The sequence below is a fragment of the Trichosurus vulpecula genome, chromosome 2 (assembly GCF_011100635.1).
Source record: "Trichosurus vulpecula isolate mTriVul1 chromosome 2, mTriVul1.pri, whole genome shotgun sequence".
Classification (NCBI taxonomy): Eukaryota; Metazoa; Chordata; class Mammalia; order Diprotodontia; family Phalangeridae; genus Trichosurus; species Trichosurus vulpecula.
Window position 1 is genome coordinate 286,245,247 of NC_050574.1, and position 72,089 is coordinate 286,317,335.

Genomic DNA, 72,089 nt, shown 5'->3' on the forward strand with positions numbered 1-72,089 from the left:
TTCAGTGGCAATGTGAATTGGTGGATAGAATACTGGACTTGGAGTCAGAAAGACTTAGGTTCGAATCCCATTGCAGATGCTTATTAGCTGTGTGACCTTGGAAAAGTCAATTGGCTTAAGTATCAGTTATTTCATCAGTAAAATTAAGATAAAAACACATCTACCTCCCAGGGTTTGTGGTAAAGATCAAATGAGATGATGTGTATCTAGTGGTTTGCAAACATTAATACATTGTACAAATGTGAGTGATGTGAATTATTCAATATTCTCATCTATAATGTGACGGGCTTGAGACTAAGAGATCTCAATTAAATTCAACTACAAATGTACTGTCTACATGCCTGATGCTAGGAATACAAAGACCAAAAACAGCCCCTGCCCTCAAGGAGCACGCACTCTATTTTAAGTCCCTTCAAACTCCAAGATTCTATGATTTTCATTCGGTTCTGTCTGGTCCACATCTGCTTATGAGTCATGAAAACAAAAGCTCTTTTAGTAGAAAATAATATTGCTAAACCTCAGGTATTAGCATGTCATTCCCCTACCCCTTAAATTCCAGGGTTTTTCTATGACCACCAGGAATAGATATAAACTATTCTAGGTGACAATTTTAAATTTTTCAAAACTTGGAATCAACCTACCTTTTCAACAATATTACACACTACTCTCCTTAATGTACTCTTCAGTCTAGACAATCTGATACTCTTCCTGTCATTCCTGATACCTGTAACCCCATTTCCCATCTTCACACCTTTATCTGGCACTCTGTCTCCTCCATCCTCTCCTCTGACTCTTAGAATTCCTAATTTCCTTCAAGACTTAGGTCAAGCACCACCAGTCAAGCACATGGAGCTTCTCCTGAACTCCTCGTAATGCCCAGGGCCCTACCTCCCCTAAAACTTTTATTTATTTTTATATACTTTTGCACATATATAGTTCCCTTGATAGAATGTAAGATCTTTGAGAGAGAGGATTGCTTCAATTTTAGCTTTGTCTCCCCAGTGCTTCATACAATGATTAATACAAAATGTTCTTGTTTCTTTGTCATTTTTCAGTCATGCCTGACTCTTCATGAGCCCATTTGGAGTTTTCCTGGCAAAGATACTAGAATAACTTGCCATTTCATCCTTTTTTTAAAATTGTCATAGCTTCTTTATTTTTTCACATATATTTATTTTCTTTTTAATTTATAGAATAAAACAAGCATTTCGATAATATAGTATAATAAAAAACATGATTGCACATGAAACTGCAAATTTATTGGGTACAACTTGCTATTCCTTTTAAATATACAATAAAGATATGTAAATTTATGTTTTTCCTTCCATCTCCCCCGCTTCATGATAGAGATAGCTACCATTAGACACAAATAGGTGTGTGTGTATATACACACATACATGTATATATATATATATATATATACATACATATATATATAATTATTCTATACAAACTACTCTTTATCAGTTCTTTCTCTGGATGCAAGTAGTGTTTTTCTTCATATGTCCTTTATAATTCCTTTGGATACTCATAATAGCCAAAATGGCTTATTCACTCAATGTCATTTTTAAAACAATATTGCTATTACTGTATACAATGTTCTCTCGGTTCTGCTCATTTTGTTCTTCAGTCATTTCCATCATATCCAGCTCTTTGTGACCTCATTTGGGATTTTCTTGGCACTGGTGTGGTTTGCCATTTCTTTCTGCAGCTCATTTTACCTCTGAGTAAACTGAGGTAAACAGAGTTAAGTATCATGTCCAAGGTCACACAGCTAATAAGTGTCTGAGGCTAGATTTGAACTCAGGAAAATGAGTCTTCCCGACTACAGGCCCTGCACTCTATCCACTGTGTCACCTAGTTACCCGTTAATATATGAGATACTTAATAAATGCTTGTTGATTAATTGATTTAAAAATAATATATACACCCATACCTGTAAGGAAAACAGCAACAGTTATTTTGTTGGTAAAAGTACTATTTTTACCAAGCTATATGTTGGCTAAAGTACAGCTTATCTTTAGATAAATAGGATTTATGAAATTAGAAATTATTGGCTCAAGGCAATTTTTGGCTATGTTATTGTCCATTAATACTCAGAATCAATGGAAATTTTGCAATTTGAGGCTTCCTAAGAAGTTGTTACAATGAAGTAGCTATAGACTTTAAGAAAACAAATATCTGGTTCTGCATGTAAACTTATTAACTACTACCACAATCATATGCATCCAGAGGTTCTAGTCCAATACAGGTACCCCACAATAATTCTTTAATCTTACTTAGCAAAAAAAATTATTTTAGATTTCTCTTATCCTTTCTTAATAGATGCTTGTAGGCATGTCTGTTCTTTTACAATTCTCTCTTTAGTTGCATTTTAGCTAAATATTACTGAAGCAAAAGTTTCAGCTGCTTACAATGGAAAGCAAGAACAAACATTCAATAATTCTAGGTGAGTTGACTGATATATCTCAAGATTTTTTACTAAAATTCTCAAAACATGTACTTAAATTTAAAAGTATGACTTTTCTATTTATCTTTTCGTATCACCTGGAAATACTTCAAGCTTTCTAGTTCAACAAACTTCAGTCAATACCTTATGGTAGACTGATACGGATGATTTCCTAAGATTTTCTCATTGTGTTGGACAGCTATTATAGACACTATTGTTACACGTATCTCTAGCAACAAACTGCAGAATGAATGAGAGACTGGTATAACTTTCTCTTCATGTGGTCCCAGACCCTGTCCTTTTCCTGATTCCATATGAGTTTGTTGTGGTTCTCTGTAGTTTTTGCCCCTCTGTAGAAGTCAATAAAGAGAACCAGTTCTGTGTATTTGTGTTCTAGAATAGTAGAGAATTCAAGAGAGATTCTTCACTTATCTATGAAGGTCCTTGTTGTTGTCGGAGAATATTGACACTCGTCCTTGGTCAGATAGGTCATTTTGCCAAGTTGCCCAGGATAACTGAATCAGATAAGTGCCAAATTCTACTGGCAGGCTATGTGACTAGCCTTGTGACCATGGGTAAGTCACTCAATCGAGTTTGCTTCAGTTTCCTCATCTGTAAATGAGCTGTAGAAGAAAATGGAAAATCACTCCAGTGTCTTTGCCCCAAAAAAATCCCAAATGGGGTCACAAAGAGTTGAACAAGATGGAAACAATGGAACAACTGGCAGGCAATTCTTGCCTTAAAACAAATTCCAGGACACTACCTTCTCTTCATCTAAAAGAGGACACAATAGTCAGGATTCCTTTATTTCATGTCTATTCATTTCCAAATATGAAAATTTTTTTAAAAAATCAAATCAATCGATTGTCATAGCTGCCTGAAACCAAAAAATTACCTTTTGTTTTTCTAACACTTAACTGAGTTAGGAAGTTACAACTTCAGGCACCCTTTTCCCCTTAAATTCAAAAGTATGATTCTAGAATTAACTAAGACTATTGTTACTCTTGTACCCTCTCATGTATGGTGCTATCTACATTCATGCCTTATTTTTCCTTTGATATCATAAATTTCTTAAGGGCAGGAACTGTGTTATTTTTCATCTTTGAATATCCAAACTGAAGTGCAATGCTTTGCACGTAAAGGACATTTGAAGTTGAATTGAAATGTTGTCATCCCCATTGCTGGGACCCTTTCCAGGTATTTAACTGATAGGAATGTCTAAAGACTCAAATGACCATAACATTTGTCAAAGGTGTCTACTTGAAGTGCAGCAAAAGTGGAGGCATGATCTTTGATGCCCTGCTCCCAATGCCATTACTAGATTGGAAGAAGGTAAGGACTTGCTAGTATGTAAAAGAACATAGGAGGGAATCAGAAATTGGAGGGGTAGGGTCAAGGGTGTATTGTTAAATGTTTAACAATTGGCATTTCTAAACTAAAACACACTTTTAAGTTCAATCTGCATTATTAAGATTTTCTCCATCATTTTCTTAAGGCTAGACAATCCATAAAACAGTTAAGACCTGATTTGTAGTATTTTACTAGTATCCAGGGTATAAATAATCACTCTGAAAGTTCAACAATCAGCTCCAGTAGAAGCTAGTTTCAGAACCCATCTTGTAAGATGTTCACGTTTAGTTGGATATATCCTAAATTCTGACATATGTGGAAAGAAATGGAAATGTCAGTTTGACGAATTTGTCAGTTGGCTTGATATTGACAAAGGCAGGGGTTGAAAACTAAAGATTAAAATGAGATTTAGCACTAATCCATGATATCTGTGTTCTTTGTTCCTATGTGACAGATTTAATAGCAAAAAAAAATAAAATCAAAGTTTCATAGAATTTAGGAAATATTGATCTCTCAAGAGTTTTGATGCATATGCTACAGCCAATCCTCATAATTCACCATCTCATGCTATGGCCACCACCAGTTGCACATGGCTATGTAACCTGAAAAAAAATATGAACACAACACTCTGATTACTATTGCTACATTTACGCCCTGGACTGGGAAGGTTAAACCTGCAGAGAGTCAGACTCCTTAATTTTTTTAGATTCGGCAAAGAATGATGGAAATAAAAATAGAACATTTTGTTTCTCAGGAGACACAACATAGTGTGGGAAAGGCACTGAACAAGTAATCAGAAAAAGTGAATTTCAGTTTTTTTTCTCCACTAGCATCAATATGTGAAGCTGGACAAGCCACTGAACCCCTCTAGACTCCAGCATCATCATCTGGAACAAGTAGGTAGTAACACCTTTCCTACATGCATGGTGAGGTGGCTATGAGGATCAGATGACATAATGGATGTTAGATATATTTTGAAAAGTTAAAAAGGTTATATAATGGAAGATTATTAATATTACTAATTGTAATTTGTTGTGCGGATTTACGCTAATTCCTTGACTTCTGTATATTTCCATTTTTAAATCTATAAAAAAGAGTAATACTGGACTCTTGATAACTTGTACAATGCGATTCCCAGAGGGAAAATATGTGAGGCAAACACTGATGGGTTACTTGACCTTTTAAATGGTATTAAAGAAATTCTGTATCTATCACCAACAGAATAGTGAGATTTTTGTATATAATTAATAGTAATAGCAGGAGCAAGGTAACACAGTGGATAAAGTGTTGGGTCTGAAGTCAGGAAGACCTAAGTTCAAATCCATCCTCAGACACTTACTAGCTATGTGACTCTGGGTAAGTCGCTTCATCTGTTTGTTTCAACTATAAAATGGGGACAATAACAGCACCTGCCTTTCAGGGTTGTTGTGAGATTAAAATGAGATAATAATCGTAAAGCACTTGGCACAGTGTCTATTTTATTGAAAATCCTTATTTTGCCTTGGAGCATGACACTCAGTTTTGCTGGGTAAGTGATTCTTGGTTTTAATCCTAGCTCCGTTGACCTCTGGAATATTGTATTCCAAGCTCTTCGATCCCTTAATGTAGAAGCTGCTAGATCTTGGATTATTCTGATTGGGTTTCCACAATACTCAAATTATTTCTTTCTGGCTGCTTGCAGTATTTTCTCCTTGATCTGGGAGCTCTGGAATTTGGTGACAATATTCCTAGCAGTTTTCTTTTTGGGGTCTTTTTGAGGAGGCGATCTGTGGATTCTTTCAATTTCTATTTTACCCTCTGGCTCTAGAATATCTGGGCAGTTCTCCTTGATAATTTCTTGAAAGATGATATCTAGGCTCTTTTTTTGATCATTGCTTTCAGGTAGTCCAATAATTTTTAAATTATCTCTCCTGGATCTATTTTCTGGGTCAGTGGTTTACCCAATGAGATATTTCACGTTGTTTTCCTAATTCTACACAATGGTTTTCTTTACAAAACTTGAAATTACTAAATTCATTGGCTCCTAGAACATGAAAAATTTAAGTCTTCTGAACATCATTAGTATAAGTAGAATTTAGAAGTTGTCCTTAGAGGGGCAGAGCCAAGATGGCAGCTGGAAAGCAGGGACTTGCGTGAGCTCCCCACCAGGTCCCTCCAAAAACCTATAAAAAGTGGCTATGAACAAATTCTAGAACTGCAGAACCCACAAAACAGCAGAGGGAAGCAGGGCTCCAGCCCAGGACAGCCTGGATGATCGCTGGGTGAAGTCTATTACACACGGAACTGGGAGCGGAGGGGAGCGAAGCCCAGCGTGGGCTGTGCCTGGACCAACCAGACCAGGAGTCAGGCGGAACAGGCCCTAGCACCTGTTTTCATTCCTGTGGTTCTGTTTTATAATATCTTGATTTCTCATAAAGTCACTAGCTTCCACTTGCTCCAATCTAATTTTTAAGGTAGTATTTTCTTCAGTGGTCTTTTGGACCTCCTTTTCTATTTGGGCAATTCTGCCTTTCAAGGCATTCTTCTCCTCATTGACTTTTTGGAGCTCTTTTGCCATTTGAGTTAGTCTATTTTTTAAGGTGTTGTTTTCTTCACTATATTTTTCAGTATTTTTTTGAGTCTCCTTTAGCAAGCCATTGACTTGTTTTTCACGGTTTTCTCACATCATTTTCATTTCTCTTCCCAGTTTTTCCTCTCCTTCTCTAACTTGCTTTTCCAAATCCTTTTTGAACTCTTCCATGGCCTGAGACGAGTTCATGTTTTACTTGCAGGCTTTTGATGTAGGCTCTTTCACTTTGTTGACTTCTTCTGGCTATATGTTTTGGTCTTCTTTGTCACCAAAGAAAGATTCCAAACTCTGAGTCTGAATCTGAGTCCATTTTCACTGCCTGGCCATGTTCCCAGCCAACTTACTTGACGCTTGAGTTTTTCGTCAGGGTATGACTGCTTGTAAAGAGTATTTTGTTACAAGTTTGATGGGATATGTTCTTGTTTTCAGAGCTATTTCTATATAGCCAGCTCTGCCACACCAGCACTCCTCCTCCCCCAAAAACCACCAACCTGGACCTGACTCAGATCTTAAGCAGTCTCTGCACTCCTGCTCTGATCTGCCACTCAATTCCTCCCACTAGGCGGGCCTGGGGCCAGAAGCAACTGCAGCTGTAGCTCTGTAGCTGCACCACCTCCGCTGTCTCTGGGGTAGTAGCCACACCAGCAAATTCCTTTCACTCTGTCCCCTGCAGCTTTTCCCACTAACCTTCTCTGTTGTCTTTGGTGTTTGTGGGTTGAAAAGTCTGGTAACTGCCACAGCTCACTGATGCAGGGTGCTAGGGCCTGTTCCACCCCACTCCTGTTCTGACTGGTCCGGGCACAGCCCACACTGGGCTCCGCTCCCCTCTGCTCAAAGCTCTGTGTGCAATAAACCTCACCCAGCGATCATCCAGGCTGTCCTGGGCTGGAGCCCTGCTTCTCTCTGCTGTTATGTGGGTTCTGCAGTTCTAACATTTGTTCATAGCCACTTTTTATAGGTTTTTGGAGGGACCTGGTGGGGAGCTCATGCAAGTCCCTGCTTTCCAGCTGCCATCTTGGCTCCGCCCCTCTAAGGACAACTTCTATATTCTACTTATAATAATGATGTTCAGAAGACTTAAATTTTTCATGTTCTAGGGGTCAATGAATTTAGCAGTTTCAAGTTTTGTAAAGAAAACCATTGTGTAGAATTAGGAATACATCCACTCTAATTAAAGGAATACATCCACTATAAAATATATAGGTATATTTTACTGTATTTCGCTGGTGTAAATTTTCTTAGTTTCAGAACTTTAGCTCATAACACCTCTATTGATTTGGCATTTTTACATTATGTGACCTTTTTAAAATGAAAGTTCACAGAGAAAATGAGCTATATGTATTCTTAGTAATTAGTTTAACATTTTATGTCCCTTTAAGCAAAATGTTTGCAATGTTTTCAATTGTTTTCATTTATTTAAGTTTCTTTAAAAAGAAATGTAATGTACTCTATTACTTCAAAGAAAATATGAATTTATACAAATGTTCTCAGATGAGTTTCATTTTCATTAGTCTATTTACATAGGATTTTTCCCCCTTGAAATGGAAAATACAAAGGGAAACTCCATTCTAAGGATATACTTGAAAAGCACACATGGTATGTAAAAATCTAATTTTCTATGCAGAATATAATTTGACTTCTTCTAATTATATTTTGACTTGTGAATTGTATTTTTCCCCTAACTCCTTGTAAACAATAAAATTGCTATAAACACTTAGAGGTTTAATTTGTCTCTAGCAGTCCTTGGGAAATAAGTCTCCAGAGTAGGCCCTCTAAATAAACACTTATTCTCTGGTTGCTAAAGTTTGGCTTTCCTCCAGGAATGCCATAAATACAAGTCATTTCTCCAGTGCCTGGAATGCCCTTCCTTTTTTTGCTGTCTTTCTTGTGCTTTAAGACTCAGTTCAGGTCCCTCTCCCTCTGTGAAGCCTACCCTAACCACTCTAACCCACCGGAGATTTATTCCCTTCACTAAAATCCTGTAGAACTTAACTTTCCATACTACTCATGTATTCCTTACTTACTGCTTCGTATTGTTAACTGTAGAGGTAACATCATGCTAGATTTGGTATCTGATATAAGTCCTTCTTCTCACACATAGTAGGTCTATTACCCTGGAGGCTGCATGATATAGTAGAAAGAGCACTGTTTGCAGAGTCAGAGAGCCTGGGTTCAATTCTTCCCTATGATGTTTCTCTGTGTGACCTTAGGCACTTAACATTTAGGCCTTTTACCTCTGACAGCATAGGTTTTCTCATCTGCAAAATAAGATCATTGGACTAGATGCCACCTGAGGCCCTTTCTAGATCCAGGTGTATTATCACATAATCCTATAAGTCACTTAACTTCCATGTGCCTCAAATACTTCCCTAGGATTTTTATACTGTCTTAGTGATTGAAATGGCATATTATTGGCATACTCGTTATCTTTTCTTGTTTGTTTGTCCCGTCCCTCCCGACTAGATTATAAGTTCCTTGAGATCATAGACTTCTTTATCCAACACAATGCCCAGGTAATTTTTTTTGACTAGACCAGTGATTTCATTGGTAAAAGAAACTTCCTCTAGAAAAGCATGTGGGTTCCTGTTCTACTATTTTTTGGTCCTAAAGTATTTCCTGGGCCAATAGTTAAGTGACTCGTCTAAGTTCACACCACTAATATGTTTCAGATGCAGGACAAACCTAGATGTTCTTAACTCAATCTACCACACCAGCCTGTCTCCTGTTTGATATGAGATATGGGTTTAATAAATATTTGTTGTTAAAAGGGCAACAATGAACCGAATATGAGTTTAGAGCCTTTGTGCTTTAATAGGAAGGCAGGCCCTCCCTTAGTAATGACCTGAATTCACGTCTTCGGGGTTCCCAAACTAACAAAAGACAGTAACTAGACAATCCCTCTGGTCTCAGTAGCCTTCTCACTCTGGAGTATCACCCTGCCTCTGCAGTCCCTCTTTCTTATTGCCATATCCTACAAGAATCTCCATTTTAGATAAAGTGCCTAAGCTAGTCATGTTCACTCTTTTCCTATCTGGGCTCCATTCCCAACTCTCCTAACTTTCTTCTCTACCGACTTCCTTTTAGGTGTTGTCTTTCTCCATTAGATTGTAAGCTCCTTGCGGGTAAGGATTCTTTCATTTTGTATTTTTTGTCTTTATATTCCCAGCACTTAGGACAATGCCTGTCACATAATGAACACTTAATAAATACTTATTGACTTGACTTAACTCTTCAAATTGTCGTGTCACTTAGTTTGTATGGACCTGGCCTGAAAAGAAGACTTGCATTTTAGTAGTCCTGTCAGGGTGTACACAGAAATTAAAAGCAGTTGCTAATCAGGAAGCATCAGCATCTTCCCCTGCCCCCCTTTAAATAATGCATTTCAGAGGAGTGTGTAATTAGTTTAATGAAATACTCAAAATGAATTCTTGCTGAGACTAAAATATTTTCACAACTCGCAGTGGGGGAAGAGTAGAAATAGATTTTTAGTGTGATCAACCAGATAACCCTGAAGTTTAATGATGTGTCCCAGGCTTAGAGCCAGTTAGCATGAAATTTAATTTGTGCTAATCTGCCTCAGACCAGTGGAGGACAAACTAACCTCTAGCTGGGATTTACCCAGATTCCAGCAAACTATAACTCAATGATGGCATCACTCTGAACACGAGATGTTCCTCCAAAAGCTGACAGGGACACTCATGTCAGTTGTCTCTCTCCTTTGTTTTCTATTTACTTTCCCTGAGTCTTGTCAGTTATTTCTTGTGAATATTTCTAACCTCCATTCTTCCCCCTGCCAGCAGGCTAATTCAGGCCTTTATTACTTGCTTCTAGATTATTCAGGCCTCTAGCCTTTTCCATTACTCTAATCAGTTATGCATCCCATTTGCCACATAAATCTTAAAGACTTCTTTCATCATTCACCCCATTCTCCTGACTCAAAACCTTCAGTGGCTCCCCAGCATCTAAAGAATAAAGTGCTAACTTAGTCTTGTATTTAAGACTAAAGAATTCAGCCCCCAGCTACCATCATGACCTTATTTCCAACAACTTGTCTTACTATTCCTTCACTACAATCAAGACCCATCAAGTGATGTCCTCTCTTCCATTTACTGAATCCTCTCATTCTTCAAGCTCTGACTCACATCTCATCTTCTCCATAAACTTTCTTTGACCATCTTAGCCTCCAGACCTCTTCCTTTCCTCTAAACACACAGAAGTTGCCTTTACAATTCATTGACAAATTAATGATGTGCTACATTGAGATGTCTCCTCATGCCTTTAATTTGGAAATAAACATAAAAGAGAATATTTTTTATCTCTCCAACTAGTTTATAAACTATTTGAAGACAAAGACTCAGTAGTTTGCTTTCATCCTCCACACACACACACACACACACACACACACACATATGACTTAGCAGAATATTTTTATATATTGGCAGGGATTCTGAGGTTTGGGGTCAAAAATTTATTCACTTGATTGGATGTACCTGCATTCTTGACTATGTGTGTAAAATGGCATTCCTAAGTCACCTCACGTCCATTAAATACTTTTTAAATAAGCCATGCACAAGAATAACCAAGAAAAAGATTGATAAGGAATTTTCAGTTTACTTCAACATGGATTTATCTACTGTGTGCTGGGCACTATACTGAACACAGGGAGTATAAAGACCAACACAAAAAAAGTCCTTGCCCAAAAGAGTCTTACATTCTGTGAGAAATGAGCATGTATACATATATATAGATGTATACATTTTTTTCTTCAGCTAAAGCATAATAGATTTTACCCCAATCCCTTACTTAAATTTTTGTGAATCTTTATGTTTTAAATGTACTGTTCACAAGAAACTGCCTGTTTGTGGATTATGCTTTCTAATCCATTCTTCTATCCTCTTCCTTTATACAAGTGAATTAATCCCATTCACATTCATAGTTGTGATAATTAATTGTGTATTTCCCTCCATCCTATTCTCTTATACTTTTCCTTATCCTTGTTTTCTGCTCCCTTTTATAGTGAGGAGGCTTGGTGAAATAGGAGTGTGCTTAGCTTCTGTGCTCCACGTTTGATGTGGTTTGCTTTTGTGCCCTTGTCTCTCTTTTCTTTTCCTTACCCAGAGCCCAATCTTTTCTTTCTTTCCTTTTAAATTCCTTTGTGAGTTCTAGCCTCCATGGTTTGTTTTTCTTAAAACTAACCCCTTCTTTAATCTCCCCTCTTGCTTATTCCTATCCTTTTTTTGTACCTTTCCTTCCTGTTTCCCTACTGAGATGTATTTCTGTACCTAACTCTGTATATGTATATCTTCCCTTTCTTTGACCAGTTCAGGTGAAAGTAAGGTTCAACTGTTGACTGCTCCTTCTACCCCTTTCTCCTTGTTTGAAGAGTCGTCTACTCTCACACCCTGATTGTGGGAGACAATTTCCCTCTCACCTTGCTCTTCTTTCTTCCCAGATAGGTATATACAGACTTAACCCAAAGTAAATTTTTGGGGGGATTCACTAACTGGAAAGATTTGGAAAGACCTCAGGTAGGAGGCAGAAACAAACTATGCTTTGAATGAAGCTAGAGGTTTTACTAGGCAAAAAGGATAGCATTCCCAGTATGAGGGATAGTCTCTGCAAAGAAAGGATGCAGATGGTGGACTGTGACGTTGAGATAACAGCCAATGGATCTGCTTACCTGAATCACAAAATGGAGAGGTAGATAAGAGGGTGGGAAAAAGAGGGAAGAATGTGAGATAAGTTTCTAAGAGGGCAGAAGCCAGGAACTTTCAGGCTTGCAATCCTGGACTTAATCTCAATGCCTCACTCTCTTTCAACACAAATATCCAATCAGTTCCTGTCTTGTCAATTCTACCTTAACAGTATCTCTCAGATACATCCCTTTCTTTCCACTCACACAGCCACCATTCTATATTAGAACTTTATAACTTCTCTTCTAAATGATTGCAATAGACTCTTAATTAATCTCCTTCCCTCAAGTCTCTCCCCTCTCCAGTCCCACCTACACACAACTGCCAAAATGGTTTTTCTAAAGCACAAATCTGAGTATGTCATTCCCTTGCTTAATAAATTCTAGTGGTTCCCAATTACCTCTGAAATAAAATAAATCTCTTCTGTTTGGCATTTAAATCCTTTGACACCTGGCTCTAACTTACCTTCCCAAGCCTATCTCCTTTACACATTCATAGTCCAACCAAGCTGGCCATCTTACTATTCATCACAAACAACACTCCATCTCCCATCTTAGTACCCTTACACAGGTTTGGCCCCTATTCCTGGAATCTATTCCTTCTTCATCTCTGCCTCTTAATGTCCATTTTCTTCAATTCAGCATGTCCAAAACAGAACTTATTACTTTTCTTCCCTAAACCCACTCTTCTCCTATACTTACCTATCACTGCCAATGGAACTACCATCCTTCTAGTCATTTGAATTCACAACATCTGTGCCATCCTCATTTAGTCACTCTCACATACCCCATATAGTCTATTAGTTTACAAATCTTATTTTGTTATCTACAATATATCTCACATATGTTTGCACTCACACAGTAACCATTATAGCTCAAGGATTACCTCCTAAAGTTTTACAATAGCTTCTTTTTGTGTCTTACTGCCCCCTGGAGGCTCTTCATCTTCACTGCAACCTAACTTTACATTGCTAAATAAATACCTTCAAGAAGAATATTCAGGCATTTAAAAAGATGGGATTTATTTTAAAAATCAGTATTTAAATTTTTTCTTTACTTTGTCTTCCTTAAGTCCTCAGAAACTGGTACCACCCAATCAAGAAAATTTAGGTATTTGAAATTTAATTATAGCTATTATATATTTGCATTCTGGTGTAATAGATAAAGGAATGAACTTGTAGTCAGGAAGTCACAGTATTATGGATATAAAGATGGAAGGGACTCAGGTCCTCTAGTCTACTCTCCATTTTTTACCGATGGCAGACTTGAGGCCCAGAGTACCACCACAGAGATGCCTGAGAGACACTCATACTCTCATGGCAAGTCTCATGGAGTATGGCTACGCCAAATCAGAGTATTCTGTGGGCCACATTTCTAAAACTGTATATATAGCTGAAGAGAACCCACTGAAGTGTTTACCTTTCAAGAGTCAACCAAAGGACAAAGTTAGCTCAAAGAAAAAGAATTTAATTAAATGGCCTAGTAATCAAAGTAGTTTTTAAAAAAATCTCCCCCATAAACCTAGGGTTTCTTAGACAGAAAAAGGCAGTATCAGTGGGTAGGGTGAAGACACATAGAGTCCATAAGTAGAGAAGCCCACATATAGGTATAAGGTTATATATAGCAAATAGCAAAGCCAAGTTTTAAACCCAGACCGTCCACTTTATAATCTAGCACTCTTTCCATTTCTATAGGTCTCAGTTCTTTGCTAGCTCTGTGAGCATGGTCAAGTCAATTCACCTCTCTGAGCCTCAGTTTTCACATATATAAAATGGGAATAATAAGAAATCACACTTCCCACCTCATAGGCTTGCTGTGGAGAAAGCCACAGTAAGTAAATGTTAAATGTTTACTGAAAACCATGACAATAGAGCACAATTTCTGGAAGGCCTTTTCAAGATGTAAAAGTTTAGAATGCAGCTCCTGCTGAATATCTGTTGTTCAAGATCCAGTCTAGCTAAGTTCAAAATGACTCATCACCAGGGAATTGGCCATCTGGCGATGAATATTTTGGGCCATAGTAACTCATGAAGAATCATCTCTTGAGACGTAGAGGGATTATAATCTGCATCCATGAAAGGAGAGGACATCTTTTTAAAAAGTATAAAAAGAAGTGACATTTCTTTAAAAAGTTTCTTTCTAGACTCAGAATATATTATTGTTTTAACTTCCTGATGCTTCCTATCCTATCACAACCTTCTTCCTGACTTGAATAGTCTTAAAACCAATAAATTTCCATCCCATCCATCTATCCATGACCTTTATGCCTAAAGAACACAAATTAGCACTTAGTAAAATTCTATTTCTCTATGGAGAAATAGAATGAGTATGGAATGATTTACTACTATAGTGTATCAGAGGTCAGTCTTTCAGGATAAGGTGACATTTTGTTTCCTATAGATTTTATACAAACCAAAGGAAAGAAGATCTATGAATTAGGAGCTAAGAGCATCTTTAGTCAATTAGATATTGTCTACACAGAGGTCATTAGTTTTATAGATTCCAGACTCCATACTTTTGAACAATTACCCATTCTTGGATGGAAAAGCTAGAGCCCTAAAAGCAAATTTACCTTACTTGAAGAGTACTGTGTGTATATATATCTATTATTTCAGAATTCCTTCCTCTCTCACTCCCTTTCATTGCTGTTGACAGTGACAAATCATTTCTGTAGTCATATTTATGAGATATCTCTGGATCTAAAAATTATCTGAGACTTATAAATACAGCTATGAGTGTATATGAGTGCAGCTCATATAAAGGTCTTTACCATTAGTAATGGGACCACTCTCCCTAATTCTACAAACCTCTCGAACTTCACAGTACTCTTTTGTGACTTGCTTTCCAATTTTGTCCTCCCCTTAATGTACATGAAGTATGTTCACTTAGTTTAATACTTCCAAACTACCCATCTGCTGGCCCACAGAAAAAGTTTACTAATCTGCAAAATTGTTACCTCAGATCATTCTTTAAAACCTATAAACTTAAAAAGAAAGAAAGAAAAGAAGGCAAGGGAAAAGGAAAGGGAAGGTAAGGGAAAAGGAAAAGGAAGACAAGGGAAAAGGAAAGGGAAGACAAGGGAAGGGAAGACAAGGGAAGGGTAGGGAAGGGAAGACAAGGGAAGGGAAGGGAAGGGAAGACAAGGGAAGGGAAGGGAAGACAAGGGAAGGGAAGGGAAGACAAGGGAAGGGAAGGGAAGACAAGGGAAGGGAAGGGAAGGTAACAGACAATTGATCATTCTCTCTCTTCTCCCTTCCTAGTCCCTTTACTCAGGGGCTTTGAGGCTTCAGAGTGGGAATAATAAATTATGCTTCAAGATTTGGCCTGGGATATTCTGATTTAGAGGGTAGCTAGGTGGTGCAGTGTATAGAATGCTGGGCCTGAAGTCGAGAAGCCTCATCTTCCTGAGTTCAAATCAAGCTTCAGACACTTACTAGCTATATAAACCTAGGCAAAGTCACTTAACCCTGTTGGCCTCAGTTTCCCCATTTGTGAAATCGGCTGGAGAAGGAAATGGCCAGTATATTTGCCAAGAAAACCTCAAATGGGGTCACAAAGAGTCAGACAAAATTGAACAACACTAATTTAGAAAGTTCCTCTATTTGTTTCACAGACTTTTGCCGTTCCTCATAAAAGATTATTCAGCCTCTGCCTGAGAATCTTCACTGATAAGCAGTTTATTGTTGAGTTATTTTTCAGTTGGATTCAATTCTTTGTGACCCTATTTGGGGTTTTCTTAGCAGAGATACTACAGCAGTTTGCCATTTTCTTCTCCAGCTCATTTTACAGATGAGAAAACTAAGACAGACAGGGTCAAGTGACTTTGCCTAGGATTACATAGCTAGTAAATGTCTGAAGCTAGATTTGAACTCAAGAAGATGAGTTGTCCTGACTCCAGGCCCAGTACACTATTCACTATGACACCTAGCTACCCAATATGCAACTCAATGTTTCACAAAGGCTGGCTTGGCTATTCTGTTTTCAGGGAGCTCTATCTGTTTGGAAGTACTTCTATACAGAGAGCTAAAGTCTCTCTCTAACATCCACTCATTAGTACTAGTTCTTTAACAGGATCTATGGGTGATAGGAAGATGCCACAGAGTTTCATACACCTCTGCAGACAGCTGGTATGTCCAGATTCTCAGCAGTGACAGTACTGAAGACCAGGAAAATAAAGTCCTTAGCACTGCAAATGATTCAATTCCAGAAATAGATACACTTTCATCAATGGAAATGACATTAAAGAAAATGCAATGCCATGTGCTTTGCTACCAAACCCTAAAGACCACTGGGGCTCCTGGAACCTATATATGTTGCATTCTCCATTTGAATGTGAGCTCCTTGAAAACAAACTCACTCTTGCTTTTCTGCTTATAGCCCCAGTGATTAGCACAATGTTTTGCACATAATGAGTGCTTAATAAATGCTATTCATCCATTCCACATCCCTCTGCCACTTGACATCTCTGCAAATTTTTGAAGATAACTAGCATGTCCTGCCAGAAACTGCTCTTATCCAGGTTAAATATCTATAGTTCATTCAATTGCTCCTAATATGACAGGGCTTCAAGTCATCTAATTATCTCATTCATGTTACCAAGGATGCATTACAGCCTGCCACTGTCCTTTTAAAAATATGGCAAGCTGAAGAGAACACACTACTCCAGAAACCAGCTATCAGAGGATACAGTAGAATGATAACCTCCTTTGTTCACAAAACTATACTTCTATTAGTAAAGACTAAAATCACATTTTTGGGGGGTGAGGGAACTTCATAACACTTAGAGATCATATTAAAGATGATGCCTGAGAATAGGACTTGCCATCTATAACATGGCTTAAAATAGATGGGAATGATGGGCCCTTAGCCAGGCATAAGCCAGGTACACCTAACAAGGACTTGTAAATAAATATATTTGCCTGGATTCTTGCAAATAGAATCCAAAGAATTTTATAATGAGAAAGATAGGAAAGGAAGGAAACTGCCTTTCTATCAAGCTATTGCAGATTCCAAAGAGAGTAACTAAAATAAGAAGGACATTCCTAGAAATTTACTTGAGGAAAAAAATCCAATAAAGCCAAAGATTTCAAATGACTGTACATAAATTGACCAAGCATGCTTAATGAGCAAGGTGAACCAGAAATCCTAATATAAAGAGGTAAATTTAATCTTATAGATATCACTGAGACCTGGTGGGATAGGACCTGTGACTAGAATATGAATCTGAAAATATATGCCTTATTCAAAGAGAAGAAGATCAGTAAAGGATTGTAACCATGTGGTCAATTGGTCAAAAAGCACTTAATATGTTCTAGATAGTATGCTGGGTAGTAGAGAGAAAAAGAAATAAAAGAGTCCCTGCCCTAAGGGGGCTTACTTTCTATCCTGGAAAATAACATTTTTTTGTTTGTTTGTTTTGTGTATATGTGTGTGTATGCATATATGTGTGTGTGTGTGTGTGTATGTATGTGTACACACACACACACACACACACACACACACACACACACACATCTGGCTAGCTAGATGACCCTGAGTAAGTCACTTAACCCTGTTTGCCTAAGTTTCCTCAACTGTAAAAAGAGCTGGAGGAGGAAATGGTAAAGCACTCCAGTATCTTTGCTAAGAAAATCCTAAATGGGGTCACAAAGTATTGAACACAATTGAACATAAAATGTAGAATAAGCCTAGAAAGATAAATTGGACCAATGTTATTAATTAAGTATATTGAGAAGATATACCCATGCAAGAAAATCCAGGAATCAGAAACAGGAAGCATGGTGGAAAACATTTGGTTAAAATAAAATGGAGGAAGGAATGGAAGTGGTATATTCATTAAAGTATACTGTAGCCTAACTAGACAGAAAGGAAATAGATAAACAGTTAAGAAAAGAGGTCATAAGACTGTCAAGAAGACAAGACATAGGAACTATGCCCAAAGGGCTATAAAAAGGTGCACACCCTTTAACTCAGGAATACCACTTCTAGATCTGTATCCCAAAGAGATCATAAAAATGGGAAAAGGACCCACATGTACAAAAATATTTGTAGCAGCTCTTTTTGTGATGGCCAAGAACTAAAAACTGAGGGGATACTCGTGAATTGAGGAATGAATGAACAAGTTGTGGTATATGAATATAATGGAATACTATTGTGCTATAAGAAATGATGAACAGGTGGACTTCAGAAAAACCTGGAAAGAATTATATGAACTAATGCTGAGTGAAGTGAACAGAACCAGGAGAACATTATACACAGTAATAGCCACAGTATGCAATGACTGATTTTGATAGACTTAGATCTTCTCAGCAATGAAAGGACCTAAAACAATTCCAAAGGACTCATGGTGGAAAATGCCATCCACATCTAGAGAAAGAACTATGGAGTCTGAATGCAGAGTGAAGCAGACTAATTTCTTTTTTTGTTTTGTTTTGCTTTGTTTTTGTTTTCTTTCTCATGGTTTCTCCCATTCATTATAGTTCTCCCACGCAACATGACTAATGTGAAAATATGTTTAATAGGAATGTATATGTAGAGCCTATATCAGATTGCAGGCCATCTTCGGGAGGGAGAGGCAAGGGAGGGAGGGGGAGAAAACTTAAAACTTATGGAACTGAATGGTGAAAACTAAAAATAAATAAATTAACTAAAAAAAGGAGACAACACATAGTGACAGTCAATTATGTGAACATGTACTGGGGTTCTCTCATTGCCGAAAGTAGAGAAGCTAACAATTTCTTGTCTTTCCTTTATAATAATTTTATCCTTCAAAAGGCAGGAGAAGCAATGAAGGAAACCTATCACTAATAGGATGGAACACATTGGGAAGTAGAAATGATGAGAACTCCATCCTAGAGAAGAATCAATTAATGAGCATTTATTAATCAGCTACTTAAGCTATGTCAGGCACCATGTTAAGCATTGGGGATATAATTATAAGAGTGAGACAGTCCTTACCCTCAAGAAGCCAACATTCTATTGGTGCGAAGGGGTGAGGAATACAACAAAGTGATTTCATCGCAGATGGTGACAGCAACAACTGGAGGAATTGGGTAAGTTTTCTTGGATGTGGCATGTGAGTTAAGTCTTAGAATCATAGTAATGCTCATAGCTCTAGAGCAGGAGTCCTTAATCTGGGGGCTGTAAACTTTTTTTTAAGATGTTAATAACTGTATTCCAATATAACTAGTTTCCTTTATAATACTACATATTTTATTTTATCCACTGAAAACACTATTCTGAAAAAGGCATAGCCAGACTAACAAAAGGGGCCATGGTACACACACACACACACACACACACACACACACACACAAAGGTAATAACCCATGTCCCCGAGGGATTGAGAATTCTAAGAGGCAAAGATGATGAAAGGGAGAGAACTCTAATCATGAGGGAAAGCTTAAGCACCAAGAGAAGGAGGGAGGAGATGGAATGGCATATATGGTGAAGAGCAATTAGGCCATGTTGGTTGAAGTGTAGAGTGAGTTAGTGAGAATAAGAGGTAGTCATCCTGGAAATACAGTTTGGAGCCAGATGGTGGAAAGTGTTAAATGCCAAAAGATTTTGCATTTTATCCTAGAGGCAATGGGAAGTCCCTGAAGGTTTCTGAGCAAGGGAGTAACATGGTATATCAGTAAGGCAATAATAACAATGTAGATGATAACTGTCAAAATACCTATGTGGTTCTGTATCGCAAAGTATACGAGACTCTCCACATAGAAGGTAGAAGAAGTAAACCATTTATTCAGACACCAAAGAACCATATCCCACAAGCCATCTGCCCAATCTATCAGAGCAGTAAAACATTCTATACATAATATCACAACATGGAGCCTCACTATCCCAAAACCTTTCTGAACCCCTGCTGGGGTCTTCCCAAAAACAAACTCACAGTACAGTTAAGTCAGACTCTTCAGTTCTAACCATCACAAGGGCAGCCGTTAGCAGCCATAACTGCTCTCGCTCGCTCTCTCTCTCTCTCTCTCTCTCTCTCTCTCCCTCTTTCTCAGCATTTCCTGTGACATAACTTCCTCTTCCTATCAGGAAGCTCCTCTCACCACATGTGTCTTAGGTTTCCTGTAACGTAAGCAGGTCACATGGCCTATTAATGGGTAGGAAAGATCTTCAAACCTAAATTGCTACTACACATGGAGACACACAAAGAATATCAGTTTTCCTGCTGTGTGGTATTGGATTGGAGAAGGGAAATACATGAATCAGGGAGAGCCATTGGAAGACTTCCCATAAAATCCAGATGAGAAGTGGTACACCATAGGACTTGTGGTATAGGTGTGGAATATGGAAGAGGGGGAAGGGAATAAGGTTTTATTAAGTGCCTACTACATGCCAGACACTATGCTAAGTGCTTTGTAAACAACTCATCTTCATAAGAACCCAGAGGTAGTTGCTGTTATTATCCCCATTTTACTATTGGATAAACTGAGGCAAACAGAGATTAAGTAACTTGGCCAAAGTCACAGAGCTAGGAAATATTTGAGGCTGGATTTGAACTCAGATCTCCCTGACTTCAGGCCAAGCATTTTGTCCACTGTGCCAGCTTACTGCTTCTAGGTATGGAGTACTATGTAGGATAGGTATTGAGGAAGTAGGATCAACAATACTAGCTACTGCCTGGTTAGAGCAGATAAAGATGGGCTGCATGAACAATATTCATCAAGAGCAAGCTATGATAACCTACACCCACCCCATCCCACCCCATCTACACACACACACACATACACACACACACACACACACACACACACACACACACACACACAGAGCTCGTGGGACCTTAGTCTAAACCGGAATGAGGAAGGTAAAGGTTCTACTGTACTCTGACTGCCCTGGTTGACGACATCTAGAGAGCTGGATTCAGACTGCAACATGTCCATTGTAAGTTGACCAAGACGTGGAAGGACTCACCCACACTACTTGTGGAATTGCTGAAGGAATTAGGGGTATTTAACTTGGAGAAAAGAATGCTTCAGGAGGGAAAGAAATAAGCATTCATTAAGCATCTAATATGCTAGGCATGATGCCAACTGCTTTATAAAAATTACCTCATTTTTTCCTCACAAAATCCCTGGAAAGTGCCATTATTTTCCCCATTTTATAGATGAGCAAACTGAGGCAGATGGAAGGTAAGTGACTTGCCCAGGTCACAGGGCTAATTAAGTGTCTGAGACTGGATTTGAACCCACCATGTCTTCTGACTCCAGGCCCAGAACATTATCCCCTGTGCCACCTAGGTACCTCTGCAAAGGAAGGCTGATGATAGCATGATGGCTACCTTGGAGGTTTGAAGGGCAGCCTGTCACATAGAAGGGAAATTAATTTTGTTCAATTTGGCCTCAAAGAAAGAAGTCAGAGCAATTAATGAAAAAGTTAAAGGGAGAAAGATTTAGGGTTTATGTATGGAAAATTTTGCTAAAAATTAGAGCAGATGTAATGGATTGCTTTCAGAGGTAGTGAGTTTTCTTGATATTTCCCATCAGGTAGAGGCCGGATGACCATTTACCAGGGACAATACAAAGTTAATTACTGTTCAGGCTCAGTTGAGTTGTACTAGTCATACATTGCCAAAGTGGGCAATACCACCCCCTGGGGGGGGCACTGGAACAATTGGGGGTGGGGGTGGTAGTAGTCTCAGGTACAAATGCGGGGTGGGGGGCATTGAATAAAAATAAGAGGGTGGTGGAAGCATAAGGAAAGAAGAGAAGAAAATTTTGAAAAACTGTTCGTACATGTTTCATCTGTTGTGTAACAGAGTGAAAGTCATAGTGATTACATTATTTTACAAATAAACACACAAAATGCACATTATAACTGATCAGTTGTCAAGTCTGCCCAGTCTTAACTAGCAAGTGTTGGCAGGCAAGCATGTTGTACATTGTTAGGAAGTCCAGTATGCAGGAATATGTACATGCAATTACTTGTTTACAATATGATACTATACAGTTACATCAGGCAATATTGCATCATCAAAACTTCAATGCAGGAAAAAAACCCACAAATTTACAATAAATTATTAAATTTAAGATGCATCATTTTTTAAAAATATATTTTATTTTTTTTGAAATGGCACAATTTTTTTAAGAAAACATTAAAGAATTAAAGAAATATTTCTAGTGGGGTATGAGTAATTTTTTAATTAATTAAATTATTTTTAGTTTTCAACATATATTTCCACAAGATTTTGAGTTCCAAATTTTCTCCCCATCTCTCCCCTTCTTCCCACCCCAAGATGGCAAGCATTCTGATTACCTTTTCCCTCATTCTGCCCTCCCTTCTATCACTCCACCCCTCCTTATCCCCTTCCCCCTCACTTTCTTGTAGGGCAAGATAGATTTCTATACCCCATTGACTATATGTTCTATTTCCTAGTTGCATGTAAAAGCAATTTTTAACATTTGTTTTTAAAACTTTGCTTTCCAAATTCTCTCCTTTCTTCCCTCCCTACCCTCATTGAGAAGGCAAGCAATTCAATATAGGTTATACATGTGTAGTTACGCAAAACATTTCCATAATAGTCATATTGTGAAAGACTAACTGTATTTCCCTCCATCCTATCCTGCCCCCCATTTACTCTATTTTCTTCTTTGACCCCGTACCTTTTCAAAAGTGTTTGCTTCTGACTACCCCCTCTCCCAATATGCCCTCCTTTCTATCATCCCCCTTTATCCCCTTCTCCCCCCTTTCCTGTAGGATAATGTATTCAATTGAGTGTGTATATTATTCCCTCCTTAAGCCAAATCTGACAAAAGTAAGGTTCACTCATTCTCTTTCACCTCCCCCTGCTTCCCTTCCATTGTAACAGCTTTTTCTTGCCTCTTTTATGTGAGATAATTTACCCTATTCTATCTCTCCCTTTCCCCTTCTCCCAATATATTCCTCTCTCACCTCTTAATTTCATTTTTTAGATAGCATCCCTTCATATTCAACTCACTCAGTATCCTCTGTCTATACAACTCCCCTAATACTGAGAACGGTCTCATGAGGTACAAATATCATCTTTCCATGTAGGAATGTAAATAGTTCAACTTTAATAAGTCCCTTATGATTTCTCTTTCCTGTTTACCTTTTCATGCTTCTCTTGATTCTTGTATTTGAAAGTCAAATTTTCTATTCAGCTCTGGTCTTTTCATCAAGAATGATTGAAAGTCCCCTATTTCATTGAAAATCCATTTTTTCCCCTGAAGTATTAAACTCAGTTTTGCTGGGTAGGTGATTCTTGGTTTTAATCCTAGCTCCTTTGACCTCCAGAGTATCATATTCCAAGCCCTTTGATCTCTTAGTGTAGAAGCTGCTAGATCTTGTATTATCCTGATTATGTTTCCACAATACTCAAATTGTTTCTTTCTAGCTGCTTGAAATATTTTCTCCTTGACCTAGGAACTCTGGAATTTGGCTACAAAATTCCTAGGAGTTTTCCTTTTGGGATCTTTTTCAAGAGTCGATCAGTGGATTCTTTCAATTTCTATTTTACCCTCTGGTTCTAGAATATCAGGCCAGTTTTCCTTGATAATTTCTTGAAAGATGATGTCTAGGCTCTTTTTTTGATCATGGCTTTCAGGTAGTCCAATAATTTTTAAATTATCTCTCCTGGATCAATTTTCCAGGTCAGTGGCTTCTCCAATGAGATATTTCATATTGTCTTCTATTTTTTCATTCTTTTGATTCTATTTTATAATTTCTTGTTTTCTCATAAAGTCATTAGCTTCCATTTGCTCCATTCTAATTTTTAAGGAATTTGGCTAATTCTGCTTTTGAAGGCATTCTTCTCCTTATTGGCTTTTTGGACCTCTTTTGCCATTTGGATTAGTCTAGTTTTTAAGGTTTTATCTTCTTCAGGATTTTTTGGGGTCTCCTTTAGCAAGCTGTTGACTCATTTTCATGATTTTCTTGCATCACTCTCATTTCTCTTCCCAATTTTTCCTCTACTTCTCTTACTTGATTTTCAAACTCCTTTTTGAGCTCTTCCAAGGACTGCAACCAATCCATATTTTTCTTGGAGGCTTTGGATGTAGGAGCTTTGATTTTGTTGTCTTCTGGTTGTATGTTTTGATCTTCTTTGTCACCTAAGTAAGATTCTATAGTCTGGGCTTTTTTACACTGTCTGCTCATTTCCGCAGCCAGTTACTTGACTTTTGAGCTCTTTGTCAAGACAGAACTCTGCTTCCAGAGTGAAGAGTGTGCTGTCCCACATTTCAGGGGTTTTGTGCAGCTGTTATCAGAGATACTTCTAGGCCCCTGTAAATTTTTAGTTCTTCTAAGGTGGTATGATCCAAGGAGAGGTGTTTACTCCTCTATAAGCCTGTAAGCAGGTCTATGAGTGACCACAAGCATTCTTTTCTGCCTTGGAATTTTGAGAAGGATTCCTTCTCCACAGCCACCACAAGCTCTGCCACTCTAGCACTCCTCCTCACCCCAGGACCACCACCCAGGACTGTGACCCAGATCCAAGCAGGGCAAAGCAAGAGAATCCTGCCTCAGAGCCAGCAAAGAGATCCCGGCAGTCCCCCTCTGATCAGTCATTTGGTCCCCCTACCTTCTGTGGGCCTGGAGCTCCAGAAGCAGCTGTTGCTGCTGCTGCCTCCATTGCCACCACCTCCACTGCCCTGGGGCTGGGGCCAGACTGCACTCTTCTCTCACCAAGGTCCAACAGAGTTTCTCCTTCTGGATTGAGAAGTCTGGAAACTGCCACAGTTGCCAGTGATTCAATCCCCTGAGGCTGACTCCAGCCCAGTCTGTGCCAATGGCAGCCCACGCTGAACAGCAATCCACTTCCAGCCTGGTGTCATAGACCTTTCCAGGTTGTCTTGGGCTGAAGATTTGTTTTACTCTGTCATTTTTTGAGTTCTGTAGCTCCAGAATTTGTTTAGAGTCATTTTTACAGGTATTTGGAGAGATTTGGGGGAGAGCTTACTCTGCCATCTTGACTCTGCCCCCATAATTTTTTAAAGGAAGGCAGTAGTCCAAATAAGTTTGGGAACCTCTGGACTAGACAGACTCTGAAATTCCTCTGATGTATAGGGACTCTACAATATCAGCTAAAGGTTAGCAAGTAGACATAGAAACTTGATAGCTGAGGACTCTAAAAAAATGCTGAAGCAGTAGGTTCAGAGCTTCAGGAAAGTATTTCACCATGGACCCTAAAGAAGAGATGATATCATCCTTTCAACATAAGTGATGGAGATGAAAGCTTTGACTGACACCTAAAGTAATCACAATAATAATAATAACTAACATTTACCTTATTGTTGTTGCAAAGGAGCACTTTTCGGAGAGGATGATCAGGGAAGTAAAGAGATGCTGATAGTGATACTAAAAAAAGGAAGAAAAAAATGAGTGTCAATGAATCATTAAAAAAATAGAACACAGTTCTGAATTGGATAGAGGAAAACAGAGCAGTGTTGAAATGGCCATTTTACATTTGAATTATACCCCCCCAAAAGCTATATATAATGGGGGGAAAATTATACATAACAGCATTTTAACAATTGCTTATAACATCTCCCTTTTTGTTTTTCTTAGTGTATTAAAATGTTCATTTTGTTTATTAAGTTCATAATAAAAAGGACATTTAATCAAAGCATTTTTACATGCATTATCACAGTTAAACCCCACAACAACCCTGTGAGGAAGGTGATACAAGTATCACTGTCTCCATTTTACAGATGAGGAAATTAAGGCTTAGAGACTTGCATAAGCTGAAGAGGCAGGGAGCAGCAGAGCATGTTACAGCAAATATAGAGGGATGGTATTAGAGCCTTCTTGACAATTACCTGAAAATAGCTTTTCATTGGACAGCTTGTCTATGGAGCCATTATGGTTGTGTGATTTTTTTTTTCCCCGAGCAGAATCAATGGAAAAAGTCATATTCTTTTGGTTCATAAAATGTGTTAACTGCATTTTTTTAGCTTCTCTGAAAATGGAAGAAGAAATAAATTGGCCTGCTATGTTCTTGCTCCACATTATAGTCAGGCCCATAAACACTTCAAAGTGCTCCTTTTAAATGAGAAATCCATATAAATAATATCTTTCATTTTCCACTGGCATTTGGTAAATAGATGGCTTCTCATTGATACACATTCCCTATGTTCAATGCTCAAATCTCCCCAAATAAAACACTTAAGCTATTTTAAACCTGCGTCCAGAAAAGAAAAGGATATAAAGTTCTTAGCAGACTTTTATCTTACTCATGAGAGAGGCAGAGAGATTGAAAAAGAGACAGAGACAAGGTGATAAAGGGTGTGGAAAGTATATATTATATTCTTACTATGTACTAGTCTGTGCTAAAAGCTGGATATGCAAGTACAAGTAAGATAGTCACTCCTTGCATTCAAGGAGCTTAAATTCTAATGGGAAAAGACAACCTATAAAGGAGTGCTGGAAGGTGTGTGGTACTATGTAAGAACCTTTCTTACAAAAAAAGTGAGGAAATTGCTGGGGAGTGTTGTGGAGGCCTGGATCCCAGCAAGGCAAAGGATAATCTATCAGGATGTATTGGTAATCAAAGTGGGACTTTCTTTTACTGTTTTCTCTTTTAGCACTTATTTAATCAAGTACCCTTGAAGAGTCTGGCCTGTGTTTCTTTGACTAAATCTGGAGCCTTTGATGACCTCCTTACCTCAAGGGAAAGCCTAGGCCAGGTGGGTTTAAGTTGCATGTTTGTGACACTTTTAGGTCACATGGGTGAGTCGCATGTTGTGACACCCTTTAATCCTGAACAGAATATATAAACTCAGAGGTTGGCAATTTCCCTTGGGGCTCTCACTCACTGAAAGAGTGGCCTGTGACTTGAAGAGACTCTGGGCAGCCACTGTTAAGAGCCACTCGGTTTGTAAACCCAGAAGTTGGTGCTTTCCTGGTAACTAAGAACTGTGATTTGAATCAGACAAGGTCTGTTTATTGATGTTTGTAATTTGTTTGTATTTGCTCTGAAGTTCAGGATCCTGGCTTTTCCTCCTGAACTAAGTGAATGACATTTGTATGTTTGATTAAAGTGAGATTGTTAACCCCTTAAAGTTACTTTCCTTAGTAAAGCAGATCCAAAGAACCCATATTAGCGGCCTTCTGTGAACTCGTTGTTGTTGGTGTTACACAGCCACAGTAAGTGCTAGCAGACTGTTGCTACACAGGACCAAGGAATGAGGTTGGGGGAGAGGAGGAAAAGAGGACACTTTCCAAGGTTCCAGGGGAAAGGAATGAGGATGAAGACTTGAGAGCAGATGTCATGGTGAGGAGATAAGAAGACATTGAAATTTTGAGATGACAACTCCAGAGCTCTTCAGATCTGAAGTCAATTATCAGATCAATGCATTAGTCTTCTTCTTCATGCTTTCAAGTTTCTTTACCACTTTCTGTTCAGACTTGTAATATTTAATTCAGACTTGTGATTTCATCTATGTAGGGAACTCTCCATACAGAAACTCCCTCCGCCAATCATGACCAGCAAAAGTATATAACTTAATATCTTAGAGAGTTTCTTAAAGCAAGAAATTTGCTCATGGTCATACAGCTAATATGAATCAGAAGCAGAACTTGAACCCAGCTCTTCTTAAGTTCAAGATAGTGTTTAATTCACAATTCTTTTCATCACACTTGATATAGATAGAATTCAATGTAATATTGGCCACCATCCATTGAGGGCTCATTACAAATATATGAAGGACTTGATTTAAAAAACTGGTCTAATTAAATCCCTAATCATAAGAGAAATAAAAACCAAAACAAGTCTGAGATAGCAAATTGGCAACAATGACGAAAGATAATAGTCTGTGTTGAAGCACTTTGCACCGTGCCTGGCATGTTAGATGCTCAATAAATGCTTGTTTTTTCCCTCCTGAAGCATTCCTTTCTCCAAATTAAACATCCCTCATTCCTTCAACAAGTCCACAAATAGCATGAGCTCCAGTCCTTTCACATCTTGGTCACCTTACAATGGACATGCTGTAGTCTGAACACAGTTCTCTAGATATAGTCAAGCAGGGCAGACAATAGATTAGGCCTGCTTTCTAAGGATCAGTCTGGTTAAGATATCAAAAGCCTCATGGATACTAGGGTGGCCCCTTAGCAACGAATTTTTTTGCAACAACAACCATTGGTGGAGCTGTGAATTGCCACAATCATTCTGAGAAGCAATTTGGAATTATGCTCTAAAGAAAGGAGGAAAGAAAGAATAGGCATTGTTTAAGCATTTAGTATGTGACAGGCACTGTGCTAAATTCTTGGGATGCAAATACAAGCAAAAAGAAAGGTAGTCTCTGCCCTGAAGGAGCTTACATTTTATTGAGGAAAGAAAACACACAAAAATGAGCTGAAGGTTGGGAGAGAGTTGGGGAGTGAAGATGATGGTACCAGTGCAGAGGCACAATTTTGAAATCTGTAAAGTCAGGAGCAGGACTGGAAAAGAATGAAGACAGTCTGGTCCAAGTCCTGCACACACACATGTGCACACAGACACAGACACAGACACAGACACACACACACACACACACACACACACACACACACACACACACACTCACACACACTGGAGTCTCCCTCAGGAACTCACCAAGATGAGACAGCAGTATAACAATAGTTTTGAATTCTAGAAAATAAATTACAGGGCTACTTTGAAAAACCAAAATTGGAAGCTCCAAACAGCTAAATATTTGCAGCGGGCCCCGTCTTTGGACTTTGAAAATGAAGCCTTCAACTTTCTTTGTCACTACATGCTTTTATACCACCGTCCATCAAGGTAACTTCCACTTTTCTTATAACTTTATGTCTAATGGTGCTTCCCAAGTGATCTTCCCAAGGCAAAACAAACAGAAAATAGAGATTTAGGAAAATAATAGCTCATGTTATTCTAAGTATTTAGGAAGTTTACAACATGTTTTCATCATCCACCCCATCCCACCCCTAGTTCAAGAAGTATTATGTCCATTTTATAGATAAATAATTTTATCAGAACAGTTCATAGCTAATAAGTACAGGAGCCAACCTCAAACTCAAGTCTCCTGATACCAAGTCCAGTGGCATTTCCACTACAAACTCAATAGCTCATCCAGCTATTCACCTGGTCCATCTTGCCATCTCCCACTGGTATCCCTATTCTCTTCACATGAAGCTATGCCCTTTGAAACTTAACTCCTTTGGAACTCCTAACCTGAGGCTAAATTCCCTTGATTGGAGAATAAGTAAACTCACTTAGCCCTCTCAAGAGCCAGACTTATACCAGACAACTTCACATCCCATCTAGTTTCTGGGCCATTTTGCTATCTACCCTACTTCATCTCATTTCATCTTCTCATCATGAAAAACTTCTCCCTATGGGCTGGACAGAAATCATGTTCCAGTCGCCTTAGGCAATGCAACCATTCAGCTTTGAAACTCCCATCGAGTCTGAGGTTTCTTAAATTGAGCTCAAACCAACTAGTCCATTCATCTAGCCAGCACTAGACCAAACCATGCCTCACATACAGCTATCTGCCTCAGCCATCTTGGCATCAATCCTACTAGTGTACCTATGATGTCCTTCTCCGTGCCCTGCCCACCCCCACACATGCACACTTTCCTCCTCTAAGAATAATAAACAAATCTATAACCTCTATACCATTGCTTCTAGAAAGAGTATGTGATGTATTTGACCTATGAATCAACTCACTGTCCTTGTGATTCCCTATCTTGACACTTTAATTTGAATGTAAGTTGCTCAAAGTCAAATACAATTTCTTTTTTAAAAAATTTGTATGCCTGAAGCTCAGTATAATGCCTGGCATGGAATAAGAACTTAACAAATAAATTTTAATTGTCAGTCATCTATTGTGTATGCGCATGTGTGTGTGCATATGTGACTATATAAGACATAGCCCAATTAAGATTATTGACAAAAGCCTGGTGGTTGTCTTTTCATATTATCATCATAGATGTCCTAGACTGGTATGTAGATTATTCTCATGAAGATTCTGTACAGATAGATATGCAAGTATATGGGTTGGTAGTTCTTGATAACTTTTTTCCCATAGCAATACCTGCAATTTTTCCCAAGTGTTGGTAACCTGTCCTCTTTCAGATACTTTGAAAATTTCTCCTAGATGATCTTAATAGTATATTATTTTCCCCTAATTGAATGTAAAAACAATTTTCAACTTTTTTTAAATTTTGAATTCCAAATTCTTTCCTTCCCTCCTTTCCCCCTCCTTGAGATAGTAAGCAACCTGATATAAGTTATAAGTTATATATGTGTAACCCTGTAAAACATATTTCCATATCAGTCATTTTGTGGAAAAAAAATCTCAGAGCATTTAAAAAAAGAAAGAAAAGAAAGTAAAAAATGATATGCTTTAGTCGGCATTCAGACTCCATCAGTTTTTCTTTTTCTCTGAAGGCAAATCTCATTTTTCATCAAGAGTCCTTAGGGATTGTCTTGGTTCACTGCATTGCCGAGAATAGGTAAATCATTTGCAGTTGTTCATTGTACCATAATGTTGTTACTGTGTACAATGTTCTCCTGGTTCTGCTCACTTCATTCTGTATCAGTTCATGTAAGTCTTTCCAGGTTTTTCTGAAATCATCCACATCATAGCACCATAGTATTCAGTCACAATCCTGTACCACAACTTGTTCAGGTGTTCCCCAATTGATGGGCACCCCTGCAATTTCCAGTTCTTTGTCACCACAAAGAGAGCTGCCACAAACATTTTAGAGCATATGTTCTTTTACTTTTTCCCCTAACCATCTTTGGAAATAGACCAAGTAGTGGTATTGCTAGGTCAAAGTGTGTAGGTAGTTTAATAACTCTTTGAGCATAATTCCAAATTGTTCTCCAAAGTGGCTGGATAATTTTACAATTCCACCAAATTAGTGTCCTAACTTTTCTACATCCTCTCCAACATTTGTCACTTTCCCCTTCTATCATTTTAGCCAATGTGGTGGGTATAAATGATATCTCAAGGTTATTTTAATCTGCATTTCCCTAATCAATGATTTAGAGCATTTTATATGATTATAAATTGGTTTGATTTCTTCATTAGAAAATTGCATATTCATATCCTTTAATCATTTATCAATTGGGGAATGACTCATATTTTTATAGATTTGACAAAGCTCTTTAAATATTTTAAATGAGACCTTTATCTGATAAAACATCTATCAAAATTTCCCCAATTTTCTGCTTTCCTTATAACCTTGGCTCAATTTATTTTATTTGTACAAAAACTTTTTTTATTTAATGTAATTGAAATTATCCATTTTATACCTAATTTTGTACTCCCGTTTTTATTCATAAATTGTTCACCTCTTCATAAGTCTGATAAGTAATATGTTCCATGCTCTATTTTTTGTGAAATCTCCCTTTATATCTAGGTCATTTATCCTTTTTGACTTTATCTTGGTAAATGGTGCAAGATATTGGTCCATGCCCAGTTTCTGCCATACTGCTTTCTAGTTTTCCCAACAATTTTACCAAATAGTAAATTCTTATCCCAAAATCTTAACTCTTAACATTTGTCAAATACATGATTATGCTTATTTGCTGCTGGAAATTGTATGTGTACTCTATTCCATTGATCTATCTTTCTGTCTCTTAGCCAGTACCAAAGAGTTCTGATAATTACTACCTTATAATGCAGTTTAAGATCTGGTACTGCTAAACCTTCCTTTACACTTTTTTTTTTATTATTTCTCACCTTGACCACTAACTGAGTATACTACCTTCCATGTTGTTTTGTTGTTTGTTTGCTTTTTTCTGATTAGTGAGACTTGACCATATCTAACTGGCCCCAGATCCACCATGCTATACTTCAATCATCTTCCTGCCATACCATGTGATAGCTCTGGGCCTCCTTTTCCTGTTTATGTCTGGTAACACTGAACAAATCATACTACCATTTCTGGAAATAGTGTATTAATTGATTACCTGATGGTTACATGCATTTAACCTGTGACTTTTCAGACCAAAAACTTAGCCACTACTCCCCTTTATGGTTTCACTTTACCTATTACAACATAAGCTCTTCGAGGGCAGAAACTGTTTGGGGTTTTGCATTTGTATCTCCAGTACTTAGTTCAGTGCCTGTCATATAGTAAGCACTTAACAAATATTGAATTCATTTATCCATCTATCGACTTTGCCATCATTATGTCATGTCACCTCATTTGTCTTTTAAATAAAAAAGTCCCTTTGTTCTTTATAGCAATCTTTGCTTGAGATTGATGGAAATGTCTACAGCCCCTCCTCTTCTCTCCTTTCCTCTCTTCTCCTCTCCTCTTCTTTTCTCTCTTCTCCTCTCTATCACTCTCCTCTCCACCCCTCTCCTCTCCTCTCCTCTTCTCTCCTTTCCTCTCTTCTCCTCTGCTCTCCTCTCCTGCCTTACCTGAGGGTGTTCTTCCCAAAGGAAGGTAAATTTTGATGACCAAAACCTACCTACTTAACTTGCTGTTTACTGGCTAGATTTCTTTCTCAAAGACCAAGCTTTAAAGCTAGTTCACTCTGGATCTCACCTGTTGGACAACAATAGGTCCCTGCCCTGTGTAAGCACCACTTAACGGTCATTTGGGGGACCTTCCTGGTTCACAGTGAATGCAAATAGTAACTGGTTTCTCTTTTGGCCAGCAACCCTAAGAGTCTTCCTCTCCCAGTTTGATTTTTTTTCTTATTATTATTAAAGGGACCATCCCTTGACTCACGTCCTAAAGATGCCTATTCACTGAATGGGCAATGCCTCACTCTTAAGTGAGAACTTGGAAAGATCTTAGCATAAAAAGGCCAATGTCTCCCACCCCATCCCGGCCCATCTCCAGTCATCCTGATCTATATCTGGCCACTGGACCCAGATGACTCTGGAGGAGAAAGTGAGGCTGGTGACTTTGCACAGCCCTCCCTCACTCAAATCCAATTCAATTGCAAGTCACGTCATCATCTCCCTGATGTCATGATCCTCTTTGAGAATGAAGGACAAACCACGCAACACAGAAGAAGTTAGATAAGTAGGAAAGGGTAGAGGGGGAGGAAGGTTTCTTTGTTGTCTTCCCTCCAAGGTGCCTCCTTCTCTGAGTTTTGTCTTATGACCTTGGAGGCATGCTTTCTCAGGCCTTAACCCTTCTCAGTAGTCTTCTAAACATTTGGTTAGATATTGTAAGAAAATGAATTAGCAATTCACACGGGGCCTTGTCCTAGGATTTCCAGTGCTAGGGATCTAGAATTTATGAAGTGAATCAGCAGGTAAATAAAGGAGACCAAAAAAAGACTTCCATTACACAGATGTGAACCAGATGGAATGGAGGAGGGAGACAGATGTAGGTGTGAGTTGACAAAGAACTGATCATGATTAGTGGCTGTGGAAATGGAGGACTGAATCCAAGAGATTTTGTGTTTGTATTTAAAAAATAAAAATGAAGCAAAACAAAAAAAGGTAAAATTTTGCAACACGGAACTTGCCCTTTCAGCTTGAAGTGATTATGTCTAGACTTAATAATCCTTTTTAGTTATAAGCTGTGTCAGCTGCACAAGGTTGCCACACATTTCTGTATTAATTAGGATCTCTGCTTAATTTAATATCCGGCTGCTGACAGAAAGACTTGTGATAGAATATTATACTCACAACTGACAGTGCAACAAGGTTATAGTTTTCTTTCTCCAGAGTATTAGAGTTTGAATGCATTTAAGAGAATTCAAAACATTTCATTAAACAAGATTTCCTGAATCATAACTAATTTTGAAATTTACATAAAATATCTACATATGTTCAGCAAACTTAAATTTGCATTTCATAATTGACTATACAGCTGAGATAAAAGATGGATTTGGACACAAATTTCCATTTCCCTTTGAAGAGTACTCTTAGAAAGAACAGAGGGATAAAAATAGGGCACAGAGAAGCAGTATAGCAGAATCCTTATCAAACAAGCCTCACTTCATATATATATGTGTGTGTGTATGTGTGTGTGTATGACATACATATATATACATACATATATAATTTTGCATAAAGTTTTAGTCCCCTTGTCATATATTCTTCCCATTATTTCTTGCTATTCTTTCATACCCAATCCCAGAAAATCTTAAAGGAAATCAGTATTGTTGCAGAAGAAATCTACAAATGTTAGGGAATATAAATGCAAGTAAAACTTTAGGAATTTCTATTTCCAAAATTCAAAATTAGTGATAATTTGGATACAAACCAAGACAAAATTTATCTTTTTGCTGTATATAAAAGATAGTTTGTTAAAGAAATTTGATGGTGTGAAAAAAGTTTGTAAGAGGAAGCAAGCATTTTGGTGACATCTGTATATGATTTTTAGGCTAAGTACAAGTGACTCTCCTATATTCATGAAAACAAGATGGCCAGGTTCACTACTGGACAATAAATAATCTAGCTTGTGTTACTGATGTACCTAAAATGTTCAAATTAGCGGGTGTTGGAAGTAACTTAAACAAGAGACTTATATGATTAGAGATATTTATTTTAGTATACAAAGGATCACATACAAATTAACCACCTGGCATTCCATAAGGGACATAATTTATCTTAGCTCTGGATGGAATCTACAAGAGCTGAGAATGAAGATGTGTACCTGCCTGCACAGCGGAGATTCTAGACTTGGGATGATGGAACCAATCCATGGGCTATGAATCTACAACCTTCCATACAGCCATTACCAGCTGTTCTTATCTATATCTTAGCTACATGAACAGTGCCAAGAGGAGATAAGGATAAGGATACATTTTCTGTATGATGCTGTGGCTGTGATTACAAATGTATTTGTTGCCTAATCCTGGTGGTATTAGAAATTGGGCTCTGTTGGTGGATCAGAAAAGTAATCTTCAGGTTTTCAGGGAATTGAAATGGTATCCCCAGGGAAGTTTTATCTGCCCTAAGGATTACGGAAACAAAGATTCGCACAAGGACACATGGGAAAGAGGAGATGAAGGGAAAGCATCTTTCTTTCTAGTTTGATCTAGTTTCACAGAAATTTATGTATTCTCTACATAAACATGTTTGACGGCTGAACAGAAGAGCTTTACTGAGCATTTAGGCATTCTCTTTAAGCACCAGAAAAATTCATTGTGAAAAGAGGAGACAGGAACAATCTTGTAATGGTGGTAATTATGTTCTGCTAGATTTCAGCCTGGGATTTATGGACTGATCTTGAAAGTTTACCTATTTTATTTTAATATATATTAATTATTGGTGAATAATGTATCCAGAATCATCCTTTCATGCAAAAATGCATTATCCAAGGTATAGAATAATCAGTCCTAGATCAACCAAGTCAGGTCCAGTTCCTTTCAAGAAAGGGATACAATTGTGTATTTCAAAAAGTTCTGCAACCGCTTTCCTAAGCCTATTTCTCTTATCCTTTTCCACTCCTTCTAGATAGCTATGTAAGACTGATTCAAGAATCAGATTGCCTTTCAGAGCCATCATGATGCTGCTGTATGTTAAAAAGCAAACTGCTAATGTTCTCACCATTTTCGTGGGCTACTGATTCATCAGCATATCTACTAGATCAATAAGAATATCTAACATCAGTTGATTCATATAATTTGCCTACAAAATAAAAACAATCTAATGTATGAAACCACAATCAAAATAAGATCAAAAACACAGAGTAAGAAACTATAGTACTAATGGCTTCCAAAACGTACAATAAGTATACATCATATATAAATGGATTCACTCTCTCATGCCATCAGTGATAGAAGGCACACATACAGGGTACAGGAGTGACTAGGACACATATGGAGGAGCACACATGGAGGAAACTGTAACAGCAATGTTACTTGCAGCTACTTTGGGGGTATAAGACCAATAACACCAGCACACAGGAGGGCTGCTAGCACAAGCTCTTTGATCTGCTTTTCTAAAGGAAAGCAACTTTAAAAAGGTCAAAAGTCTTACTTTAATCACACATATCTATACATAGATATAGATATAGATGTAAATATAGATATCGATATATAGATATCATTCACTTAGTTCAGGGGAAAGGTCAGCACCTTGAACTTCAGAGAAAATACAAACAGAAATTGCAATGAGAAATCATATAAACAGAGCAAATACAAACAGCAAAGACCAACAGACGGGGCTTCCAACTGTCTGACCAAAGCAATACATACATAGTTATCAGAGAGAGAAGCACCAACATTTAGGTTTTTTAAAGCCGGGGGTGGGGGTTGGGGGGCTCCTTAATGGCTACCCAGAGTCTCATCTGGCTACATCACATGGACACTCTTTCCATGAGTGAGCCCCAAAGCAAAATGCTAACCTCAGAGTATATATACACTTCTTCAGGGTCAGAGGGCATCACAACACTTGTGACTCAGGCTCATGTGACTCTAACTCATGTGACAGGCTTCCATGTGAATTAATGGATGGGAAAGATCTTCCTATTAAGCAAAAAATACATTAACAATACAGGAACATATACATCCAAGTCACTTAAATGAAGGGTATATAGACAGGTATGGTATTTAGTAGTAGAGACAACACCTGGGCAAAGGGTGAGCTCTGAGGACAGAAGTGAAATATAGTTTCAAGTACCACAAAGGTCCCCCAGGTCTACGAATCCTGAACCTTTCTGTCATTACACTCTCAGAACTACCTGTGGAGTTCTGGCTATTTTTTCTTTACCAGCAATTTATCATGCAAAGGTATAGGCAAAGAGCAAAAAAGAAAGAGAAACATTAAAGAAGCCATGCTGATTGCCCCATTGAATCAACATAATTTCTATAGGTTTTGCCTGTCAATTTATAAAAAGGAAAAGGAAAAAAGAGACAAATGAAGCCTCAGTAATAAGCATCTCAAATCCACTTTCATCTCATTGATTTTTATAGTGGCTTAAGTCAAGACTGCCTGCTCATTCAAAATGGCTTCACTTACTTTTTCTTTCTTTGTTTAACTTAGACCTGCTTTTTAAAAATGTCCTTTACCTCTGACTACACCACCCATGCACGTGCACATGTGCGCGTGCACACACGCACACACACACACACACACATACATCAATCAGAACCAACGGTATTGAACCCAATATTTTATACCAACTCTGCTAAAGTAAATAAGATCTTCATTATGTCACTCTCAGAAAACCACTGATGCCTACCCATAAAGGAACTCCCTAGCTGTGTAGCAGTAAACCAAATTTTAGTAGTGCCTTTTATGTCCTAGAAAATCGCACATTTGTAGTTGAGTGAACATATGCAAGGGAAACATGGCAGCTATTATATTTCCCATAATATCCTGTGTGCAGCCATGAATATTTGCATTACCACCAATGAATGCACAGTGCTATGGATAGAGATATGTTGGCAGCAGGACTAAGAGCTATTCACTTCTCCCCCCACCCCCCGCCAAAAAAATAGAATGAAGATCTTTAACCTCCTCTCGTAATACCATAACTATACAGATGGAGCACTTGGAAACCATAGAATTCAAGCAAAAAGCACAGTGAAAAGGTAACCCTTCATGGCTCTTCTAAAACCATGCCTAAACAAAATGCTCACATGAGCATTTCCTTGAGTGAGGGGAAAAATAACTCCTGTGAATGACTTTGGTGTGTTTTAACCCACAGATTCCTTAAAAACAAAGCATGGTAAGGAGGAGACCTTTCTGTAGGGCCAATTACATGGGACACTGCAGAACACTCCAGGGAAGTATTCTAAACCTTTTCCTGGCATGTGGATTGATATAGCTATTATTTTTGTAATTACGCCATCAAAATATGGTGTTGAGGTATTACAAGCTCCAGTAAACTCATACATTGCAGACAGAAGGTTTGTTATGTGCATGTTGTCCTTAATTTGAGTAGAGCAGAGTTCTCTCGAGATTTCTTTGAACTTTACTCCAAATTGATTAATTTTAATTACCATTTTTCAGCCATAATAGGAGTAGCCAAAGTCAAGTCTGGCCCCCAAGTAAGCAAAATCATGTCAGTGCATACCAATTACTTGGCCTTACATGAATGCATAGTCAGCCTTTACCCAGATGAAAAGTACAATTACCCTGTTATGTTTTCTAGTTATTTGTTTTTAATTGAACTGATTGTTTTGTGGCTAAAAGTTAAAAAAATAACAATAACAATAATCCTGGAAATATTAATTTTCTTACATCCTCAAAACCTCATTTCTTTTAATCTAATGTAGTTTAAAATATCTTTCTTACAACATCCCTGTGAGGCAAGTAGTACAAGGATCATTGCAGTAATTTATAGATAAGGACACTGAGGCAGAAAGATGAAATAACCTCTCCGAGATTTACGCAGTTGATAGAGACACAGGAGACAAAATGACTTATCCAAAGTCACACAGTTAGTGGACAAAGTCTGGTCTAGAATTCAAGATTTCTAGGTAAGTCTAAGAATTTTTTCACAATACTGTCCTCTTTATAATTGAATTCCAGAAAGTCATAGAGAGTAAGAGAAGGTAGTAACAGCTAACGACAAAAGGGGGAGAGGAATGTAACAAAAAATTTGACAGTTCCTTAATATCTAGTGAATGATCACCATCAATCTGTTACTGATACCATATTTAGGAGGCATTGTGTGCATACTTAATTTGGGAGCTCAGAAATCTTTTCTCACATCTAGGTGGGAGTCTATTTTAAAGAGTAAAAGTTATAGGAGGTCGAACCTCTTAATAAGGTAATTATTATTTCAATCTGACACAATACAACCCAATGAGATTCCGTATTAATGTGGATGAATAATGAGGAGTGTTTTTAAAAGGTAAATACATTTATATATGATAGCTGGATTTAAGTTTGTGAAATGTTAAGAATATACTTTTTTAAAAAAAAGTTTTAAAATCAATTTTGAATATCAATAAAGATTTATGATTTTTGGTCACTAAAAATTATTTAAATATGTACTATTGGAAAGTAATTAACAGAGTTGTTTCCCCAGAAGGAAAGCAGTAAAGACTACTTAATAAAGAAAAAACCTAGATGAAATGAGATTTGTATTGTTTGACATTTTAAAATCTGCATCCAAGGATATTAACACATTTCCCAATTTTTAATTATTCATTCTTTTCAGGACCACAACTGACCATAGGAATAGTCTGCTAATACATGAATAGCATTTGTACCTCTGTGATGCCAATCGGTGACTAAAGATCTTTCCCACACTCTTTTGCCTATTGGGCATGAAGCCCGAGGGCCCTAGAATATATACACCCAGAAGGTAGCTATTGAGAATGGTGAATTCAGAAGTCAGAAGAGAAGCCAAACTTCAGAATTCAGCCCAAGGAGAAGGAGTAAGACCTCCAAGTCCACAGAACTGTGGAAGAGAGTGCTGAGGGGAGAGTGGAGACCAGAGAGCTGCAGACCAGAGAACAGAGCAGGGAGAGGACACAGACAAGCAAACAGTTAGGATTCATGCATGATTGTTTTTGGGAAGGCCCTGGGGCGGAAGGTTACAGGATGACTGGGCTCTTTGCTGTAATACTGTGAGTTAATCTCCTTGTTGCTGCATTGACATGGGCTTACTGGTTCTGGAATACAATTACCGCTATATCAAATTGGAATTACTGGTCCTGGGATTTGATTCTTTGGTGCCTAAATAAATGTTATACTTCCTCTGCCTTCTACCTAGAGAGCTTTTCCTACTTTGGGATTCTGAACCATAGAGGCATGTTCATGGTCATCCTCCAGGTCATGAATCTTGGCTTACTGATATAGCATCCCTGATGAATGCTGAGACTTCCTGGGTCTGTACCCTTATATCTGACTGTCATTGCTAGGTATTTTCACAGGGACTGAATGAGTGACATTAGGAGCAGTCAATCAGCAGATGGTCTGAATTGCAGACTCCCTTCTTCTACCCTACCCATCAACCACTGGGACAAAATGATTAGATTAAATGAAGTTTGCTAAATCGTTTGTATTCCTAATCTTAAACGTAGCTTACCAAGTGTATGATACTCACAGAGCCTATGGCAGCTATGAATAAGCTGGCATAGTTCTGAATCACAAAATATAACAGGCTCTCGTCATTGAAGGCAGAACCAAAACATTTATTCAAACACAAGAAAGCCAAATCCATCATAACAACAAATATATCTATACACATTTTCAATGCAGGGGGCACCGCCATCCCTAAACCTTCTCTCTGTTAGGGCCTTCCCACAAGTGAACACCCTCAAGCAAAATCACTCCATGGCTCTCACTCACCCTAGCTGCTGCTCCGTGTGTCTCTCTATCCCAGCTCTGACTGATCTGTCTCACTTCCTCTCAGCTCTGCTCCACCCTTCCTGCTCCACCTGTTCAGCAAGCGCCTCCCACCACAGGCTCATGTGACTCAGACTTCCATGTAATTCAAGGAGGTCACATAAGCCTTCAAGCAGGTGACATGGACCTATTAAAGCATGGGAAGATCTTCAAATTGTATTAGCATTACATTAACAATACCCCAAGTTGTTGGTTATTGGTTACATAGGAAATTCCCAATTTATAGGATGGTCAGTCAGTAGTCAAAGGTGGAATCATAGCGATTGGCCAGCTCTGACAGTACTCTTGATGTTTATATAGATCATTCTCATAAAGATTTTATAGATATAAGAAAATAGGTATATGGCTTAACATTTGTTGATATATACCTTAAGTTGGATCTTTTGGGTTGATGCTTCTGTCATTTTTTCCTAGTTATTTGGTATCCTTCACTCCTTTCAAATACTTTGAAAACTAAGTCCAAAAATACTTTTAAAATTATATTGCCTTTAGAATGGATTTCTTCCATGTAAAATTGTTCTGGTTGAAAGGCTCTTCCTATTTTTTCTCTTGAGCATCATTTTCTTTTGCTCATTGTAAACAAATTCATTCAGAATGAGGAACTCTGCACAATTTGTGTCCAGCCTACCTCTTCAGACTTGCTACATATAGTCCCCTTCACATTCCCAATGCTCCAGCTAAACAGGCCTAACTGGTGTACCTCATAAACAACATCTGCTTTACCATCTTTGCCTTGGCACAGTCTGTCCCCAATGTCTAAAAGCTATTCTTCCTCTTACAATCCCTGATTTCTTTCAAAGCTCAGCTCAGGCTTCACTTATAATTTGAAACCTTTCATAATTCACCTATGTGTTTTTTTTGGAGGGGGGAAGGCAGGGCAATTGGGGTTAAGTGACTTGCCTAAGGTCACACAGCTATTAACTGTGTCCAGTGTCTGAAGCTGGATTTGAACTCAGGTCCTCCTGACTCCAGGGCTGGTGCTCTACTCATTGCTCCACCTAGCTTCCCCTCACCTATGTGTTTTTGCCTCCATTCCTTCTAAAATTACCTTGTATTTACTTTGAATATATTTGGTATCTGCCTATATATGCTTATGTTTCTCCTGACAAAATATAAGATCCTAGAAGTCAGGAACCATCCAGTTTGAAGTATTCATTAGGCAGTAGTGATGTAAGACTGAAGCTCAGTGAGAAGCTGTTGGAAGAGGCATCACTCCTGAAAGGAAAGAGATTTTTCTTCAGCATCTCTCTTCCTTCTGGGGATCCTGAAGAAAAAAATTCACCTATTTCATAATTTTGACTTGGTCAAGTAAATGCAATTTCAGCAACCTCTATGGCACAATGATGGGAAAAGGTAGGATGGGTTTTATGAAAGAAGTTGACACCAAATTCTAGATTCAAATATCAAATGGCTTATTTTTCAAAGGATAGAATATTGTGAGGAAAGATGGGAAGTTTTCTGCTCAAAAGGTCACCCATTTCCCCTTTCTCAACTCTCAACCTGGCCGAGGATTTGAATTTCAGCCCCTGCTTTAGAGACCCTGGAAACACACAAGGGGAAAAGCAAAAAAGAGGATTAGTGTCATTAAAAGGGCATTACAGTCCAGTGCACAGCACATAGCAATGAATCATAATGTGATTTATCATTCTGAGCTAGCAAGAGGCAGAGCATTATCAACATGGAAAGAACGATGAATGCAGGATTGAGTGAGGTGTTTCCTACTTAAAAAGCGATGAGTGTATTTCCATATGTTATTTATGTGTTGCTCTTGTTCCTCTGGGGACAATCGGGGTGATAGGTATAGCCTTTTGCTTTGGAAGAAAGGTCCACAGAGGATCAAGACAATGTTATATGTTTAAATAAGAGCTCTAGCTCTTCCCCAACCCCCAGGACTGTACCAGCTCATTAATTCACTTCAACTAATTTGGAAACAATGACCAGTGACAATTCTAACCAATGCTAGAAGGTGTGCCAACCCTCTCTCCATTAAGAATTCATATTAACTTAGCATTAAATCCATATTGACTAAGGCTGGACTATCTCTTCCTACTTAGTTCACATTAATTAAGCATCCTTCACTAAAGGTTTCAGATAGTCTTTAGCAAAAGAAACAGGGACATAAAGAGCATCAGGCCCTACATGCAGCAGCAACAACCTCCAACAAAAAGAATGACTATCATGCATCTCCTTCAACCACACTTCAACCGCCATACATCATGCTATTTTCTAGCCAAAGGGACACTGTGTGCAAATCTATCTGGCTGCCTGTATATTGTACAGATAGCCACAGCCAACTACAGACCTTGCCAAGATGAAGGAAAACATTAATAGACATTCAAAACAGGATTTTTGACTCTGATTTCTGATAAGCAGGATGAACAAATTGCTGCACACATGATAACTCATTCTAGGCTATTTTCCTTGTGATCGGCTCCTTTGAAGTCCAAAAAGCTTCATGTCTTTGCTTATTGTGCTTCTCACAAGGTAGGTAGCTTGAATGAAGAATGTTGACATTTCACTTGGTTTCTAATAGTCTAATTTTTGGTTTTCTAAATTGCAGCTTTTGTGAGACTGCCTGGGCACAAGGCTTACAAATACACATCCGTACACACCGAAACTTAGGATATATTTGCTGGGTATGTTATGATAGATATGTATATCTCCCTTTCATGGAAGTGTTGGAATAGATGGACACAGAGATCCTTTCCACCTCTTGAATTCTCTGGTTCTGTGATTTGTAGGATTTAGAACTGGAAAATACGTTAGGAATCATCTAGTCTCACCTGTATATTTTACAGAGGAGGAAATTGGTTCACAGAGGAGAAGTCATTTGTCCATTTCATAAAGGTAGTAACAGTGAGGATTCAAATTCAGGTGCTCTGATCCCAAATCCATGTCTCTTTTCATTACATCTTGCTGCCTTTGTTATAACAATGTATTCACGAGAAGTATAATTTTTATAAAATCACATAGATCCCAAGTTAGAAGGAAATTTAGAGGTCATCCAGGACAATCCATACCTAACCAGGAATCCCTTCACAATATGAACAATAAGTACTCACACAGCCTCTGTTGGAAGATTTCCAGTGAGGGTGAACTCACTAATTCTTAATGACTGCCCATTTCACTTATGGATACAGATAATTGTTAGGAAGTTTTTCCTTAGATTAGTCCTAGATTTGCATCCTTTTACATCACAGGGACTCCCTGGATCCTGGAGGTAGTAGGCAATTCCAAGGCTCCCAAATCCAACCCAGACCTGACTAAGAATCCCTTTCATAAAATCCCCAACAAGTAACCATCCTGTTTTTGCTTGAAGATCTCCAGGGAGGGGGAAACAAGCTGTTCAGAAGACATTCTATCATATATTTGGATATCTCTAATTGCTAGGAAGTTTTTCCCTCACACCAAGCCTAATTTTGTCTCTTTGCAAATTCCAATTGCTCTTAGTGCTGCCCTGGGGAACTAAGCAAAACAAGTCTAATCTCTTTTCCACAGAAATATTTTCCACAAATATTTGAAGGATACTTCTTCAAATATTTAAAAGCTAGGTATCATGTACTATTCCACTTCACCCTATTATCTGATTTCCTGACTAAACTTTCCAAGTTACTTCAATTGATCCTCACATGGAAGGACATGAGGCCAATTTCCATTTGGGCAGTTTTACTCAGGATGTTCTCTAGTTTATCATTTTCCTTTTTAAAATGTGGTGCTCAGAGCAGAATGCATTTTTCTAGATCAATCTGACCAGGACAAATGTGGTAGGCTGTGGCCAGGCTTATGTACATTTGTAAGGGAATAGATATTACGGAGTAGATAAAAATGTAAGGGAACATATTTCCTAGGCTGTTGAGTGGATACAATTTTTGGAGTAGATAGAATATAGCTTCATTTCTCATCAGACTGCATTCCTGACTCTTCCAGACTTTCTCTGGAGTTCCCCAAGAAAATTTGTCATCTTGGAAGCTCATTCTACTCCTAGACATCACATGTTAAAAATAGCCTTCAATCCTTTGGTTTCTCTTTCTGATTGGCTGGTTCCTCACAGAACCTCCTTTTTAAGGAGCAAGCCCAAGCTAGCCATGTCTTCATTCTTCTGCAGATGGCATCCCATTCTGTCCCAAACTTATTCTATAATGCCCCCAGTGTACTGGAATCTTTTCCCCACCCTGCTTTGCTCTTTTATGCACTGTCTTCTCCTACTAAAATGCAATCTACATTAGGGCAGGGACTATCCTTATGGACAGGAAGAGTTTAATTTCTTTCTGCTTGTATTTGTATTCCCAGCTCTTAGCACAGTGCCTGGCATATAGTAAGCAGTTAATAAATACTTGTTGACTTGAATGTTCAAATTATATGACAACTAGAGAATGCTGTTGACCAGTATGCCCTATTGTGGAAACAGTTAACACCAAGGTGATGTCTTGCCTGGTATTCCCACAAGCATAGAAAAAAAACACCTACACTCCTAAGACTTGATGGATTCTCCTCTGTGAGATTACATTTGTAAAGTGCTTAGCACAGCGCCTAGAATACTATAGGCCCTTATTAACTGCTTTTACCCTTCCCTTCCCCACTTCCACCTTTCAGAGGCTCCACTTGCTGCCACTCAAGCCTAGTATCTATGTGGAGAAGAGAGACAGAGGGGAGGACTAGGTGTTCCTCAGGACCAGAATGAGAAGCTCAAATATCAGCATGTCTCCTTGCCCAATGTTTGACATCTTCAGCCCTACAACTTAAATAAGCCTTCTATTATATCTACTGCTTGTGTTGAGTCTGTCATGAACACCACTGATACCTATTTATAAAATGGCTTCAACAACTGTTCTAAAATAACAGACAATCAACTCCATAGTCTCATATACCATACTTTTCTTAATGCATTAAGATAATATTATCTCTTTCTAGGCTCTCCTACCATACTGGTGACTCATGTTAAGTTTGCAGTCCAGTCAAACTCTTCATCAGATAAACTGCTGCCTAATGATTCCTTCTCCATCTTGTACTTAGGAAGTTTAATTTTTCAATCCAAATATAAACCTTTTAAAATTTATCTATATTATTTCATATTTTTTAAAATTGGGGCCAATGTTTGTAACTTGCAATCTTTTTAAATCCAGTAATGGGGGAACTAGGTGGCACAGTGGATAGAGCAGTGGCCCTGGAGTCAGGAAGACCTGAGTTCAAATTCAACCTCAGACACTTGATACTTGCTAGCTGTGTGACTGAACCTGGGGAAGTCACTCCACCTTGACTGCCTCGCAAAAATAAAATAAAAATAATAAATCTAGTAATGACCATCCTGTTCATTTAGTATGTTATCTACCCTTCCTATCTTTCTGTCATCTAATAATTTAATAAGCATTCCATTTATGCCATCATCCAAACTGCATAGGGTCAAATGTAAGTCCATACTGGAGACCTCCTTCTCAATTGACATGAAATCATTAATGGCTACTCTTTGGGTCAGACCATTCAACAGTTCCAAATATACCTAATGCTAGTCAGCACTAGTCTAATCCATCCATATCTTTCCATCTTTTCCATAAGAATATGACTTTTTTTCAAATATTGCTAATTTTATTAAACTACAGAATTGCCTGATCTAGCATTCTAATAATTCTATCAAGAAAGGAAATTAAGCTAGTCTGGAATGGGCTATTCTGGACAAGACTGTCCAAACTCTCCTTTTCTAAATGTTCATTAATCATCTCTTTAATAATGTATTCTAGCATTTTGTGAAGAATTGAAGTCAAACTCACTGGCCTATTATCTTTTTTTTTAAAGTTGATGCATTTGCCCTTTGCCAATCCTGCAGTACTTCTTCCGTTCTCTAAGAAGCATCAAAAGTCACTAGCAGTGACTCAGCACACTTATCTGCCAGTTCTTTCAGTACTCAGTAATGCAGTTCAACCAGGTCGCCTGAATTCAAGGACAGCTCGATACTCCCTGAAGATCTATCTACTTATCTTGATCATCAACTCGCTATTAGCCATTTTTGCTTTAGCTTTGAGCCCAAGGGAGCATAATATAAAATGGGGCTTCTCAGCTTATCGATAGCACATTCCTAACTATATAGATACATAATAATACCATATAGACCAAAATGCCAAAATAAAAATTTCATTTTTCTCTTTCATTCAAATGTTTGGAGTCATAATAGCCTACTTCTTTCATGAACAAAACTGTCCATGTCAATTAAATGTAATTGTAGGTTTAGTGCTGGAAAGGACCTCAGAGGTCATTGAATACAACCACTTCATTTTACAAATGAGGAAACTTAGACTCAGAGAGATTAATTGACTTGCTAAAGTCATATAAACGGTAAGTGGCAAAAGCCAAAGTCAAACTCAGACTCTCTGACTCCAAATCCACAACCACCTAGAACACCACCTCTTATTAAAAAAAAGATCAATTAAAGTTTTTTTGGTCCACACCTGTGATTTCTTAAGTGTCAAGACCTTCCATGGCAGAGATTGCCACTATTAATGCAGACCAACAACTACTTTACACTTAATGATTTTACCACATTGCCAGAGGCACAAACAAGTTAAGGAATTTCTTCAGGGTCGTACAAACAGTTGCAAGTTACAGAAGCAGGAACTGAACCCAGAACTCTATAATTCTGATGTTGAATATTTCCATATACCATGTTGTCCCACAAAGGTCATATAAAAGGGGGCAGGTAAAGAGGCAAAGGAAATTATAGATGATAGATGGATAGATAGATAGATAGATAGATAGATAGATAGACAGATGCATATCAATTAAAAGACCTGTCTCTCTATCTATCTATCTACAGTTATCCATTCCACATTGCAGGGGTTAGGGACTTAGAACCCCCATGATATGGAAAATCCACATAAAAAATTTTTGGCCCTCCCTTCATATGAGAGAAGTCTGAATTTTTTCTTTTTCTTTTGTGGGGTATTTATAGTACCTTATTGTAAAATTTGGGTTAAGTATTTGGTCATAGACTCTGTCTCATCTTCTGGCCCTCACATGTCATCTGTGGCTTCTGCAAAACTCCCCAAAACTTCCCATTTAATTTCTCATGCTGATTCTGAGTATACTGAAACTTCAATGGGGAAAGTTGTGATGTGGAAGGGATAACTGTAATTGTAGCTATCTATAGACAATCTATAGGTAATGGGTATCTATTATGGTAGGAATATTAAATGCAAAGGAGATAGATGTAGCTAGACAAATGTACATCTATAATACTATAGATGTACCTCTGCATTTAACATACTTTGCATTTAACATACTTAACCTTAATTCTGAGTATAAATATGCTAATTGTCAAGGCTGATAAATTAAATCAGTCTTAATTACACATACACACACACACTTACATGTCTCAAGGAAACTGGAAACATAGAGAAGAAACACTTAGTCTTTCACCATTTTTGCTTTCCCAGTATATGACAACTTCTGGGATTTTCCCCTCAGCTCTCACTCGTGTCTTTAACCCAGCTGAGAAACATCCTTAGGGAAGTACTTTCTGATGGGCAATTGAAGCTTAGTTGAGACAAACAAGGGAAGTGAGCCAAGGCTGCTGCTGTCTCTTCTGATTTCCAGCACGATGGGCTCAGATTTCACATCAAGACGTTAATACCGTAAAGGTCAGTGGAACTGTTTGATAAGAAATGATCTAAAGAACACTGTTGGTATTCCCAGTGACTAGTTGATAAGGTTTTATGCTTGGCTAGTTTAAATGGAAGATTTAGTGGGAGGGAAGGGGAGGATGGGGAATGGTTTACAGAGGATCTAGTCTAGTTCTCTCCACTATTTTTATTTTTTGATGCTTATTTAATCAGAAAAATTGCTATGTAGATTCTTCCTTCTCAAGAGCTTTTTACAATCTATTTCTGGTTCATGATTGCACTAGAAACAGTTTCCTCAGATGTTAAGGGGTTGCAGACCACAGAATTAGGGAAGAAGAAACCCACAAAAGATTCTGATAGGATCACTTTGAAAAGAAAAAAAATAAGATGTGATATGAATAAACATAATGCACATTTCAAACCCCTCCAAAATTATTAACATTTTAATCAATTATCTGGATGAAAACAATTTAATAAATAAGTGTGTAGATAACATAAATGTGGAGAAGATAATTAACATACTAAGCACCTCAAAAGAAAAAAAAACAAGCCTTGATCTCTGTAAGTTAGCAAAGTAGGCTAAATCTTTTTATTTCTTTATTTATTCTTACCATTCTTTTTTTTTATTTTGAATTCTATATTCTCTCTCTCTTCTGTCCCTCCCCTATGCATTGAGAGGGTAAGCAACATATCAGCCATACCTCTGAAATCATGTAAAACATTTCCATATTAGCCATGTTACAAAAAAAAGCAAGAAAAATGAAAGTGAAAAAGCTGTAGTTCAATCTGCACTCAGAGTTCATCAGTTCTCTCTCTGCATGTGAATGGCGTTTTTTTTTTTATCATGGGTCCTTTGGAATTGCCTTTGATCATTATATAAATTATAGTAACTCAGTCTTTCACAGTTGATCATCATTACACTATTGCTGTTACTGTGTAAAATCTTCACCTACTTCTCACTTCACTTTGCATCAGTTCATACAGGTCTTCCCAGGTTTTTGGTTCATCTTTTTAAACTATCCTGTCTGTCATTTTTTATAACACAAAAGCATTCCCTGACAATCAATACCACAACTTTTTCAGCTATTTCCCAACTGGACTGTCAGTTCCTTGAGATCAGGGACTGTATTTTAGTTTTCTTTGTACCCTCTAGGGCTTAGCACAATGCCTGGCACATAGCAGGTGATTAATAAATGTTTGTTGACTGACTGAGAGTTCCAATTTAAATGTATATTCCTGTCAAGAACCATGAAAAATAGAAACATACATTCATTCAACATTTATTGTCTATATATAATTAAAGCAATGCATTTCAAATTTGTTTACCTTATTTGTCTCAGCACACCTTGTTTCTTTTGAATATTTAAGACTGGTGATTATTTTGCCAGTTGACCAAAGTGATTGCTAGGTCACAGAACAACTGTAAATCTAGAATGAGGAGGGGAATGAGTGAATCTTGCTCTCATCAGATTTGGCCTGAGGAGGGAATACCATACATACTCAATTGGGTATCTTACCCCACAGGAAAGAAGAGGGAAGAAGATAAAAAAGGGGGGGGATGATAGACGGGGAGGGCAGATGGGAGTGGAGGTAATCAAAAACAAACACTTTCGAAAGGGGACAGGGTCAAGGGAGAAAATTCAATAAAGGGGGATGGGTTGGGAAGGAGCAAAATATAGCTAGTCTTTCACAACATGAATATTGTGGAAGGGTTATACATAATGATACACATGTGGCCTATGTTGAATTGCTTGACTTCTTAGGGAGGGTGGGAGGGAAGGGAAGAGGGGAGAGAATTTGGAACTCAAAGTTTTAAAAACAGATGTTCAACAACAAAAAAAAATAGTTTTTGCATGCAACTAGAAAATAAGATACACAGGCAATGGGGCGTAGAAATTTATCTTGCCCTACAAGAAAGGAAGGGAAAAGGGGATGGGAGGGGAGTGGGGTGACAGAAGGGAGGGCTGACTGGGGAACAGGGCAACCAGAATATACGCCATCTTGGAGTGCGGGAGAGGGTAGAAATGGGGAGAAAATTTGTAATTCAAACTCTTGTGAAAATCAATGCTGAAAACTAAATATGTTAAATAAATAAATTTTTTAAAAAATCTAGAATGAGGAAAAAGGACCGAAATGGGTGAGAGCTTTGACGGAGAGGACATTAAGATTTTACAATCAACAATTTAGCAAAGGAAACCTCTGAAATGTTAGCTTGGTGTCACTAATTTAAGCTTTCACCAATGTGTCACAGAGAACAATGGAGAGCTCTCTTCTTGGAAAACTCACTCAAATACTCAGACCAATCGCTTCATACCCATCTTTATCTGTTATTTGGATTTGTGTTGCATCTAGTGATATGTTAGTCAACTATTTGTCTTGTGGCATTTGGTGTGTGCATTTTTGTTTCTCCTATAGGATGAATTATTGATGTAGTGCAGAAGAAAGAGTACTTAGCTTAGATTTACTTAACTTAGATTTGCATTCAGATTCAGACTCTGTGTCTTAGTGCCTGTGTGATTTTGGGAAATTAATTTAACCAACCTGTGCCTCATTTTCCTTATTTGTGAAATAAGGGGATTGGACTAAATGATCTCTAACGTTCCCTCAAGTTCTATCAGTCAAACAACAAGCATTTATTTAGCACCTACTGTGTTCCAGGTATCATGCTAGCACCTGAGATAAAAATACAAAGAATGAAACAATCCCTAGTTTATCATAATAGCAATAATTTAAATAGTGCTTTAAGGTTTGTAAAACTCTTCACATGTGTTATGATCATAACATCCTATGAGCGCATACTGCTTTTCTATCTCTCATCAATCATGCTCCATCTTCTCCATATCCTCTTCTACAACTATATCTAATTATTTTTCTATCTTTATATATCAATGTGTCTTATAAAGGAATTTGCACATAAAAGATATTCAATTGGTGTTTCATTGTTAAATATGAGACAGAAACCTAATAAGCAGAAACATGCTTACAATATGAAATCATATGAGCTCATGCAAAAACATATGGGCTTTATTAGAAAACATTTTTTCATCAACAGGATGATAGCCAGTGTGCAAACTAATATTCCTCATGAATGCTAAAAGGGTAACATCTTTTGTAACCTGAGCAAGTAACTAAAATATTCTAAAAATAAATACAGTTGATTTAGCAGATCATATTACCAATTAAATGATACCCACTTGTAATATACATCCTTCATGCATCATCCTACAATCCACAGACTAACTTTGGATTACCTGTAAGTCTTTTTGAAAATATAAGAAGCTATCAAACATCCTACACTCCCAGCTTTCAAGCCTTGGAAGATCAAAGGGCCTTGTTCAGCAGTAAAAGCCTTCTTAAAAGCTTCCTAAAACTCGACACATCACACACATTTCACATGTAAGGCAAGATTTAGGAGAATCCAGGCCACAGTGGCATAAATGTCTGCCTCATTTACTCCGACTATAAATAACACAAAAAGTATTATTCCCATGCCAGCCTCTATCAACTCTTGAGTTTTGGTGAAGTCCAGAAGCAGATGCCATTTTAAAGTAAGGTGCAGCTAAGAAATATATTTTATATGAATGTATTCTTTCCAAAAAGAAAAAAGGGAGTCAGAGAGATGAGCAAATGTTTTCTGTCAATACATCACAATCCATCTGTGACTTAGTTACCTGAGTCTCAGTAAGGTTAAGTGACTTACCCATTGTTATACAGCTAGTAAATATGAGATGATAGTTGAACCATGCTTTCTAGAACACAAGTCCAGCACTCTATCCTCTGTACCACAGTGCTTTTCTATGAGTCTCCATCAAGAATTTACTACCTTTAATATAATAATATTAATAAATACAATTTTAATTTTTAATAAATACAATAATAAAATACTTCCACTGACCAGACTATTACATAGAAAGAGCAAACCTTTAAGTACTATATGAAATGAGAGTCTATTGCTTCACCATTCATTCTCTTTTTTTATTATTATTAGCCTGACCTATAATTTCATTGACCACCCCAGTGAAGAAATTTCCTCTGTCAGTGCAGAAGGTCACTTTTTCTGTAACTTATAGACTTAGACTGTTCTAATCCTTTTTATTATTATTGATATTGTCCTCATTTGTATTATTATTAAGACAGTTATTATATTTTTTTCAATTTTTCTGACTTTTATTTTTTATTTATTCTCATATTTTATTATTTAATATTTTAGTTTTCAACATTGATTTCCACAAGATTTTGTGTTACAAATTTTCTCCCCATTTCTCCCTTCCCACCCACTCTGATGGCATATATTCTGATTGCCCCATTCCCTAGTCAGCCCTCCCTTCTGTCACCCCACTCCCCCCCATCCCCTTTTCCCTTACTTTCTTGTAGGGCAGGATAGATTTCTATGCCCCATTCCCTGTATATCTTGTTTCCCAGCTGTATGCAAAAACAACTTTTTTGAGCATCTGATTTTAAAACTTTGAGTTCCAAATTCTCTCCCCTCTTCCCATCTCACCCACACTCCCTAAGAAGGCAAGCACTTCAACATGGGCCACACATGTATCATTATGTAAAACACTTCCACAATAATCATGTTGTGAAAGACTAACTATATTTCCCTCCATCCTATCCTGTCTGTCTTTATTCAATTTTTTCACTTGACCCTGTCACTTTTCAAAAGTGTTTGCTTTTGATTACCTCCTCCGCCTATCTGCCCTCCCTTCCCCCCTCTTTCATCCCCTTCCCCCTACTTTCCTGTAAGGTAAGATATGCAATTGAGTGTGTATGTTATTCCCTCCTCAAGTCAAATCCCATGAGAGCAAGATTTGCTCATTCCCCCTCACCTGCCGCCTCTTCCCTTCCAACAGAACTGCTTTTTCTTGCCACTTTTATGTGAGATAATTTACCCCATTCTATCTCTCTCTTTCTCCCTCTCTCAATATATTCCTCTCTCAGCACTTAATTTGATTTTATTTTTTTAGACACCCTTCGATCCCTTAAATGTAGAGTCTGCTAGATCTTGTGCTATTCTGATTATGTTTCCACAATACTCATATTGTTTCTTTCTGGCTGCTTGCAATATTTTCTCCTTGACCTGGGAACTCTGGAATTTGGCTATAATATTCCTATGAGTTTTCTTTTTGGGATCTTTTTCAAGAGGCAATCAGTGGATTCTTTCAATTTCTATTTTACCCTCTGATTATAGAATATCAGGGCAGTTTTCCTTGATAATTTCTTGAAAGATGATGTCTAGGCTCTTTTTTTTATCATGGCTTTCTGGTAGTCCAATAATTTTTAAATTATCTCTTCTGGATCTATTTTCTAGGTCAGTGGTTTTTCCAATGAGATATTTCACATTGTCTTCCATTTTTTCATTCCTTTGGTTCTGTTTTATAATATCTTGGTTTCTCATAAAGTCACTAGCTTCCACTTGCTCCAATCTAATTTTTAAGGTAGTATTTTCTTCAGCGGTCTTTTGGACCTCCTTTTCCATTGGGCTAATTCTGCCTTTCAAGGCATTCTCCTCATTGGCTTTTTGCAGCTCTTTTGACATCTGGGTTAGTCTATTTCTTAAGATATTATTTTCTTCAGTATTTTTTGGGTCTCCTTTAGCAAGTTATTGACTTGTTTTTCATGGTTTTCTTGCATCACTCTCATTTCTCTTTCCAATTTTTCCTCTACTTCTCTTACTTGCTTTTCCAAATCCATTTTGAACTCTTCCATGGCCTGAGACCAGTTCATATTTTTCTTGGAGGCTTTTGATGTAGGCTCTTTGACTTTGTTGACTTCTTCTTGCTGTATGTTTTGATCTTCTTTGTCACCAAAAAAGATTCTATCATCTGTGACCTTTTTCACTGCCTGTTCCTATTCCCAGCCAGCTAATTGACCTTTGAGCTTTTGGTCAGGGTATGACTGCTTGTAGAGAGTGCTTTGTTCCAAGCTTTAGGGGCTGTGCTACTGTTTTCAGAGCTACTTTTACTCCCCTGTCACTATGAGCTCTGCCACAGCAGTGCTCCTCCTCCCCCAAGAACCACCAAGCAGGACCACTACGCAGGTCTAAGCAGGATAAAGCAAGAGAACCTCCCTCTGTGTCAACAAAGTGTTCCTTGAACTCCCACTCCAACTCACAGCTTGATTCCTCCCACCTTGTGAGCCAGGGATTCCAGAAGCAGCCACAGCTGGAGCTCTGGAAGCAGCCACAGGAGCTTCATGATGCTGCCACTGCCACCCCTGCACCACCTCCACCACCCCCAGGGCTGAGACCAGACTGCTCTCACCCTAATCCAGCAGTTTTACCACTAACTTGCTCTATGGTCTTTGGCATTTGTGGGTTGAGAAGTCTGGTAACTGCCACAGCTCAATGACTCATGACCCTCAGGCCTGCCCTGCCTGGTTGGTCCTGGTACAGCCCACAGTGGGCTGTACTCCACTCCCAGCACTGTGTGATAGACCGTTTCCAGTGACCATCTGTGCTGTCCTGGGCTGGAGACCTGCTTCCCTCCGATATTTCATGGATTCCACAGCTCTAGAATTTGTTCAGAGCCATTTTTACAGGTGTTTGGAGGGATTTGGGGGAGAGCTTAAGCAAGTCCCTGCTTTCCAGCTGCCATCTTGGCTCTGCCCCCATCCTTTTTTTTATTATTAATAAGATCTATTTGCCTTTTTGTTAAGGACCTGAAAAAAAAACTGGAGTTATTTTAAATATTTATGTTGAAAGCATTGTAGTAGTTAGTCATTGTTTTTCATGTCCAATTCTCTATGACCCCATTTAGGCTTTTCTTCACAAAGATACTAGAACAGTTTGCCATTTTCTTCCCCACCTTTTTTACAAATAAGGAAACTGAGGCAAACAGAGTTAAGTGACTTGCCCAGCATTGTACATTTATTAAATGTCTGAGGTCAGATTTGAACTCAGCTTCCCCTGACTCCAAGTTTGGAACTCTATCAATTGCACCACCTAGCTGCCTTGTAATTTTAATTATTATAATAATAAACAAAAGGGGAGGATATTTTTAGTTACACAAATGGCATTGTTGACTCATAATGCACTTAAATATTGGGCCAAGGTTTCCTCACCAATGAAATAGGGAAGGGAGATAGGATTAGACTAGATAAGCTTTGAGATTCCTTCCATGTTTCACTTGGTGATCTCATTGGCTCCCTTAGATTCATTTGTCATCTCTATTCTGATGATTCTCAAATCTATTTATCCAGCCCTCATTTCCATGTTAACATCCAATCTCATATCTCCAACTATATATTAGATACTGCAAACTGGATATCCTGTAGACATTGTAAACTCAGCATGGCCAAAACTGAACTCTTTCCCTCACAGCCCTCCCCTCTTCAAAATTTCCCTGTTGAAGGCACCATCACCTTCCCATCAGGTTCGCAACTAAGGTACTCTGATCTGCACTAGCTTTCACCACCCCTATATTCAATCTATTGTTAAGGACTCTTTATTTCACACCAGCAACTGTATGCTCACTTCTATCCTCTGATACTACTACCACTCAGGTATAGGACTTCATCGCCTTGGACCTGAACTATTTCTATCATCTTCTGGTTGATCTCCCTGCATTGTCTCTCCTCACTCCATTGTCCACTAAGCTGTCACATTGATTTCTCTAAAGCATATGTGTGACCATGTGACTTCCTACTCAGTAAACTATTGTGCATTCCTATCACCTCCAGGATCAGATACAAAATTGCTTGGCATTCAAAGCCTTTCATAACCACCACCACCCCAACTTTTCCAGTCCTCTTACATCTTACACCCTCTCCCTACATACTCTTTGATCCAGTGACACTGGCCTCTTGAACAAGACACTCCATCTCCCTAGTCCACGCATTTTCCCTGTCTATCTCTCATGGGTGCAATGCTCTTCCTCTTCATCTTCACCTCCTGGTTTCCTTGACTTCCTACAAGTCCCAGGTAAAATCACACCTTCAAAAGGAAGTCTTTCCAGATCCTTTTTTTATTTCTAGTACCTTCCCTGTTGGTGATCTAATTTATCCTGTGTATAGCTTGTTTGCCCATATTTGTTTACTTCTTATCTCCCCATTAGACTGTGAGCTTCTTGTGGGCAGAAATTGACCTTTCTTTGTATCTTCAGAGCTTAGCACAGTACCTAGAACATAGTAGGCACTTAATAAATTATTATTGACTGATTCTAGATTTATGATCCCACTGTATGATACTTTTTTCAGTAGTAATGATATATTTGCATCATTCTATATACTTTCTCCAGGCCTCTTAGCTTCAACTATGGGTACTTACAAGGGATCTAAAAATTCTTTTAACAACAAACATTCAAGTGATTTGAAATAGCTGGGAGAAAATGTTAAGAGAAATAAAATTTAGCGTGCTAATTTATCTAAAGGTGTTTCTGTACAATTTCAGCAGTTTTTAAAATTTGTACTTTTTGTTGCCTAAACAAGTAAATTGCTTTACAGAATTAAAGCAAAAAGTTCTGTATTCTAAAAAAAGAAAAAAAGAGAAAAATAGCTTTGGGTAGAATGCAGAAAAAGTTTAGATGAGAAAGAGTAGGGATCACGTAGGAAAATTTTATTTTAAAAATACAATAAAATGTAGAAATTGGTACCTAGATATTGGATAAAGCTTTATGGGGTTGATTAATAAAGCAGTAACAGCTTTCTAAATTTTTCTACTGGTCCATGGAAAGTAACACTCATTCCTTTTAAAGTTAATGGCAGAGGAAAAAGTTAAAACCAGTGAAGTAAGGACTTTACAACTCTACTTCCCAGTACAGAACATAAGTTCCCTTTCATTAAAATAGCTCGCATGCTAATCATGCTGAAAAGTTTTAAAACAGAATTGCTTTTATTCATAAGGAATTTATAGTATGTAAAACACTGAAGCCCAGATCATATTTTGTGCTTTTCTTTTTTTGTTTTTACTTTAAACTATTAAGTTAAGATGTACCTTATTTTCTTCTTAAGAAAATGCTGTTGGGACCACTGGTCTCTTCAGGTGGCAACTCCATTTGTAATTGAATATCCTCACTAGGTTTGCGGTCAATAAACTTCTCTCTGCTATTAGCTTCTGGGATGTATCTCTTCAGGGCCACCTACTGGCCATCATAGCTCCTATCCACTAGAAATGGCTAGGAAGCTACTCCCTGATAAGGGCAGGCTCCCAGGTCTTTAGCTGTGGCGCTATGGCTGCACACTTCACTCCCATAATGCTCCCTGGTTTGGCCTACAAATGAATTTGAGCCAGAACAATAGCTAAACTAAAGAGGCAAGGTCTTTTTGCTGCACTCTCTTGGCCTACATTTTTTTTTCATTATTATGAGGCAATAGCATTGCGCAGTGGCTAGTGACTTGGAGGTAAGAAGTTTATGGTTGTTGTTGTTCAGTCATATCTGATTCTTTGTGACCCCATTTGGGATTTTCTTGGCAAAGATCATGGAGAGGCTTGCCATTTCTTTCTCCATTTCATTTTACAGATAATGAAACTGAGGCAAAACAGGGTTAAGTGACTTGTCCAGCATCACGTAGCTTCTAACTGAGGAGAAATTTGAACTCATGAAGATGAATCTTCCTGATTCTAAGCCTGGTACTCTATCCACTGTCCAACCGAGCTGCCTGGAGTTAGGGAGATTTGAGTTTGAATATTGCCTCAGACTTAATAGCTGCATGACCTTGAGTGTGTATGTATATATGTGTGTCTATATGTATCTATTATGTATAGGTATAGGTATAGATGTATACATGTGTATATGTATATATGTATATAAATGTGTGTATGTGTATATGTATACACACATATATACAAATATGTGTGTATGTATTTATGTGAAACACTTTGTAAGCTTTAAATGAATATAACAATGCTAGCTATTATTATTATTATTATTATTATTATTATTATTATAAATATCTATCAGTAACAAGGGGGAAAAACAATAGCCTAGTTTGGGCAACATATTTTGACTAGTAAAAACATCATGCTATCTCCTTATACTAGTCATTAGTATACATGCCACTGTTAATCATTGCTCCCATCCTGGAAGGTCTTAATGTTTTTTTAATTCCTTAACTTGTTGCAATTGTTCAGTTGTGACATTTTAAAATGTTGTCAGATCCAGTTCCCTGTACTGTAACTTTAAGGTCCATATCCTTTGTAAAAGTGAGGTTTCTATCTGACCTAACCCCTGAGCACTGCCTATCTATATAATCCTTAAGATTAAGCTTCGTTGTAAACAGGTAGTATTCAGACAGTAATTAATGACACTGCTTACCTGTTGCTTTTATTTTTCAGATCTTAATTTTCCTTATTTTAAAACTTCCTATATCTAAAAGTCCATGATCCTAATCATAACACCTTTCCTCAAATAATTCATATGACAAAAGTGCAGTCAAGAAAAGGGTACAGCCAGTGATCTGCTTCAGGTCAGGGATAATGACATAGTTGTGTCTTAGGAGAGTCGATTATCTGTTCCCTAGGTTCTCAGGTTCCCAAATTCATTTTTTTTTTCAGTTCAGTCAGGAATTAACAAATTTGGTGTGATTTATATACACTAACCAAATTCTTAAGGTTTTGATAAGCCAGAATACCAGTTTATTCATTTACAAAGCTATACACATACCCTACAGTTGAGACTGACCAACAGAGGTACCCCTCTTCTTGACAAGTCACATCAAGGACTCAGGGGACCAACTTATGGAACAGAAGGTTCATGAGGGAACACAGAATTAGAACAAAACAAGTTGAATCTTCTAAATGTATATTTCTTTAAGCTTCAATTAGTCTGATGAAATACCACTGTCCCCTTCTTCACTCTAAAGATACCAAAAGATAATGTGGCATAGTAGAAAAAGGACTATTCTTAGAATCAGGAAAATTCTGCCTCAGACATTTACTTCTTGTGAAAATGGACAAGTAACTTAATTTCTCTGAACTTCCATTTTCTCATGGAAATAGTATTTCCACTATTTCTCAGATCTATTGTGATAGAAAAAATGCCTTGTGAATCTTACAGTGCTATAAAAACATAAATTGTTATTGTTGCTCTGAAGAACTAGGACCAATCATTTAAAGATTAGGGCATCCTCTCAACTGGACAAGTTGGAGAAATATAAATTGTTACTCCCTAGTTCTCATTTTCTAAACACCATGCAGATCACCTCTCTTCTGTTTGCATTTTTCACTGAGAAATAACCTGCCTCAGAACTGTTAAAATTTCCATGATTAGTTTGTCTTGCATAAGCTATATTTTAGAATAGCTGATCTCTGAGGACTTGCAGCAAGACATTTTCCCCTGTTATGTGTAGATTCTTATTATCTCCAGCAAAGGATACAGCCCTTCCTAGATTTGTGTTTCTTATTCTCTCCCTAACTTTTTGACCCTTGATTCCTTTGATTTAAGGCTATGCTGTACCCCCTATGTGTGTATATATATATATATATATATATATATATATATATATGTTTGTGTGTGTATACATGCACATACATATATGCATATATAGTATATGTATATACATATACTTTCGTATATATGCTACAAATATACATGAATATATACATATTATATTTTTACAGAACTTCATTCATAATCCTTGTACTTGGCAACTTTGTGTGTTTAGGGATGCCTGATTTTCTCAGTTTTCCTATAACTGTCTCAGTTCTCCATATCACTTTGTAACATGAATATTTGTACATGCAAAGCATGATGGACCTGAAGTAAAGATAGAAATGTATAGGAAATTTTTCTCACCTAAGCAAAAATGTATTTGGGGGATGGGTAGCAGTGGAAGCATAAAATACATTCTGGGATCATTTAGAAAACTATGAAATTTGGAAGTGGAAGGGGTCTTCAAGATTATTTGATCAAGCCATACATACATATGAAAGAAAATAATGTTCAAGTCCAGGTTTTCAAACTCCAGGGCCAGGATTCATTCTACTGCACCACACTGAACATGATTCTCACCACAATGAGTCATGACTTTTGTATCTCTGTTTTCCTCTGAGAAAGAGAAAGGTGTATTAGACTAGAATTGTATCTATCCCCAAGTATTGTTAGTCTAGGACAATGTTTTGGTTTGGTTTGGTTTGATTTGGTTTGGTTTGGTTCAAGTCACTTTCCTGGCCACTTTCCCTGAAAGAGGAAGGAATAACTCAAAGTTAATAAATTCATATTCAATTCCTTTCTGCCAAATGCTAGTTATAGAAAAAAATAATCACAAGTAATGAAGCAAGTAAATTCATTTTATCCAAATAGAGAGCAACAAATTGGTCACATTATACAGATTAGATTATACCAGAAAACACATGAGGGTGAGGAGATATTTCAACTCAAGCAAGAAAAAGGTCTTGATCTCACCCACAGGGAAATTCCCCCAGGTCCTCTCTCTCTCTCTCTCTCTCTCTCTCTCTCTCTCTCTCTCTCTCTCTCTCTCTCTCTCTCTCTCTCTCTCTCTCTTTCTCTCTCTCTCTTTCTCTTTCTCTCTCTCTCCCTCTCCCTTCCTCCCTCCCTCTCTCTGAAGATATCCTGAAATCAATTGTGTTTCTTCTCACAGAAGGAATGAAAAGAATGCCCCTCGTCTCCAAAGCTCTAGCACCAACTTTGTGCCTCATGTAGGCATGAGTCATCATTCTCTCCATCAATCCAGAATTACACCTAAGCAGCAGCACACATAATACCTCAGGCTTTAATTCAAGGTTTCATCTTCCAATGGTTAAAGATAGCTATCAAGGCACTCCTGTCCGTCCATGCCACACACACACACACACACCCATCCTATATACCCAAGTCTTCTCTGCTCTCCTTTAATCGTCCTAGTCACCTTCCTGCATACAGACTCTCTCTTGTCAACGTCCTTCCTAAAAGGTGGTGCCAAGAAAGAGTACACTGGCTCTAGTCTGACCAGGGCGCTATAGTGTACCAAGCCTATCAGCTCCCTAATTCTGAACGCAAAGCTTCTCTTTTAATGTACCTTAAGATCTCATTAGTATTTCGGTCTCTTGTTTCACACCATTTTCTCATGTTGAATTTGCAGTTCACTAACCCACTAGAAACCTTACGCGATTTTAATTGTAATTGTTGTCCAACTATAATTCCTCATCTTCTAATTGATACTTTTAATCCAAGTATAGGACTTATATTTATCCTATTAGATGTCATTTTGTTGTATTGAATCCATCAATCTACAGAGGTGTTTTTTTTGACTCTGATGTTGTCATCTGATTGGTTGGTTGGTTGGTTGGTTACTGTCCTTTGTTCTCAAAGAGGACCAAAATGACATCACTGTGCTTGAGTCAAGATTCAATGGGTCCAACTGTGGCTGATCAGGCCAATACGAGCTCAGAAGGCTCTGCCACAGGTTGGGCACAAATAGTCCATGTGAACATACTCCAAACTTGTGCATACTGCATTTCCTTTGAGCTGTTTCAATTCTGCTTTGCTCATAGAGCATTAGCTAGGGCAGCTAGGTGGCACAGTGGATAAAGAATTGGGCCTGTAGTCGGGAAGACACAAGTTCAAATCCAGCCTCAAACACTTGCTAGTTTTGTGACTCTGGGCAAATCATTGCTTGCCTCAGTTCCTCAATCTGTAAAATGAGCTAGAGAAGGAAATGGCAAACCATTCCAGTATCTTTGCCCAGAAAACCCCAAATGGGGTCATGAAAAGTTGTACACAACTGAAAAACAACTGAAAAATGTTGGCTTCTCAGCTGCTGGAATCTGATGAACATTTCATCTATGCCTTCATCCAGGACATTGGTTAAAAACTTGTAATCAAAGATAGGTGCCTGGGACTATACACTAAAGATCCTTCTCCAGAATGATATCAGTCCATTCATCTTACTCACTGGGTCCAGTCATAAAACCATTTCTTAATCCATCATTTTCCATCCTCCTGAACCAAAGCAGAACTTCTGTGACACTTGAAAAGAGAAAGGGCAAAGAGGTTGCTAGAGGGATGGGCTGTTGAAGATAGGTGTTTTTATTTTTTTAAGTTTCTGTCTTGTCATCCATGAGGTCTACTTTTTCAAAGGCAAAAGTAAACATATCTTTGTAATAATAATTGTGAATTCAATTCTCTAAAGGAATTTCAGCAAGAAACTGAATTAAAAGTGACAGGTAGCTTTACCAGAATCATGAACTCCTGCATAGATATCCAAAAATATTCTCAGCTGAGAAGTGCATTGCCCTTACTAACCAGACTTTAATGTTTTCAGGACTGATAGCCCTTTGGGAGCTTATGCTCATGACTCTAATAAGGCAAACATGACAGCTAAATACATTGGTTTTTAACTTGAGGCAGTGTGTGTATATGTATGTGTGTGTGTGTGTGTGTGTGTGTGTGTGTGTGTGTGTGTGTTTCAGGTCACAGTGGGGTTATGGAGAAATGCTGCAACCCTCCGAGAATGGCACCTCTTTTGCAAATGGTAGAAATTCTCATCACAGACAAATGGAATCTGGAGAGGAGATGTATCACAAAAAAAGGGAAGATGCAAAGCTGAGCTTCTTCAGGGACAGCAGCAGTCAGGCTGCTGCTTTGTCAGTAATTGTGAGAGAGAGACCCTTTCCTTTTATAGCGCTAAATAATCATTGTCCAATTGTAACAAAATCCTGATTAACTGGAATGTTCAGGGAACAGGCTGTCCTGACTAATTGGATTTTCTCAGTAACTTGGCATTAACCCCAAAATCTATCTTGTTTCAAACTTTGTTGTGGAAACTTTCTAAACTGTATGGGTCCACTTTATTATTCCATTAGTAAATAGGACATAAGTCAATGTGTTAAGGACCTGGGAATTTGTTGGATATACTGAATATAATTTGATTATTTTTTAATGAAATTAAAGAATACACTTGCCTTGGAATCAGAAGAACTCATCCCACTTACACCTATTCCAACACTACCTTGAGCATGGTCATTTCAGCATCTCGGAGCCTCAATCTTCATGAAATATAAGGAGTGATTATCCCTGACGGTATCCCAGAATCATTTATCAATGTAAAGTAAAGTAACTATAGGAGACCTAGACTAAAAGGATATTAAACCTAGAACATATTCTGAAAGTTCTTTGTGAGAGAGTTAGCTTATTTTCTGTGATTTGTTGCTTTCTCTGGAAGTTAGTTCTATTCTTAGATACTGGTTAACCAAACTTTTTCCTAAAAATTCAAAGTTTCCTTTTTCCTTAAATTGCCTTATGTGATGTCCTTGTTCTTTGGGGAATGTCTCTTCAAGAGATAAAATGGAAGGCCAGAGATCCATGGCTCATGCCAAGTTCAATAAATTTAAAGCAATTCCCTGGGCATTACAAATGTCATTTTATTTCAATGATTTCCTTTCACTCTGATCTTTGTTTACAGAATAGAGAATTTCTCTCTGATGCCATCCTTATTTATCAATCTGTTTCAACTAGAAGTGTCATACAAGAAGAAAATTGCACAGCTCCTGGAGATAATGCTCAATTTTCATTTGATTCAAGACTACAGTAGATTTTGACTTTAGTCCAAGGCTTCTAGCTGATTGCATCAAATGGTGTTGGATGGTGTTTTTGTTGTTTTAATTTCAATATAGACTATACTTCATTATCTTTTTGCAGCCTACTTATTTGTATCCGCCTTTGAAGTATCCTATTCTACCATCCCCCTTCCAGTAATAAAGGTCTTTTATATGATTTCTTGTTTAGCAAGCCTCTATTTATGCGATGATGGCTGGAAAAGGAAAATCCATCTAGCAGCATCTACTCCAGTAAGCACAGCAGATGGCAGCAGAGAGCTGTTTTTTTTTTCCTTGCAAAGCTGGTAATACTCTCTGAAGTGGAATCTTGAGCTGTGTGTTTAAACTGCATCCGAGTAAAAATTGACAAGTATCCCAAGGTGGCCATATGCATCACCTGAAAGTAGTTCAGAGTAAAAAATATCATAATGTTGTGAGTAGCAGATAAAAAGAAAGCAAAGACATTTCTTGCCCAATGGCTAGAAATAAACTAAAAAGCTGTATAAAAGGTGACTTTAGGACATTTTTTTTTGGGGGGGGGGTGTCAAATATAAGCCAAAATTCTCCTGCAAGTACTCTTTATATCTATTCCTAAGCATATCATGGATGGCTTTAACTGAGGGCCACTAGTTCAATTGTTTTAACTGAACCGATAGATGTTTTTTGCAGAATTTGACAGACTCTTCTAATGAATTTATAAGATGATAATAAGAGCAAGAAGGGAAACCAGTCCCAGAGAAATGCTTGCCCAACATCCTACAGGTAATACATAGTAGATCTGGGATTGAATATAGGTCTTCTGGTGACCAAATACAATATATTTTCTACTTCACTGAATAAACCAAACAGGGTTGTTATTTTGTGTTGTATGGTCACAATAGAGTAGATAGAAATTGGAGGAAGAGAACTTTCTGTACTGCTTCTAAGAAACTACATGACACTTTTAATGACCCCAAGTTACTTTCTAAAAAGAAACACTTTTTTAGTATCAGTGTTCACCCAGTGATGCCATAGGGTGATAAATCTTAGAATATAATAATCTATGAAGAATCAAAGTCACAGATTATGATCCCATTGGCATGGCAGGTATAAATATGCTACAACATATCTCCAATGATGATCTACATGCAAGAGGTAACATAAGCAATATCCTTCAAGAATCACATGCTTGGCCAGCCATGGTGGCTTGTGCCTGTAATCCCTACTTTTAGGAGGCTGAGGCTGGAAACTCTCATGAGTTCATCAGTTCTGAACCACAGTGGGCTAAGCAGATTGAGTGTCCCCAGGAGCAGGTGGCAACCAGATTGCCTAAAGAGGAGTGAGCTGACCTATGTTGGAAACAAAATGATCAAAGCTCCACTTGTTGATCAGAGTGTATCAGGACTGTAAGTGGCCAACTCTGCACTTCTAGCCTGGCTCAGTTAGGGAGTCTCAGTCTAGAAAAAGAAAAGGGAAGGAGAAGGGAAGAGGAAGGGAAAAGGGAAGGCCAGTCATGTAGTTAGAACAATGGCAAGAGCAAATGAGAGAGTAGAAATCCCTTGGAACATATATTTGTAAATATCCCTCCTGAAAAACTTGCTGCCCTTGCTGAAAAGATGGACAGTTCAAATTCTGTACTTGAACCCACGAAATATAAAATTACTTAGATCAAGCGTTCTTGATATTTTTGTGTCATGGATCTCTTTGGCATCCTGGTGAAGACTGTTCTCAAATAACATTTTTCAATGCATAGGATCACAATGGAAATCAATTATACTTAAATAGTTATCAGGATATTTAAAATATCCTCAAGACTCCAGGTTAAGAATCCCTGACTCTAAGGAGGTTTCCAAGATATTAAATTAATCCTCCTTTACAATGGATCTATGGGGGAACATGGAAAAGGATAGCACAAGATAGGAAAGTGTGGACAAATTGCAATCAGAACCAAAGGAGTGACTAAGGAAAATAATTTTGTTGTTTAGTCATTCAGATTGTTTTGTTCAGTTGTGTCCAACTCTTTGTGACCTTTTTTGGTATTTTCTTGGCAAAGATACAAGAATGGTTTGCTATTTCCTTCTCCAGCTCATTTTATATATGAAGAAACTGAGTCAAATAGGGTTAACTGAATTGCTCAGGGTCACACAGCTAATAAATGTCTGATGCTGGATTTGAATTCAGGTCTTCCTTACTTCAGGACCATCACTCTATCCACTGTACCACCTAGATGCCACATGAAAAATATAACTATTGGGGCAGAGCCAAGATGGCAGAGTAAAAGCAGGGCTTTGCTTGAGCTCTCCCCCAAATCCTTCCAAACACCTGTAAAAAATGACACTAAACGAATTCTGAAGCTATAGAACCCATGAAATGACAGAGTGAAACAAGTCTCCAGTCCAAGATGGCCTGGATGGTCACTGGGAAGGGTCAATGCACCATTTTGGGAACAGAGCACAGGCTAGTATGGGCCATGCTGGCACAGACCAGGCCAGAGCAAACTGGGTAGAGGAGGCCTCAGGGCACTGAATCACTGAGCTGTGGTGGTTTCCAGATTTCGCAACCCACAAACACGAAAGACAACTTATCAGGTCAGTGGGAAAACTCTGTGGGACCTGGGTGAGAGAAGGGCACAGTCTGGCCCCAGCCTTGGGCCTTTCGAGGTGGCTACAGTAGCAGCAGCTTCTTCCAGAGCACCAGGCCCACACAGTGGGGGGAATCAAGCACCTGAGCAGAGTGGGAGTGCAGGGACCTCTTTGCTGGCACTGAGGCAGAATTCTCTTGCTTTGCCCTGCTCATTTTCCCAGCCAATTACTTGACTTTTGAGCTCTTTGTCAAGGTATGACTGCTTCCAGAGTGGAGAGTGCTCTGTCACAAGCTTCAGGGTTTTTTGTGCTGCTGTTTTCTGAGCTACTTGTAGGCCCCTGTAAATTTTTAGTTCTTTTAGTTCTTCTACAGTGGTATGATCCAAGGAGAGGTGTTTACTCCTCTATAAGCCTGTGCTTTGGTCTATGAGTGACCACAAGCACTCTTTTCTGCCTTGGAACTGCTAGGGAGGACTCCCTCTCCACAGCCTCTACAAACTCTGCCACACTAGCGCTCCTCACCCCAGGACCACCACCCAGGACTGCCACCCAGATCCTACCCAGCAAAAGTGAGTATAATACTTCAGGGGGGGAAATTTACTTTCAATAAAATAGAGGACTTGGAAGCATTCTTGATGAAAAGACCAGAGCTGAATAGAAAAACTGACTATTAAATACAAGGAACAAGACAAGCATGAAAAGGAAAACAGGAAAGAGAAATCATAAAGGACTTATTAAAGTTGAACTGTTTACATTCCTACATGGAAAGATGATATTTGTAACTCATGAGACCTTTCTCAGTATTAGGGCAATTGAAGGGAATATACATATACATATACATAGAGAGCACAGGGTGACTTGAATATGAAAGTGATGATATCTAAAAAATAAAATTAAGGGGTGAGAGAAGAATATATTGGGAGAATGAAAAAGGGAGATATAAAATAAAGTAAATTATCTCACATAAAATAGGCAAGAAAAGCTGTTATAATGGATGGGAAGTGGGGAGAGGTGAAAGGGAATGAGTGAACCTTAGTCTCAATGGATTTGGCTTAAGAAGGGAATAACGTACACACTCAATTGGGTATCTTACCCTACAAGAAAGTAGGGGGAAGGGGATAAGTGGGAGGGAATGATAGAAATGGGAGAACAGATTGTGGGAGGGGGTAGTCAGAAGCAAACACTTTTGAAAAGGGACAGGGTCAAAGGAGAAAATTGAATAAATGGAGGGCGGGATAGGATGGAGGGAAATATAGTCTGTTTTTCACAACATGACTATTTTGGAAGTACTTTGCATGGTGATACATGTATAACCTATATTGAATTGCTTGCCTTCTTAAGGAGTGGGGAGGGAAGAAGGGAGAGAATCTGGAACTCAAAAGTTTTAAAAACAAATGTTAAAAATTGTTTTTTACATGCAACTGAGAAATAAGATATACAGGCAATGGGGTATAGAAATTTATCTTGCCCTACAAGAAAGTAATGGGAAAGGGGATGGGGGTGTGGGAGTGGGGTGACAGAAGGGAGGGCAGACTGCAGAAGGGGACAATCAGAATACATGCCATCTTGGGGCGGGGGAGGGGAGAGATGGGGAGAAAATTTGTAACTCAAAATCTTGGGCAAATGAATGATGAATGTTGAAAACTAAAAATAAATAAATAAATCTTTTAAAAAAAAACTTATCATTTATATGAATATTTAAGGTTTGTGAAGTACTTTATATATGTTATCTTACTGATCCACACAACCACCCAGGTGATATTAGCTTCATTTTTACAGATAAAGAAACAAAAGCTGAGAGTGATTAAATGAGTTGTCCAAGTTCACACAGCTAGTGTAAAGGAGGGTTTGAATTCTGGTCTACCTGACTCTAGGCCCAAGCTGCACCCTCATCAATGAAATCAAGTGATCTGCCGAAGGATAGACATGCTAAAAAGTCATTCATAACAGTTGACTTTAAGCCAGCAGTTTACTAAACACTTTCTTCCCAGCAACCCTATGAGCTCAGGAGTTGTAAATAGTATCATCTTCATTTTCTATTGAGGAAACTGAGTGTGAGAGGTAAAGTAACTCGCCCAATGTGGATCAGCTAATAAAGGACAGCACCAGGACTTGAATCCAGATTATCTAACTCCAAGTCCACTGCTGTTTATACTACATCATGCTACCAACTAGGTGATGAAATGGACAGAGTACTGTGCCTGAAGTCAAAAAGATCAGATCTCTCGCACTTACTAGCCTTGGGTAAGTCACTTAATTTGGCCCTGGGCAATTAACATAACTTCTATTTGTCTCAGTTCCCTCAACTGCAAAATTGGGATAATAGTGATGCCTACCTCACAGGCTTGATGGAGGATCAAATGAGATAATATTTGTAAAGTGTTTAACACAGCACCCAGCACATAGTATGTGCTTAATGAATGCTTAGTTCCTTCTTCCCTTCCTTTCTTTCTTCATTGTTCTCTTCCTTCCTTCTCTCCCCACTTCTTTCCACAGTAAAGTTGTAAAGGATAAAATGTTTAATAGGTCACAGAGGAAAAAAAAAAGCAAAGCCACAAGTAACAACCTGACCTGAAAACTAACAAAGGGATTGGCCGGTAACTAAAGGAATTTCTGCAGACTAATCCAGTACAGAAAGGCATGCAGAATAGATCTCAGTGTGATCAGCCATATTCTATGCACCAGTCAGTCAACATTTATAAAGATTTACTATATGCCAGGCCCTGTGCTTAAAGCATCTTTGTATACAAAAGAAAGGGAAAAAAAATCAAACATGGTCCTTGCCCCAAAGGAGCTCACATTATACGATTATCCCTTCCACAGCATGACTTTCCCCATTGCCCTTTCGATATATGATGAATCAGCACAAGAAATTGAATGGGAATTTTGAAGGAGCTTTGCAGAAGCCACAGACAACATTCAAAAGCCAGCAGACAACACAGAGCCTATGACCAAATACTTAATGCAAATTTTACGATAGGGTACTGTAAGCACTCCATAAAATGAAAAGAAAAAATTCAGACTTCTCTCATATGAAGAGAGGGCCAAAAAATTTTATGAGGATTTTCCAGATCAGTGGCGCACCACACCCCTAACTCCTATGATGTGGGAGGGATAACTGTAATGAGGAAGATAATATGCACACAATTATGTGCATACAAGAGATGGAATATAACCCAAATGGAAAGCAACCCAGAGGGGAAGGCACTAGCAATGTAGAGAAGAGAAATCAAGAAGGCCTCTTGTAGAAGGTGGCATTTGAGGTGAATCCTAAGGTAAGCCAGAAGGTGGAATTGAGGAGAGGATACATTCCAAGCATAAAGGACAGATACTCCAAAACTGCAGAATAAAACAGAGTGCAATTTGTCAGGAACAGCAAAGAAAGGCAATCATGGCTAGGTCTCAAAGTGGAGGGAATTCAAGTGCAAGAAGACTAGAAAGATAAGAAGAGGCAAGGCCTTGAAGGGCTTTAAAAGACAAAAATTTTTTTTAAAAAAAAGACAAATAAGATTCTTTATTTGATCATGGAGTTAACAGGGAGCTGCTAGATTTTCTTGAGTTGTCAGGTGGCATGGTCAGAGCTTCACTTTAAGAAGGTCAATTTGTCAACAAACCCGCTGGGCATAGCACAGTCTAAAAGCAGGGGGGTGGGGGAGGAGAGCAGATTTTAAAAGTTAAATAAGGCACTACCTATCTCTCCAGCATTTACACTCAAGTTGGTAAATCAAGCACAAAGACAGATGTCACACGACAAGTGCTCCATAGAGTTGTAAAAGAAAGCGTTATATGAGGTCCAAGAGGGTCATTATTAATTCCAAGTTGGGGATCAAAAAAGATTTCATGGAGAAGATGACATGAATTACACTTTAGAGTATAGACAAAAATACAAAAAAAGTGAAGAGGAGGAAGGGATTTCCAGGCAAAAAGAATAGTGGGAACAAAAGCATAGAGGTGGGACAACATATGGAATGGTTGGAGATTTTAAGATCATAGATTTAGAGCCAGAAGTGATCACCCACTGGGAAGACTTATTTATAAGGCCCAAATCAACCAGTAATTAGAAATATAAGGAAGTTGGTTTCATGATTTAAAATAGGAGCTATCGCTTTCTTTTAATACAGCCTACTTGGAAACCTACATTTCATATGAGAAGGCTACCATATGAAACCAGAGCTAGGAAGTTGGCTGGCTTTTCTAAGGCAGTTTCTAGTAACTACAGACAGATAGCTGTTCTTTCTCATAAATGCTGTGCTTTCTTCATCTCTTCTCCTATTTCATAATTTTGCCAAGAAGCCGCTCTATACCACATGCAGGCTATGGTGACAAAAAGAATGATGGCAGCTACCTAGGCATAACCTGAAGAGGGACCTAGAGCTCTGAACTAGACTATAAAGGCATCTGACAAGTTTTCTTTAAATCAAGTAGCTACTTGCTACAACCATATATCCTTCTCTCTGACCCTTGCCAATGTCAACTATGTCTTTCCTCTGTTCTCTTGGAAACTTAGGAAATGGTAATGGGGCTGGCCTTTTGCCTAAGTGGAGTAATTGGCTGCCTATGTGGTATGATCTGAAAAATGTGGAAAGGGCTCCCTGCTCCGTAACATCTTCACTGCTGGCACTGCCACAAGGCTGAGAATTCCCAAATTACCCTTTTGTGTTAAGGCATTGAAAATTATTTAAATGCAAATGTTATCTAGCCATGTGGTATATGGATATAACAGAATATTAGTGCACCATAAGAAACGGATAACAGCATAAAGTCAAATGGTATAAACAGGCAATTCTGGAAAGCAGAAACAGAAATGAATTGTTCAAATTCTGTAATGAACAGGGGAATGTGAATTTAAAAGCTTTGAGGTACCTCCTTATACCTATTAAGTTTGCAAAAATAGGTTAAAACTACAGAATTCAATGTCGGGGGGGATGTTATGGAGAAACAGGCACACTCATATTTTACTGGTAGAGCTGCTAACAGTTACAGTCTTTGTGGAAAGCTAAACTTGAATTAAGAACTACACAACTATACATATATCCTCTGGCCCAATGAACCCACTGCCAGGACTAAGGAAATGAAAGCCCAGCCTGCTATACTTTGCCCTTGTAGAACCACATCTAAACTACTTTGTTCAGTTCTGGGTAGCACATCTTTAAAATGATGTTAATAAATTTGAAATTGTTTAGAAGAGGACAGTCAACATTCTCTTGGTTGAGAAAATTAGGTTTAGTTGATCTGGAGAATATAAGTCTTGAGTGAAAGTAAGAAGGGATAGGGAGGACTATCATGACCTACTATATGCCAGGCACTGTGATAGGCACTAGAAATATAAATAAGAAAAAGAAAGATGAAGAGTTACTTGGAAAATTATGATCCTTTTGTAAAGGAAGGCTTTAGGAAAAATGTATTGGTCTTCCTCCAATCCTACAGTTGGAAGGGAGAGACAAATGAGAGTTCTGAAAAGATGATGAGTATCAAAAGTTGAGTCAATCTATATGATGAGGAGACTTCAAGTAATAAGCTTAACCTGCGGGGTGGGGGCACAATGTTCCTGGAGTGGAAACTAAGCAGAGCTGATGATGGAAAATGAAAAGTGGACTTAACCTACTTAGCCCTAGAGAGCAGAAGTAGTAGCTATGGGTGGAAAGTACAAAGAGAACAGAGAAGTGTAGAGAACACAATGTTTTGCTTTGTTCACAGCTTCCTGATTACAAAAAGACTCTACTATATGTAGAGAAAAATGTAGTCTTAAAAGGTTCCATTTCACCAAAGTTTCTCTTTCCTATATATCTATTAAACGAATGAATTAAAAAGCATTTACTAAGTGCTTCTTATGTGCAAAACATGTTGCTAAATGCTGGGGATTCAAATAAAAAAGTAAGATACTCTATACTCCCAAGGAACTCATATTCTAATAATCGGAGACAACATGGATAGCATATTTCAGCTGCAAGTTAGATGGAAAGATCCCATAGTCCTTAGAATGCAACAGCAAAGTAATCGACAATGCGTCTTCTTTGAAGCAATTTCTACTGATAAAACCATCTCAACTTCTGATGTTGCACCATTTGAAAAAGTTGAAAACTTTTTTTCTGGGTCTTCATTACCTGTGGTTGCCAAGATGAGGCTACAGTACCTACAGAGGTAATTACCTAGTCACAATTGC